The sequence below is a fragment of the Hemicordylus capensis genome, chromosome 2 (genome assembly GCF_027244095.1).
Source record: "Hemicordylus capensis ecotype Gifberg chromosome 2, rHemCap1.1.pri, whole genome shotgun sequence".
NCBI classification, from domain to species: Eukaryota; Metazoa; Chordata; class Lepidosauria; order Squamata; family Cordylidae; genus Hemicordylus; species Hemicordylus capensis.
In genome coordinates this window covers 34,553,680-34,606,270 of record NC_069658.1, presented here as the reverse complement: position 1 = coordinate 34,606,270, position 52,591 = coordinate 34,553,680, and the positions used below count along the sequence as shown (strand labels likewise).

General features: G+C 44.9%; 1 protein-coding gene across 3 annotated transcripts; it reads right to left on the bottom strand.

Moving 5' to 3' along the window:
- Window positions 1-6,114: 6,114 nt before the first annotated feature.
- On the bottom strand, window positions 6,115-28,064 carry FST (follistatin). Of its 3 annotated transcripts, none has more exons than XM_053288437.1 (6): window positions 27,878-28,064; window positions 25,667-25,858; window positions 23,249-23,467; window positions 20,134-20,358; window positions 8,022-8,252; window positions 6,115-7,540 (listed from the first exon to the last, which is right to left on the bottom strand). In XM_053288437.1, coding segments are annotated over exons 1-6 (951 nt in total). In that variant the 5' UTR covers window positions 27,960-28,064; the 3' UTR covers window positions 6,115-7,538. The 3 variants fall into 3 exon arrangements, with proteins under 3 accessions (XP_053144412.1, XP_053144411.1, XP_053144410.1); XM_053288436.1 differs by having other exon boundaries at window positions 6,115-7,276; XM_053288435.1 differs by having other exon boundaries at window positions 6,115-7,253.
- Between the last annotated feature and the right edge of the window lie 24,527 nt (window positions 28,065-52,591).

Below are 52,591 nucleotides of genomic sequence, written 5' to 3'. Positions count from 1 at the left end.
TGGTAGGTTTTCAGATGTGACACAACTCCCCCTCTATTCTTAGATGTTACATCACTTCCCCTGTTATTCTTAAATGTTACATCACTTTTTGCTGCGATTCTCAGATGCGAGTAGAATTTCAGGATTACTTTAAAAAATCAATGAAAAATCAATGGATGGACAGATTTAATTTAAATTAAATACAGAGAGTCCTGCTACCCTCCACTACGTGTCTGCCGAATCTCAGAGCTCTTTGCCCAGCCTTTTTTTTTTGGGGGGGGGCTGATTTTTAAAATTTTCCACATAGACTTGGGGAATCCCCCATGGAGATTTTTACCAATATTTTAACCATATTTTAAAGGGCTCAAAGACCTGATACCAAAACATATCAGATTGGATTGGATTGGATTGGATCGACTCCAATATTTTCAATTGTGCACAGGCCTAGAAATTATAAACATATTCATAGAAGTTATGAACCATAGAGTTTGAAAGGACATTGGCAGTTTTCTTGTTCCTGCCCAGTGCAGGAATCTGCTGCAGCATCCTTGACAAATGGCCATCTAGTCTCTGTTTGAAAACTTTCAACCAAAGGGAGCCTGCCACTGTGTGAAGCAGCCCACTCCCCAGTCAAACAGTTCTTATATTCAGGAAGTCCCCGCTAATGTCTAGCCTAAATCTGCTTCCTTGTCGTTTCAACCTATTGGTTTTAGTCCTGCCTGCAGAAACATCAGAGAATGCTTCTTTTTCCTGTTTCTACATGAAAGATATTTGGAGATGACTATCTTATTATCCCTTAGCTTTTTCTTTTCTAGGTTAAACAATACAATACAATACAATACAATACAATACAATACATACAGTACAACGAATATTTATATACCACTTTTCAACCAAAGTTCCCAAAGTGGTTTACATACAGAAATAAATTAATAAATTAATTAAATGACTCCCTGTCCCCAAAGGGCTCACAATCTAAAAAGAAAGACACCAGCCACAGCCACTGGAGGGATGCTGTGCTGGGGCTGGATAGGGCCAGTTGCTCTCCCCCTGCAAAATAAGGAGAATCACCACTTTTAAAAGGCACCTCTTTGCTCAGTCAGCAGGGGACATACTCAGCTCCTTTAATCCTCCCCCCAAAAACCTAGTTTCCAGACCTCTCACTATCTTTGTTGCTGTCTTATGAACCTTTTCTAATTGACTTTGACTGGAAGTGAGAAAATTAATTTAACTGGAGGTTCCAGGGGCCCTCTGCTAGTAACAGGGATTTTCAACAAGCACTGGGTTTTTTTGAAATGTGCAACCAGACACAAAATGTGCACAAAAGGCTGCAGTTCCAAAAAGAATATTTGTGCAGTTGAAAAATCTAAGTCATGCAAAAGTTGTTTCCATTTGCTGATGCATAAAGTGACTGCTAACAATGAGAAAAGTGAAGTGAATAGTCCTGGTTCATGTAGAACCCAGATTCTGATCGAACATGCCCATTTCTCCTCCCCTAAAAGGGTGGCTCCAGAGATGGGGTAAGGTGGGAAAGCACCCCCACAGACAAGTAGCTTGCCTCTCCCCCCATTTTGGCTTTCCCCAACTGTGCCCCCATTTCTATTTCAGAAATCTAATAAGTGGCAAACAACGCGCTCATCCAAAAATGTATCTTGCCTCTTCTGTGCCCGCTTCAAGTTTTCCCCATGCCTCCATTGCTCCCCTTGCCAATGACACTTCCCACAGACTATACTGCTCCTCCCTTCCCAGAGTCTTTACCAATGAATATAATGCTCTTCTGCAACAGTCTTCTCAAATCCCCAGTTCTGCATAATATTTCTCACTCTGTGTAGGTTTCTAAATGTTATGGAATTCTAGACAACCAAATACGTGTGCACAGGTAAGGAAAATGCACAGGCGTGTGTTGCAGCAGTGCATGCTATGCATGTGAATTATGCTTACATACCATTGTGCAGTTCTGAATTTTCCTTTTAAAAAGCGGTGGTGGGCAACACAAGTGCTTTACCATGGAGGTACATCCTTTTCTTTGCTGTTGCCATCACCTACTTGGTAGACCTCCCTCTTTGGGCCGGAACGAATGAGCAGGTGGCAATTTCTACTGTTTCTCTTCCTGTTCATCATTGGTGCCTCTGCTGGCACGCTTCCTCTCTCTGGGTGGCTGACTGAGCCAATGGTGGCTATTACTCCACTTTCTTTGCTCACTTGTCCACTCTCACTTCTCCAAAGAGAGCAGGGGCATTAGCAAGCAGTGATGGCAAGGAACAGGAGGAGGCTCACCTGTCTGCTTCTACTTCTGGTGGTTGCCAATAGCCATTCTTCCTTTTCCTCATCATGCTTACTCCCTCGCTTGCTTTGACTCTCTGAATCTGAGGAAGATAGCTGCAGTGGCAAGAAAGAGGTGGAAGAGCAGAGGCCAAGGGATTCTGGTACATAAGAACATAAGAACAGTCCTACTGGATCAGGCCCAAGGCCCATCTAGTCCAGCATCCTGTTTCACACAGTGGCCCACTAGATGCCTCTGAGGTATGTGCATGCCCTCTCTCGGGCTTTGGCTACCCTGCAACTTGTATTGAGAGGCATCGTGCCCACCAGACTAGTAGCCAATAAGGTAGTAAGTAGTGGCCCCCCTGCTAGCGATAGGTTCTTTGCTCATGATGTTGATGCCCAGAGCCAGATCTGCAAAGGTGCAGAAGAGGGCAACCAAGATGATCAAGGGCCTAGAGCACCTTTCTTATGAGGCTAGGCTACAACACCTGGGGCTATTTAGTTTAGAAAAAAGACGACTGCGGGGAGACATGATAGAGGTCTATAAAATCATGCATGGGGTGGAGAAAGTGGATAGAGAGAAATTCTTCTCCCTCTCCCATAACACTAGAACCAGGAGTCATCCCATGAAACTGATTGCCAGGAAATCTAGGACCAGCAAACGGAAGTACTTTTTCACACAACGCATAATCAACTTGTGGAATTCTCTGCCACGAGATGTGGTGACAGTCAACAACCTGGATGGCTTTAAGAGGGGTTTGGATAATTTCATGAAGGAGATGTCTATTGACGGCTACTAGTTTGAGGGCTCTAGGCCACCTCCAGCCTCGGGGGTGGGGTGCCTCTGGGTACCAGTTGCGGGGGAGTAACAGCAGGAGAGAGGGCATGCCCTCAACTCCTGCCTGTGGCTTCCAGCGGCATCTGGTGGGCTACTGGGCGAAACGGGATGCTGGACTAGATGGGCCTTGGGCCTGATCCAGCAGGGCTGTTCTTATGTTCTTATGTTCTAAAGGACCTCTGACAGTAACGTTCCTCATTTCAAAGTCTATTGCAAGCATCATTCAGTATGTTCCAAGTAGTTCAGTGTAGGGATGTGTGGACTAGTCCGGAGGTCCGGTCCAGGGGTTCGGGGGTTCAGAGTGGAACCGAACCACGCCCCGGTTCCATCGGACTGGAACCGGACCGCCGAGTCTGGTCCGGCCAGTCTGCAAATTTATTTTTTCAAAAAAAATTTAAGTAGATTTTAAGTACCTTTAGCCCCTTCGGGGGGCTTGCTGAAGCCGGGGGGGGGGTCCACACACTCGGACGGAGGCCTGAAAATGCCGAAAATGCTCAGTTACCCAGCCGTGGCAGGCCGTGGCAGTGATGAGGAAGGCCGGCGGGGGGAGAGGGAACCCGTGTGGAACCCCCCCCCCCGTGGCTTCAGCAAGCCCCCCGAAGGGGCTAAAGGTACTTAAAATCTACTTAATTTTTTTTTAATTGCTGACCGGTCTGGGACTGGACCAGACAAGGTTTGATGGGGATGGACTGGACCAGGGCAGACGGTTCCATTCACACCCCTAGTTCAGTGGAAGTTCCCTATGAGTTCCTTGTCCTTTACACAATCACAATGTTTTCAGCTACATACAAAGTGGGTTGCATTTAGTTGAGAGAATATAAGTCGAGAGAATATAAGCTCCTCAGAAAAGGGATCTGTCTTTTTTTGCATGTTAGATGCATAGCTATACATATGTAAAATAAAGGGAAGTAATATTTGTTTACAAGTAGTGCTCCGTATTTGCAAAAGAACTGATACTTGGAACTTAAGTTTGGAAACCAAGTGCAAATTGTGTGAATGGATAAGACAATCCTGTGTTACAGTTGAGAAATCCACACCATCAATGAATCAATGGATGGAAGAGGACCTACTTTCTCTGTCACTCTATACTGACAGCTTACTGTCGGTGGCAAAGTATGGATATATACATATGAATACACACATCTGGTCAGTTTTCCCAGACATTTATGCCCACTAAGAAATTATTTTATGTATGTATGTATGTATGTATGTATGTATGTATGTAAAATGTTTATACCCTGCCCCTCCAGTACACTACTGTTCGGGGCAGCTCACAACATTAATAAAAGAGATACAATATAAAGTAAAATATTAATAGAAGTAAACAGGTTAAAAGACCAAGCTAAAACCAAATTTAAAATAACATTCTTTTAAAAAGTTGAAATTAAAATTTATTAATACCAAGCTAAAAACTAAGAACTAAATATCTTTTTAAAACCTACCAGATATAAGCAGCAGATAAAATATTTAAAAACCTCTTTAAAAAGATGTTTCTTTAATTGCTTTTTAAAAATACTGAGGGAGGGAACATGGTGAAGCTCTTCTGGGAGGGCTTTCCAAAGCTGAGGGGCCACACCCAAGAAGGCCTTGTCTCTATCCTCCACCAACCAGATCTCTGTTAGCAGTGAGGGCCATGAGCAGGGCCTGATATGCCGATAACAATTACCCATCTTCCATTGATAGGATATGGACACTGGCAGATGTGCTTCACAGTGAAATGCAGGCAGTTCTGAAACACCCACGCTGCTGCAAGCAAGCACCAGTGGAGAGCCAATGCAGCCCCAAGCATGAATTGTCCCCTTTGATTCACCTTGGTTTGCATTATCATTTGCATTTGGATAGGTGACTACATGTGAGTGCTGTCTGCTGTAAGATATTCTCCTTAAGGGATGGGGCTGTAGCTCAGTGGTAGAGCATCTGCTTGCATGCAGAAGGTCCCAGGTTCAATCTCTGGCATCTCCAGGCAGTGCTGGGAAAGACTCCTGCTTGAAACCTTGGAAGGCCCCTGCCAGTCAGTGTAGCGAATAAAGAGCTAAGAGGATGAATGGTCTGACTCTGTATACGGCAGCTTCCTCTGTCCACCTAAGAAATGCTGGCACTTTTGCACAAATACTTAAACTTGCACAACTGCATTTCTGCACAGCTACTCATGTTGGAAATAATGTAAGTAAGCATCATGGAAGTGCAATTAGGCAACATTTGCAAGAGTGCTCTTGTGCAAGTCTGACCACATTTTTTTTTAGGTGCTTGCATCAGCCTGGGCAGTTCAGAACTGCCAGAATTTCACTGTGCAGCATGTCAGCCACTGTTTGAGAACTGAATGCTCATCCTTTTCTCCCTTAACAGCATTTGCTTTCCATGCCTATTCTTGATATAGTATTGCTTGTTATAAAATATTAAAAATGCTGTCCTGAAAAACATCCCCCCCCCAAAAAAAGCCTGTTTCTGATTGTTCTTACTACTTGAGTCTCACTGATTGCACTGATTCACACAGGCAGGTTTACTTCAAGGCTATAACATGAAGTGATGACTTACATGTGCGAATGCACCATCAGACACCAAACATAGTAGATAAAATGTTTATCTCTCCACAACTGCAATGCTTTTCAATGGTGTCTGTTCATATATTCAGCTGTGAGTCATCAAGTGTAGAGAAATGAAGCTATAATTTTAAGTTTGCAGAGGATCATTAGCTTTAAGGAATTTATGAGGAGAATTCCCCACTGAGGGGGAATGCTGGCTTTAGATGATTTATATCCATGGAAAAGTCAAAATTTATTACATGATGAAACCCAAAATGGCATGCATAAGAATTCCCTTGTGGTTTCCCACCCAGACACAAACCAGACCCATACTGGCTTAGCTTCTGCCATGTTGCTGCATCAGGTACCCTCACTCCATGCCCTGGGACACAAAGTATTATTCTGTATACTCTGGAGTAGAATTTATCCTGAACCTAAACCTGCCCCCATTAAAAAAGCCAGACCTTACTTACAGATCTATTTAAGCACCCAAGAAATGAAGGCAATGTATAGGGAAAAATCCAATTTTTTATTTTTTTCACCCATAATTTATTTACAAATACACATTATAACTTTTATATACATTGCACATTTTATATACATTACATGGTAGAAAAGTACAAAACTATATATTTAAATGAATTTATATTTAACTCGCCATGTTTGAAAATATAAAATTGCCTCAAAAAAAAGTATTATGAAAAGCAAGAAACTTGAACTGATAAAGCTTTGATATAACATGTGAACACTTTGAATGAGAAGCAAGAAGAACTTTTTTTTTTAAGTGGAACTGCAGGACCATCTGCAAGGAAACAACCTGATAAAAACATTGATGAGTGTGACAATGTATAAAAAAATTATACTCTCATGACATTTAGCCACAGCTATTAACAGCCTTCATAATCCGATTTCTTTGGGTCTTGGGTTCTCATTGTACAGTTTAAGTGTCCAGTACTTTGAGATCACCAAACATGATGTCATCACAAGAACAAAAATCAAGGGGAAGAGGTTTCCTTAAAGTTCGCCTCATTGCACCCCAAATATATACTTAAGTCTGTTTACAGCGCCTTTTGGTCAGTCAAGATTCCTTGTAAACAAATACCCGAGGGATCATGGATGTATGTACAGAACTGGCAAGAAGGAAATGTAATAAATTAAAAAAAATGTAACAGAAACTGACATGCAAAGTTTTGTTAAAGTGGAAAAGAGTTAACATCAGTGGAAACGAGGAAATGAGAGCTGTGAAGGGGAGGGGCATAAGCTCAAGGAATGGATTTATAGTTTACAAGAAAAAAAAAAGCTTTACTTTACAAGCAAGAGACCTCACAATAAATAACACTGCTCATCCCATAACGATTAAATTTCTTCCCAAAAAAGGTGTACAGTCAACCAGACATTTTTTATGTATAAATTATAAACCATGACACAGTATAAATAAATGTCTACAAGACTCAACTATATGTATATTTTTTTCTTCGCCAAATAAATAAGCATACACTTATGTACAGTATGGACACTGAATTTCTTGCCCAATGGCTGTTCCAACAATGATGGAAGTTTTTTTTTTTACCACTCTAGAATGGAAGATATAGGAAAGTTGTAGTCCTGGTCATCATCTTCGTCCTCTTCATCAGGATCTTCATTAATGGCTAGATAGGAGAATACAGGGGAGCTGTTGTTTAAATATGGACAACAACAGCGGAGAAGCAGCTCAGTGCATGTTTTCAAAGCCCCCTGCATAGCCATAAGAAAGTTGCATTTTTTTTTAACGTGGCTTGTAGTGAGATGCGCTTTGGCACCTGCCGTTAGGCCATACAGTTTGTGGGTGTGGGTGTGTGTTCGTGTGTGCGCGCATGTGTGCGTGTGACATAATCTATGAAGTCATAACTGCAGCAAGTTCTGAAGACTCAATGGCTCAGGTTTTATTGGCAGATTCCTGAAATTAGATAAAAAGTGCTCTTGTGTTCTAGGTTTTAATGCTTTTGAGTCCTTCATTCAGAGGCCACTGTGAGAGGACAGCAGCCCACCTGGTTAAGTGTTAAGCTAGTTTGGGGGGAGGGGGAGGGTGCGATTAGGTTGTAGCCGGGTGTTAATAAAGCAAACAGCAAAGCACACTATAGCAAACAGTATTAAGGGAGGGCAGAAGAGAGACTGATAAATGCATTTAGGGCAACCCCCTGATGACAACAAACCCTTTTCTACGAAGAGAAAAAGGTACCCCGAAACGTCCACTCTTCACTATTGGTTGCATCTTACCAAGCACAAGACGTCTGCATCATAAATAAATCTCTCTCTACAGGATCCCTCTTACACACAGTTCCCTTTTAGGTTTAATGAGGGCGCCAGTCTTTACTATTCTAGGGATTTTTTTGCCTCCAGAAGACTAACATCCCTGCAAGGTTAAAAATCTCACTTACAGTTGCAAGAGCCTGAGTGCTTTACTTCCAAAAGCACACCCAGGGAACAGGCCGCTTCCTTCATGGCACACTCGCTTGGGTAAGTGGTGTTATCGCTGGCGCAGACGGTATCGTCCGATTTGCTTTCGGGGCACAGCTCGTCACAAAGGGCACACCGTCCTCGGCCCACTTTAAAATCCCACAAGCATTTCTTCCCAGTGCTGCACTGGATATCTTCACAAGATTTTGCCTCTACAAAAGATGGTCAATGTTCTTTTTTTTAAAAAGGGACAGAGATAAATAAAAGCAAAGCAACTCTTTAAAACAGCGCCCCTACAGTTCTTGTGGGGTAGCAAGTGACTGGCTACAAGTCTGACTTTGGCGCCCCCCCATCCATGAGGCAGTGGGGAAATGACTTGATTAGCAGGCCAGATGTTGCCAGTTTGAATCCCCGCTGGTATGTTTCCCAGATTATCAGGCTATCAGGAGCCAGCATAGTGTAGTGGTTAGAGTGTTGGACTAGGACCGGGAATACCCGAGTTTGAATCCCCATTCAGCCATAAACTCACTAGGTGACTCTGGGCCAGTCATATATCTCTCAGCCTAACCTACCTCACAGGGTTGTTGTGAGGATAAAAATAACATGTACACCACTCTCAGATCCTTGGAGGAAGAGTGGGATATAAATGTAACTAAGTAAGTAAGTAAGTAAATAAATAAAAATATATATCGGGCAGCAGAGATATAGGAAGATGCTGAAAGGCATCATCTCATACTGCACAGGAGATGGCAATGGTAACCCCCTCCCCACTACCAAGAAAACCACAGGGATCTGTGGTCACCAGGAGTCAACATAGACTTGATGGCACAATTTTACCTTTACTTTACCCAGCTGAGAAATGTGGAGCCTGAGCATTATTTTGAGCTGCTCAGACTGCTCATTCACAGGGTCAAATGATCAACCTGTGCTGGTCTGAGGATACCGTGGGAGAGAGTTCCCAGTCTATGACAGGGGGCAAACTCTAACACTTCAGAGATGAAAAGATGCTGCTGTTAATTCAGAAGCCCAGCCTGAGACCATTTCTTAGGCTGGCAATCCATAACCAAGAGGGTGCAGCTTATGAGAGCAGCTTTTTTGGGGGGGGGGGTCTGAAGTGCAATGAGCAAAGAACCCTGTATCTTTTGGGGTACAGAATATGCAGGCCCTTTGGTGAAGAGGGTGCAGTATTACATCTTACATTCTTAAACCACTGTGCATTACTTTAGGGGGCAATACAAGAGGGAGAGAAAGATTAATTGGCAGTATTATATTCAGGTACTGTTTACGTGCCCCCCCCCCCAAAACTGGTGTCCAACCTAGGTGACTGCCTAGGTCTGCCTAGTGGATGGGATGGCTTTATGAATATTGCTCCCACTGCCTCAGCAGCATGGCTGGAGAATGCTGAGCACCCACCCACAGATGGAGGGTGTTGTATTGTCCTTTGCCTCATGTGGCAAAATGTCTTGGCCTGCCCTCTGGGCATTACTGCCAGCATTACTACTGCTACTACTTCTTATATACTGCTCTTCAACCAAAGTTCACAAAGTGGTTTACGCAGAAAAATAAACAATACATAAATAAGATGGCTCCCTGACCCCTAAGAGCTCACAGTCGAAAAAGAAACATAAAGCAGATACCAGCAGCAGCCACTGGAGGGATGCTGTGCTGGGGTTGGATAGGGCCAGTTGCTCTCCCCCTGCTAAATATAATAGAATCACTGCTTTGAAAGGCGTTTTTCAGTTAGCAGGGGTAACTCTCTGCTTGCCTTTGAAGATGGGTGCTCAAGCTGCAAAGGGACGGAACCTCTTTGCTCTTTCAAAGACCTAGTTCTATAAAACTGACATAGCTGCAGAGGCCACCATAGAGAAAGTATCATTCATTACCTATGTATAAAAGAACGCACACGCACAGCACAGCGTTGCACTGAATGTTATTTCTCCTTCTAGCCTTTCGAAATCTCCCTCAGGATACCATGTAAGAGAACAAGGGAGGTATCCCACACCCTACCATCAGCAGCACCATTTAAGCTTATAGCCCTCCGCGGACTTACTAGGGAATGTAAAAACACATGAAAAAGCACTGCTGGATCAGGTTAAAGGCCTAACAAGTCCAGCATCCTGCTTCATGCAGAGGCCAACCACGTGCATCTGGGAATTCCACAAGCCGGAAAAAGATAGCAACCACCCTTTCCTGTTGGTGTTCCCTAGCACCTGGTGTTCAGGGGCTTGCCATCTCTGATGGAAATATACAGCTATCAAGGCTGATGGCCACTGATAGCCCTAGCCGGCATGAATCTGTCTAATCCCTTTTTAAACCCATCTAGACTGGTGGCCATCACCACATCCAGTGGCAGCAAATTCCATAGTTTAATTACACATTGTGTAAACAGGTATTTCCTTATGTCTGCCTTAAATCACCTGGCATTTAGCTTCAATGGATGACCTCAGGTTCTAATATTATGAGAGAGGAAGAAATATTTCTCTCTATCACTTGATTTTCACCGTCCATAATTTTATACACCCCTATCATGTGTCCCCCCACATACCTGCCATCTTTCTAAACTAAAAAGGCCCACGCGTTGTTTGGGGAATTGCTCCAACCCTCTGATCATTCTGGTTGCCCTTTTCTGTACTCCCCCGCCCCCGCACTAAAATTTCCTTTTAAAGGTACGGTGACCAGAACTGCACACAGTACCCCAAGTGTGGTCGCACCATAGAGTTATATATGGGCATTCCTGTATTGGAAAAAGTCCCAGGGGACACAATAGAACAGGGGTTCTCAAATTTGGGTCCCCAGATGTTGGGCTATGACTCCTGTTGCCGTCATCCATTGTGGCTGGGAATGAAGGGGATCCGAATCCAAGAGCATCTGGGGACTTACATTTGAGAACTCCTGCAATAGGACACACTTGGGATTGGGCCACATTGTGCAAAACTGCTCTTCCAGGTCATGAGCTGTGGACAGCTGCCAATGCACCAATTTCCCACGCAAGTTGCTGAGCCAACACTGGGCATGGGGACAGCTTCCCGCATTGGCACGATGTCATGAACTGAGAATGGCTGGGCTCAAAACATCCGGTACTTGATCTTTGAGACAAGAGACCTCCTATTCTGTCAGAATAGGATTCCTAAGGGAAAGGTACGTGGGGTGAGAAGAGAAGGATAAAGTAACTCCCTGCTTGTTTTACTCGGGGAAATATCCCACTCATTTAGGCTGGGTCTGCCAGGAGCATGTGCTCTCAGTTCCTGACATTCTTCTGGGTGCCAGACTTTCGGTTGGTCATGTGAAGCCACCATAAGTATTAAGTTAGCAATTCAGTAGGGGCAGGTGGGGCAGGGGACGAAAAAGAAGGGGCAAGGGTGACTCCTAGCTTCTGTCCCATCCCTGCCCCAGCTGCTTTGTTCTGCCTCCCCTCCCCTGCTGTCATGTTAACCCCAGGCCTATGGGCTGGTCATTCGCTTGGTTCCCTAACCTGGGGCTAGTACGGTGGCAGGGAAGGTGGGGCAGGGAGAGGAGAATGGGCATGAGCCACCCTTGTGGCTCATTTCTCTCCCCCTCCTGCCCAACCTTTACGGGCCACTGCTGTCTCTAGGTACTGCTCTTGTCACTGTACTCATCTTGACTACATCGTTGCACAGAAATCGCACAGATAGGTTTTCATGCATTTGATGAAGTGGGCTCTGGTGCACGAGGCTCCATACTGTCTCCAATATTCTTTACCATCTACATGAAACCGCGGGGAGAGATCATCAATATGCTGATGACACCCAAGTCTATTTCTTCATATCAACTTCATCAGGAAATGGCATAACTCCCCTAAATGCCTGCCTGGAGGCAGTAATGAGCTGGATGAGGGATTACAAATTGAAGTTGAATCCAAATAAGATGGAGGTACTGACTGTGGGGGGTGAATACCCAAGAGATGGTTTAGATCTTACACTCCCCCTGAAAGATTAGGTATGTAGCTTGGGAGTGCTCCTGGATCTAAAACTCTCTCTGGTTTATCAGGCTGAGGCAGTGGCCAGGAACGCTTTTTATCAGCTTTGACTGATACATCAGCTACACCCATTTCTGGAGGTAAACCACCTTAAAACAGTAGTACATGTGCTGGTAACCTCCAGGCTTGACTACTGTAATGCACTCTATGTATTTAGTCTGAAAACTACAACTGGTACAGACAGCGTCATCCAGATTGGTCTATGGGACAAGCATTTCCCTACTGCGCCACTTAAGGTGACCTTTGGAATGTACTCCCTGTCAAAATAAGAGCTTCTCCATCTCTGATTGCTTTTTTAAAGACCCTTAAGACACACCTGTTTTCTCAGGCTTTTAGTTAAAGGTGATTTTAAACTCTTTGTTTGTTTGTTTTACTCTGTGAAATTGTTTTAATTGTTTTATTCTGTGAATTGTTTTAATTGTTTTTATTCTGTGAAAGTATTTTGTTTGTTTATATATATACATACATATGTGTGTGTGTGTGTGTATGAGAAAATCAGGTGGTATATAAATATAATAGATAGATAGATAGATAGATAGATAGATAGATAGATAGATAGATAGATAGACAGATAGATGCTACAATAAAATTGATAGCTTTTAAAGTGTCACAACATTCTTTGTTGTTTTAACATGATGTGGGGGTGGAGGGGGGTGGCATCTACATTAAAGAGAAGAAAGGTCAAAAGTGTGTTTGGACCCACTTAAAGCACTTTTCTAGTTTGCAGCCATTGTCCTTGTTTCCATCAAAAAATCCAGTATGATATCTGCAATTTGCAATATATCTGCAAATTGATAAACTGGAAAGAAAAGGAAAAAACCGAGCCACTCTGTAGAGTTTTCCTATTGACTTAAATTGTACAATTCTGCAGTAAGTGGTTTGATATTTGCAACAATTTTTTTTAATATATAAAAGATTATCTAACCAGATCAGCACGTCTTTAATATAAAAGTTAACATTACTGATCCCTGATCAAAAAATGTTGTGTAATCCATTTTTACACTGTACTGACAAATACTAATTGTTGCATGATTTTTAAATATTTTTAATGCTAATGAATTCACAAGTTTTCCTTTGTAACAGTACTTTAAAATATTCATGATGGAAGGTTGGCTTTTTTTAATTCATGAAATAAATATTTCCTAAGACCTCTTGTTTAGGGCAGATGGTTCCAGTGGAGTCCAGTTGAATCAAACATTGAAGCCATATGATCTTAAAATGTCTTCAAAGACCCAGTACAAGAAGTTCCAGTCAGAGCTGGGCCAAGGGTTAGACCTCAATAATTGTCAGCCAAATTCAGTGGAAAGTTTTTGTGACCAAAACCTGGATTATGGGATTCCAGGACTTCATTGTAGTATTTTCTTCTACTGTGAAGTGGTTTTGGTATGGCAGTTGAGGAATGGAATGTGTTTTGCAAGGGGACGGGCTGTGCCAATTTTTTTCTTCCCCACTTTAGAATTTTCAGGTCCAAACTAGCATTTTTGATTGAGTTTTTCCTGAATATTCATCTTTGCTGATGCTGCTCCTCCAGCTGACATATCTTCGACACCATTTCTCCACACCCACCCCTGGCTGCTCCTTCTTCCTTCTTCTAAATGGGTCACATGGGTGGTCCTACTCAATCAGGTTATGAACAGGATGCCACTAGAACTCTGCATAACCATTTGGCTACATCATAACATCACTGAGGACCAGTGAAGGCAGCTGAGAGTGAAGATAAGTGAGGGCAATTTAAATTAAACTTTTTGCAACGGGTTTTTTGGGGGAGAGGGATGGGCACTTTTTGGCAATGGCAGGAATATTTTTGAAAAACAGCGACCACTTTCAACTTATTCCTAGTTAACTTGAACACCTTTTCACACAACCCGGTTCCAGGCTAATTCTGCGATAGATTTTATGACTTAAAGGTGGGCTTAGGCACACAGGAAGTTGCTTTATACCAAGTCCAACCACTCGCCCATCTAGCTCAGTATTGTCTATGATGACTGGCAGCGGCTCTCCAATGTTTCAGGCAGGTCTTTCTCAGCCCTACCTGACAATGCCTGGGAACCTAGCACCTTCTGCGCACCAAGCGGATGCTCCACTGCTGAGCTATGGCCTCATCCCCTTGCACAGGGGTAGGGGCATGGAAAAGAAGAAAAGCAAAACATTTCTACAGAGAACATGCTTCTCTTCCTTTTCCAAAAGGTTTCCTGATAGCCTGGGAGAAGCCTTATAAGACTGTTCTGTGGCAAAACTGGGACACCTGAACATTCTTTACAATTGCACCCCATCCTTTCTTCAGGGAGCTCAGACTGACATTTTAGACCTAGTTCTCACAAACAGCAGATCAGGTGGGAAACCTGTACTTGTATTGTAATACTTTCCAATGCAGACATGGGCTTATGTGGTTGAATGTAAGACAGACAGACAGACAGACAGATAATATATGCATGAAATTTCAGCACATTGCAAACTCTGAGGTCATTCACACAATCAAAAACTGTGTTCTACCCAGGTTTGGGAGTTGTGTGTGCTCCCAATTTTTGGTTGTGTGGGAGCAAGCTTTGAGGAAAATCTGGGTAAAAATTATTGTGTGGAAGTAAGGTAGGAGGAAAAACTACCCAGGTTTCCCTCCTACCATGCTTCCACACAATCACTTATACCCAGGTTTTCCTCTAACCTTGCTTCCACACAACCAAAAATTGGGAGCACACACAGCTCCCAAGCCTGGGTAGAATGCAGTTTTTGATTGTGTGAATGACCTCTCTATCTACCTACCATATATAATCCTTGCACACAGAAACCTAGTTGTCAAGGAGAAAGCTGCTAGCCTAGTCTTCCTCCTGACATACTAGTTTCTTTGTGCAGAGAATTTTTGTATGGAGGATCATACAATCAATCATATGAGCCCATATATGTAAGTTGTGGTGGTATGGTCCTGGCACAGATTTGCCATCTCACACCCATGGCGGGTGAGAACCAGACCTTAGAATCACAATAATCCTGTTAGTTTAGGCTAAAAGCTTGTGACTTCCCCAAAGTCAACCAGCAAGCAGGGACTGGAATTTGTTCCCCCCATAATTTAACACAGCCATCTAGACCAGGGATTCTCAATGTTGGGTCCTCAGATGTTTTTGGACTCAACTCCCATAATCCCCAGCCCCAGTGGCCTTTGGTTGGGGATTCTGGGAGTTGAAATCCAATAACATCTGGGGACCCAACGTTGAGAATCCTTGATCTAGACAACACATCTCAAGTGCTCTAACATTTATTTACATTAAAGTGTACTATCTTAGCCCAACGTTTAGTCTGGAATGCATCACCTGGGAACCTTGTTCATCTTCATTAGCAGGATAAGAAGCAGAAGAGATCAAATTTTAATAAAGTGTACATGCCTGTGGATTTTACAAGTAAGAAATGCAAAGCCTAATCTGATAATTGGTGAAAACAGTCTAACCGCTATTTTCATGGCAGTGTCACAAATGAGTGATGGGGAGAACTCCCTTAATCAGGCTTAGAATTGGGCTTGAAAAAACCAAACAATTTGCCAGATGCTTGGAACATAGCTTGGTTATTTGAGAGTCGGAGGCGGAGCCCAACTCTGAGCTTGTCATGGCCCTGATAATATCACTGGGATATTAGACAGCAGAGTCCAATTCTCTAAGCCCCCCACATGCTACCCACCTTCTTTCCCTCCCTCCACTTATCTTTGTTGCAGCTCTGGCATCAAAGGAAGGGACTGAGGGGGTTTCTTTCTCCCTTCCCTCTCTTGCACCTGGCACGCTTCTCGGGATTCTTACCCCAGCCCTACCCCTATTGCTAGGAAAACTACATTTCCCAGCATGTTTGATGCATGGTGTCAAAGAAGGGAAGGGTGAGAGAAACCATTTCTGCCAATGGAGAAAGCTAAATGGGTTTGGATTTGTTGAGGAGGTTTGGACCTGTAGGAGAGAGGCCTAAAGCTCCAAGTCAGGGGAAAACATCCAGGCCTGTGATGTTAGGCTTGAATTCTAGAGCTGGTCTTGTGGTAGCAAGCATGAATTGGCCCCTTTCTTAAGCAGGGTCTACATGTGTGAGCACTATAAGATATTCCCCTCAGAGGATGGGAAGAGCACCTGCATTCTTGCATGCAGAAGGTCTCAAATTCCCTCTCTTGCATCTCCAAGATAGGACTGAGAGAGAGACTCCTGCCTGCAACCTTGGAAAAGCTGCTGCCAGTCTGTGTAGACAATACTGAGCTAGATGGACCAATGGTCTGTCTCGGTATAAGGCAGCTTCCTATGTCCCTATGAATTTGAAGTGGGCATTGCAAGTTGGTCAAATTCATTTCCAAGACTGAAAAAAGGTGTCAGTACTATTGCTAGTCAAAATACCTTCCGTTATGTATATGTTTAACTCTTGTGCCTCACTTTGCTGTCACTTACATTGCCTCTTTCTTCTCTGCAGTTCTAAACAGACTGCTGCCACCCAATTAAAGGAAGCTTAGCCAATTAGTCAATTAAATCCACCTAAATTTTTATATAAGAAAAAAATCATTCTAATGAAAAAAAATTATTTTTACATTATGCACACATATTATTATTTCCTTGCATACTTTTACATATATAAAGCGCACATATTATTTTACATTATATACACAACAGACATCATCTTAGAAGTATCCCCTTTTTCCTTTTACAAACTAGGGAATGCCTCTTCTGAGATGTGCTTGCCCTCTGCAGTTTTTATAAGTATTTGCATTATACGTAACGACTGACATACTGTACAATAGAACATCAGCCTTGTCATATTGTGTTTTTGCAGTTGTGCCAGAGTGCAATATGCGCAAATGAAACGTTACACAATAGGAGTTATGTAAAAATATCCTATTATTTTCAATGATATCACTCTTGCACAACTCCCATTGTGCAACTTTTGCATTTGTACAAATTGTGCTCAGGGGCAAAATGCAATGCTACAAGGCTGACATAATGTTTGTGGTGTTTTGGGTTAATCCATTCTTTGATCCAGGCCAGCTTTTGAAGGGGGCTTTAGTTACTTGTATTCCAGTCCTGGACGCTTTCCAGATTATACCCTACAACTGTGTCACTACGTGTCTGTTAAGTGTGCTCCTGTACTGCCTGTGTTTCTACATCGCAGTCCCTGTGCTGTCAGAAAGGTGCCATTCACATTTCTGATGACTTCTTTCGGGTTTTACCTTTGTGTTACAGTGCTACAATGTTGGGGGGGGGGAAGCTGTATTTTCCCATTGTAGGAGGTTTGTGCAAGCTAGAAAAGAATGCTGCCCCTGCTGGTGGCTTTGTGCAACACCCTTTATTTACAGTTTCAATACGATCCTGCCAAGCCGAAGTAAACTACTGCTGTTGCAGCGTGTAATCCGGAAATCACCCTGGAGGTGTAGAGGCGGGGCTAACAAACAGCCAGCAGCAAGAGCACTGAAAAGTAGTCTGCACTTGCCTCTCTGTACATAATATCTAGTTCACTAAACTATTCATATTAAACAATGGAGTGGAATATTCCTGATTTCACGTCACTCACTTGTCCTTGCATACCACAGCTCTTTCCCTTGGATTCTACACTGTGCAGTAAATTATTCATTTTTAAAATGCTCGGTTTGCTGCCTGATGGATTGGAGACATCTTTTTAGTCAATTAATTGGTTAGATTTACTGGTTGAAACATATTGTACAGTACACAGATATGTGGTCTTGGAGCCAGAGGTGGGCTAAAGTCAGACCTCCACCATGATCTCAACAAGAGGCCTTGATCAAGTCTTTCAGTCTTATTTCCTCACATTTAAAATAGATGACCTCAAAGTGCCATTGTGGCAGCCAACATAAATTAGGAAGGTTAGTAAAGTACTTTGCATATCAAAAGAGCTGTATAGATGAGAAATGGTAATAGTAAAGATTATATCACTTCCTGGTTCTATGTACCTGAAGAACCAGTGCACTAGGATCTCCTGAGCTTCATCTGGCCTACTCATTTTGAGGAAACAGAATTTCCCTCAGCTTTACCTGCGTTTTCATGGCCGCTGCCACCACTAATAGCTTAATAATAATTTTAATAATTTTAAAAACTGGTTTTAATAATTTTATCATATTGTTTTTATTGTCATGTATTTTAATTTGTGACTTTTAAATATTTCAAATTTTGTACACTGCCTATAGATATACATATCAGGTGGTATAAAAATATGATAAATAAATAAATAGTAAATAAGTGAATAGCTTAGACAGGCTTCAGAGAGAGCCCTTTCTCCTCCTCATTTTGCTTTCCAGTCAGCGCTTACACAATGTTGCCTTAGTTTTCTCCTCCCAACTTGATCACCACAGAGTCAGCAAATAGTTCAACGCCCCTTTACTCCCTCATGCTACTTGGCTGACCTATTTCTGGGTGGCTTGTGCACCCAGATTATCAAGATATACCTTGCCCCTGCTCCCAGAAATAACCACTGGCCTGTAAGCAGATCACTTCCAGGTGTCCTATTCAACCAAAGTGAAGTGACTCTCTAGCCCTGTTCAGGCATTATGAAAACTGGGGGAGTTGCACTCATGCACAGCATTCCCCAAGAGTGTGCTTGCAAGCACTGCCCCTCCACAACTGCCCCCCCCCCCCACCGCCACTGTCCATTTTTTACAGCTTTTGCCTGCAGAGACAAGTGCTGTATTCAAGGATAAATTCTTCCCATGATGTAGAACGCTGGGGCAGAAGTGTGCAATTTCAGAGTGCGTTCGTGCAGGGGTCAGTCTCACAGGTCTGCTTTCAGTGATGCTGTATGCAAGTAAAGCATCCCCGGACTCCCATGACTGGATAGGCCTTCTCTGCCCCTTGCTTCTGCAAGGATTTGTTTCCCAGCTTGTCAGATAGCTCCTATAGAGGTTGTTCTTTATTTATGATTATTATTTAGGATTATGATTATGATTGTTGTTTTCCACAAAACAGTTTACACAGCAAAAAGAAAGAGAAAAGGGGATGAGAAAAGGGTTCCCAGTCCAAAGGGGTTCACACTCTAAAAAATAAAAGCAGAAGGGAAACACCGGCAAGAGCCACTGGAGAGATGCCATGCATGCTGTGTTGAATAGGGGCAGTTGCGACATACAAGAGAACCCCCCACTTTAAAAGCTGTCTCTTCGCCAAGCTAGCAAATCATTTGCTACCCCACACATGGGTCAGTTTCCCCATGAGAAAAGATAATGTGAAAATGATGGTGCTGGTAATTAGGGAAGAGAGTTGGTCTTGTGGTAGCAAACTTGACTTGTCCCCTTAGCCAAGCAAGGTCTGCCCTGGTTGCATATGAATGGGACACTACATGTGTGAGCACTGTAAGATATTCCCTTCAGGGGATGGAGCCGCTCTGAGAAGAGCATTTCGTTCCAAATTCCCTCCCTGGCATCTCCAAGATAGCTGAGAGAGATTCCTGCCTGCAACCTTGGAGAAGTCACTGCCAGTCTGTGTAGATAATCCTGAACCAGATGGACCAATGGTCTGACTCAGTATATGGCAGCTTCCTATGTTCCTAACTGAGCGGACATAAAAAAACTTGGGAGCGCACACACATGGCAGCTTCCTATGTTCCTAACATCCTGGCTTAACACTGATAAAGCACTTGCTGAGTGTTCAGAGTGCTTCAATTATACTATCTAGGTATCATTCTATCAAATTATTAGTATTTCCTCTCCATTCAACAACCACAGTTTGCCGCATTGAACCTGAGATGGGCTGAGCTAGATGCTGCCTCAGCAAACAGTATTTGCAAATCTGCATTGGCTGAGATAAATGGTGGGGAGAATTTACAGAGGAGAATCAGTGGATAGGAGGGAAGGGTATGTTCCCAAGTGAGGAAAAAAGCTATTAAGCATGGCCTGTGGATATTCTCATAGGGACTTGGCAGGAGAAGGGTTAAGCACCCCATTTCATCAGCTGGCCCTCTCCTGAAAGTGCCTCCAACCTTGCATATGACTGGTAGCTGGGAATTCTGTGTTTCCCTCAAAAAATGAACTTCTGCTCTATGAGGCAGGAAATCCAGGTCAGCTTCCTTCCAGGCAGGTCTGTAGCACTCACTTTAGTTTCAGTCCCCATTCCATACAACCCTTTCAAGCCCGTAGAACTTACTGATGCATTTTCCTTCGTAGGCTAGTCCAATGGATCTTCCAAGGAGACAGGTAGCTTTCCTCAGGTGACAGGCACTTGCATATGTTATTCCATCATTCCCACAGAGATACTGTTCAGGGGAGGTAGGCTCTGGACAAATCCGATTACATGTCACACAGTTGGCGTTATTATTTTGGTCAACCACACACGTGGAGCTGCCTGGACACAACACATCCCTACAGGTTTCTGAAACAGAAGACAGAAGAACACTCAGCAATTACAGGAGCTATCTCCACCATCAGGTCACCCAGAATATAGCATGTGACACAAATAACAACAGTATAGATACTTTTAGCAGTTTTCTTCATCGAAAGGAAACAAAAGGAACAGGTGACCTGCAACACACAGATTACTCTACAAACTAGCCACAGCATCGATGGCGCACTAGTTGTCTGGACTAGTCAGGACGACCAGAAAACATCTAGTCCAGGGCTGGAGACTTTAAATTTTCAGTAGCTCCTCTTTTTTTGGCCAGAGCCTTGGGAACTACCAGCACAGAACAAAATTTTGGGGAGGTGGAGCTAGTTGCAAAATGGCAGCTTATACCAAAATTAATGTCTGCAGAATAAGGGATTCTAACTCAAACTCTTCCTCAATTCCAGAAGAATTTTGCTGCAAGACAAGAGGGAAGCAAGATAGTCTGCTTAGTGGGGGAAGAAGAGAGAGAAGGGAATGGGAAAGACAGTAAAACAAACCCTGTTTGGGGGTGGGAGAGAGGGAGGGAGGGAGGGAGAGACCTCTGATCTAGTTTGCAGTCTAGTGATCCCCATGGTGTCTCACTCAAGGCTATACTTACACTAGATGGGGTAGGGCAGTGGACTCTAATCAATGACAGAGCAATGGTTTCTATGCACAAGCTCACAGATTTGGTCCACCACATTAAAAAGATGGAAATGGCTCTTTCACTTTCTGAGAACAATTGGTATAAGAAGGGAAAGCTTGTAGACTATGAAGGTTTTCTGACATGTTCTTGGTAATGTCCCACATTTTAGTCTCGCTTGCTTAGAAGTAAGGCCTGGTCTGCATGGAAGTCTATTGCAGAATCAAGTGTGAATTAATTAATTAATTAATTATTAATTTGATTTCTATACTGCCCTTCCAAAAATGGCTAAGGGTGGTTTACACAGATAAATAACAAATAAATAAGATGGATCCCTGTCCCCAAAGGGCTCACAATCTTAAAAGAACCACAAGAGAGACACCAGCAACAGCCACTGGATGTACTGTGATGGGGGTGGATAGGGCCAGTTACTCTCCCCCTGCTAAATAAAGAGAATCAATGAATGAAGTGAGTATTTTGAGTGGTTGAATAGACTGCACTAATTCAGACTGGAGGTGGGAGACCCTATTTTTGGATCCACAAGTGAAAAAGACCAAAATGCCCATCAAGGAGCAGGCTAGATTAGAGGCTTTCTCCATTTTTAATTTTAGGGAAGTTGATATGCAGAGGAGCAATAAGAAAAATGACATTCTCCGCAAGTACTCTGAAGTGGTATAGTCCACTCAGGATTGTACCACCACATTCCGCTGCATATGTAGGCCAGTTCCATTGCCATTTGTGGGAGGCAGGGATGTAAAGAAACTTTCTGAGAAAATTCTCTTATGTTTCCCTTTAAGAGGAAACCTGAAATTCTCCTCCGGTTTCACCTTGGGAGGAACCCTGAGATTCTCTTTCGAATTTCACTTGGGCGAAATGTTGGTTCCAATCTTACTTCCAGGCAAATGTGTTTAGAATCATGGCACTTGCCTGTCAATCCTCCCTCCCATCTCATTATCTGGAGCACTACTTTGTGCAGGGTTGACTTTTCCATGAGGCATGTTGTCATAGGCACTTCAGGCGGTAGATTATTGGGGCACCAACAGGACAACAAGATGCTCCCTACTGCTGGCATCGGAGGAATTATCGGACTCTTGGAGTCTTTGCAAGGAGCTCCTCTCCCCACACTCCTTACAAGAAGCATGAGTTGAGAAGAGGAGGCTGCTGGCAACCTTCCCTCCTCCCTGTGCCCCCTTTAAAGCTTGCAAGCAGTGTTCCCTCTATTTTTTTTCCATCTGTGTGCAGAATGAGTGCTGTACTGTGTGGCAGTATCAAGGTGGTAGCAAGCATGACTTGTCCCTTTAGCTTAGCAGGGTCCGCCCTAGCTGCATATGAAAGGGAGACTAGAAGTGAGAGCACTATGAGATCTTCCCCTCAGGAGATGGAGCCACTCTGAGAAGAGCAGAAGGTTCCAAGTTCCCTCCCTGGCTCCTCCAAGATAGGGCTGAGAGAGATTCCTGCCTGCAACCTTGGAGAAGCTGCTGCCAGTCTGTGAAGACAATACTGAGCTAGATGGACCAATGGTCTGACTCAGTATATGGCAGCTTCCTATGTTCCTATGTTCCATGTGCTCTGAGAGTGGGGCTTTCCCGATTCAACCTGACCTAAACTTAACTTAGGAAGAGAGCTGGTCTTGTGGTAGCAAGCATGACTTGTCCCCTTAAGCTAAGCAGGGTCCACCCTGGTTGCACACAAAAGGGAGGCTAGAAGTGTGAGCACTATAAGATATTCTCCTCAGGGAATGGAGCCGCTCTGGGAAGAGCATCTAGGTTCCACGTTGCTTCCCTGGCAGCATCTCCAAGATAGGGCTGAGAGAGATTCCTGCCTGCACCCTTGGAGAAGCCACTGCCAGTCTGTGAGGACAATACTGAGCTAGATGGACCTATGGTCTGACTCAGTATAAGGCAGCGTCCTATGTTCCTAACTGAGCGGACATAAAAAAACTTGGGAGCGCACGCACATGTGCACGTCTTAGAGGGGACACTGCTTGCCAAGTGTCAGTTTTGGCAGGGAGCTGACCCCCACCAGGGACATGAAGCAAGGCAGCATGTGGTGCCTCGCCTCAGGTACCACAATACCTTAGGCTGCTTCTGACTTTGTATTATTATTTTGGGGACTTGAGCTGTTACAATCCACAAATCACTTTACTGCTGAGTAATTCCATGGGGAGCCTGTGCGGCTGCAGAAAACGTGACTGACAGGCATCCTTCTTTTCTGGATATACCAGAGTGTGATCCAGCTGCTTTGTGACAAACCTACTTTTGCATTTGCCCTGATACTGGACTTCAAGTTCCGGCTGTTCTTTGCATCTGGCTTTCAGAAGGGCACACTCGTTCCTGTAGGTTTTGCCATCCAAGCCACACACGGGGCCTTTCCAGGTGATATTAGAGCAATCCGGAGCACAGACACACCGAGGTTTGTTCTTCTTGTTCATTTTACATTTCTTCCCAGGCCCGCAGTCCACATTCTCACAGGTTTCTGAAGAGGAAATGGGAGAGGAATGGAGGAGAGGCGGGGTGGAACAGAAATCCAGAAACATTGCTTTAATGACATCTAGAGTCTCTACCACAACTTCAGAAACCCCAGGCTGGGAGAATATTGTTTTCTTGTTGACCCAGAAAATAAGAAAGATTATCCCCCACCATGCCTCAGCAAAAGACTGTAAAATAACATTAAGATGAAACAAAGCAACGCAGGATCTTCCCACTTGCTAAGCTGGATGCTTAGATGTGATTAAGATGACTCTATAGACTTCCTTCAGAAACATGCCAGTGCTTCCCAAATGTCTGGTGTTCTGGTGCCTTGTTCTGGTGCCATATGCACAAGCTATTGTACCCTCCAGTAATTAACATGCAATAACTTTACAGTCTGTAAGCTAGTTTGATTATATTTTGTTTCCAAAGATGGGGTAGTCATTCGAGAAATAAACAAACTACCCACTGGCTGTTTCCATACACACAAGCACCGATGCACATTAGAAGAACCCCTGGAAGCACAGACTGAAAAGTTTGGGAAAGGCCACCTTTCTACTGCTCTTTATGGCCGGATAGCTAATCTTTACTAAGCAATTGGTATGTGCAGTTGGGTGAGAGGCGTTTTTGCAAAGCAATGTTTCCAGCAGGTCATCTGCTCCAGTTTTGCAATATCACCTTTGCTCATTTAGTGTCCCTGGCATGTAGAGCGTGTCCTCCAACATCCTTCATGTTGAAGGTCATAAAAGAGTTATCCCAAAGCTGCATGTGCCTGTATGAAAACCTTGGCTACAATCCATTACGTTGTATTCCAGAGTAATCCTGCTCAGGCCACTTGGATCTCTCCAGAGTAAGTGGACCGGGGACTGCATTCCATAATGTCACATCTCAGTTCTGTATAGCATTTCTGTTTAGCACTGCTGGTGCTAAAAATACTATTCATTTTATTATTATTATTATTATTATTATTATTATTATTAATTAGCTGTAGCAGCAGCAATAGTAAGAGCCCTTCTCCCCCCCTTCTCCTGGCCCCCTTATATGAAGGGCTCAGGACCTATTTGAGCACCAGGGGGTAGGGTTGCCAACTTTTTTTTTTTCCTGGCAGAGCCTCTATGCTCATCACAGCAGTGAGGCAAGCAGGCATTAATTCGACAGACGAAGCTGCTCCTAGCATAAAGTTGTAAAGTTGGGGCAAGTCACGTGAGGAATTTCAGCTCGTTGCACAACTGCTAAAGGCACAGGCCCCAGATAGGGGGGAAAAGTTGGCAACAGCTGGCAACTGGAATATATGGTAAATCTAGAGTGCCACTGAGCACATGTGGAATATCTTTCTTGCATAATTACAGCCACTCCCCAGCATTTCTAGGTTTAGGGAGCAGAACTTTAAGAACATAGCTTCAAAGCAGTTTTTGCCCCAGTGCCTCTCTTTAAAGAAATCAAACATACTTTTAATAAGAATGAAGTGTTTAATACAATAGTGAAGGCGGCAATTGATTTCTAAGGAAAAGGGAAGACTGTTTGGAAACACATCCTCTTCTCTGAAAGTCCTTCTGTCTAATCCCTGACGTGTGAAGACTCATTGCAGTTACAAAGAGGAGAGAAAATGCACTCTGCACCTGCTTTGAGGTGCTATTCTGAACTTCGTATGTTCATAGCTGAGACTCTGGCATTGAGAATAGATGCTTTCAGGTCACCTCCTAAGCAGATCACCTCCTAAGCATCTGAGAAGGACCCTCCTCATTTTACTGAACTCCCCCCCCCAGATATTTTTCTCCCTCTCAACCTGTCTTCCCTTCCCTTCCCTCTCACCTCACCTCACCCAAGGAGTTGCTCCTCAAGATTCTCCACGGTGTAGTAGTTGCAAATTCAGAAGTGCTGGTGCTACTCCATGATGGCCACCATGGCCACCCTGACAGTCAGAGAAGTGGAGAAGTACCAGTGCTCTGTCCCTGCACATCCCCTCTTTGTGTACCCCTGGACTGGGCCCTGGCAAGAAACATTCAGTCCCAGGCTGGGCACCTGCCCCTCCTTTGGGGACGGGGCTATAGATCAGCAGTTCAGGGCCTGCCTTGCAAGGCTCGATCCCTGGCCTCTAGAACCTGGACTCGGTCGCTGACCTGGCTGGAGGGACCAATGACCTGACTCAGCCGCCTAAGGCAGCTCCATCTGCTCATGCGCAACAGCCTCTCCGCGAAGTACCCACCTTTGCACGGGATGCAATTGGGGGCGCCCCCGCTAAAAATCATCCACTTGAAAAGCACGTTATCGCTGACGTCCTCCTCAGTCCACGAAGTGGTAAGCCTACCCGTTTTACAGCACTCCTCCTTGCTCAGACCATTTTTGTAGAGGACTTGGCAGCGGCCGTTTCGGGCTTGCCGGAGCCAGCAATTCCCAGCTGCATTTAGGAAAGAGAGAGAGCGAGAGAGAGAGAAACCCAGCCATATCAATGTCAGTTACCAGTGACCCAGACACAACACGTGCGCCTTTCATTGACTGTTACTAGGCTGTTTACTTTTTTTATTTGTCCCGTTTCATAACCTGAAGCGAGTCCTCGGGAGGAAATGGAAGCGCGGCTCCAACAACCTGATCAAACCAGTTGGACGCCTTTTTACTCTATGGGAGCGGGGGAGGCACCGAGGTAGGGAAGCTGGGGGGCGTGAGGGGGAGCTTATCTGCACGTGACAAGGTTTTGGAATAGACCTGGCACATTTTTAAAAAGAGAGAGCAAGCGGGCGAGGAATCAAAGCGGGGGGGGGGGGCGGGGGGGATTGCAACACATTTTTCTCTCCCAGGCGTCCATCCCACAACTTCAACGTCTTCTTTTAAAAGTAAGAAGGAGAGAGAAAGAGAAAGAGTTTAGTCTGCACAACGGACGGGGGAGTTTCGCTACTGGCCGCCTACTACAGTCCCTTTCCCTCCAAAGTATAGCATTGGGCAATAATGCGCTAGTAATCGCAGTCTTTCGAAATCGCCAAATTTTGCTGATTTCCTCAAGTGGATTGTAGTGGAGGAGGAGGAGGAGTGTGAGTGAGCGAGCGATCAGATCGCACGCGGGCACAGAAGGCGGAGGACAGCCGGAGACGAGTCTGGGGACCTCTCATGCTAGACAAGTTTACGTGGGCTTTAGGGAAAGGCACCCTACTTAAATCGCATAGGTAAAAACAGGCGCGCGCGCGCGCACACACACACCCAACCCAGCAACCTTCAGACTGTCTGTTATTGATGGATCCCAGCCAAGAACACTGAGCTGAGCAGTTGCCCCTTCTTCGAGATTAGAGAATGTGGTTGAGATGAGTCCCTCGTGAATTCTCAATGTGACTTCTCCAGCCATTCGATCTCAATCGATTATGTTTCTTTATTCCAATGGGAATTTTGCTAGAGCAAAGAGTTGGGGGGCGGGGGGAGAGAGACGATCCCCACAAAACACTAATCGAGCTAATACCGGCCCCCAAATCAACGATGATGATATAATCTTAGCATTCAAATAGGAGCGCATGATAGTCGCTGCCCATCTACGACTACAAGATAGCAATAGGTGAGACAGATAATGAATAAATACATTAATAATATAATAGATAAGCAGCAGTGACTTCCTGTAAAGGTATCTAAACTTCTCTCCCTCTTTCCACAATGACCGATATTGGGGCGGAGGAGCGGGAGGATGATTTGAGTCGAAAATCTGCAGATTCGGATTTTAAAATAAAATAAAACCCACCCTTAGCATTTGCTGCAGTTTAATTCTTTGCCGTTGTGAAAGTGCACCACCTCAAAGTTCATTGACAGAATGAAAGTCGGCGGCAGGCAGTAGCACAAAGAAGATTCTCCTAAACTTAAGAAAAACTCTTGAAAATGGCTCGATCGTTTTCTCTAGAAGAAATACTGAGACTCCTTCTGTTCCCTTGTCCTGCCTCGGCGATTTCAGCTGTTTAAACAACCACCAAAAAACATCACACGCATGTCCGAAAGGAGAATCTGAAAAGTTCTTAGCTGGTGTTGTGGCTTATCCAGAAAGCAGCGCGGTAGCAACGCCAGATAAAAGCGATTGACAACGCGGCTGGAGCTCGTGATGGGGAGGGTGATAAAGATTGCAATTGATGATGATGGTATTGGTGGTGGTGGTGAATTTAAATCTAGCCTGTGCCCAAGGAAAGGCTCTGAACGTCCGATCAAACGTGCCATTTCTGTGCATTTGTGCATAGCAGCGTCGTGCAGTGCGATCCTAAGCATGTTTTCTCAAAAGTAACTCTCACTGAGAGCAATGAGATTTATTTGGGTTTAGGATTGACTGCAGTCTTCGTTCCACAGGCAACTCATCTGCAAGATTCTGGAGAAGGGGATGGTAGAAACAGACACACACACAGACAGACAGATAGATGTGGCACATCTGCACATAAAGACGTAAATTGCATCTTACCCTGTGCTGTCTGATCTTCCATGAAGTGGCAGAAAAGCATCAGGAGTAAAACCATTCCCGGGAAGATTCTTTGATTTAACATCCTTAGTTTTATTTCCCCCAAGAGAAGAGAAGACACAACCTCAAGTGGCAGTAATAGTAAGGCGAGGGAAACGAAAGAGCACACCAGTCAGACAGCTTGCTTATGATCGCTCTATTGAATGAACGTCAGGCTCTGAATGCAGTCTTTTAAATCTATAAGGGGGTCTGTCTGCGGTGGGCGGTCTCCTAGTGTGTGTGTGTGTGTGTGTGTGTGTGTCTGTGTGTGTTCGTGTTCGGGATGGGGGGGGTGGAGAAATTTTAAAAGTTCACTGTGAATCAGATGACATTTTCCACCTTCTGGAAACCCTTTTCAATTATCTGATTGGTGGTGGGGGGTGCGCGCGCGCGCTCGCTCTCTCTCACACACACACACACACAGACCCACTCAACTCACTCGGCTGCTCTCTGTCAATCTACAGAAGGGAATCGCCGCAGCCCTTGCGTTTTTCGTAGTAGCAGGAACCTCTCCCTCTCTCCCTGCGTGTGTGTGTGTGTGTGTGTGTGTGTGTAAGGGAGAGTGTGTTAAACGCAACTGCACAGACTAGTCGCTAGAAGCTCAGAGAGGGGGGAAAGGGAAGGAGCCACTGGTGCCACGGGAAGAACCAAGGCGCAGAAAGCAAGGAGGGGCACCGCGCACAGACACGAGACACTCCACCCCCGCGGAGTTTCCGGGAGACTGTTTAGAAAGCCTGAATACTTGTTTGGAAGAAAGGCAGGATCCGGCCTTTCCGCTTCCTTCGCCCTTTCCCCGATCGCAAAAGCCACTTGCACGCCCAGCGTGGTCAAAGGGGGCATCGGTTTCCTTTTCCGTGGCTAAGGTTGCGTTTGAAAAGAGGGGTTCGGGTGGGTGCTCGGACGCCCCTGAACGCCTCTCCGCTCCAGAGAGGAAAGACAAAGCTTGCCGTCGCTCTTTCCGTGTGCGTGTATTGGCGGGCTGGGGGTGTGTGTTAGTGGTCTGCCTCCCCTTCCATCGTCTCCCCGCCACCAGCCACCGCTCCCGCCCCAGATGTTGTGGCTACTAATAAATCTCTAACCCGAACACCTCCAAACAGTAGTTAAGTGTCTGGCGCGCACACATCGGCTACTCTGGGACTCGTCAAAAACGTATCAAAGTTTAATACCCAGTTTAATGCCCAAGTGTTAGTCTTTTCACTTGGGGGCGTCTGGAGTATTTAGAGTGGGATGGGGGAGGAGGGGATTGGCGGGGGAGAAGGCGACGTAGGCGGGCCCGGCTTCCCGAAGAATAAAATGATAAGCATCCTCTCCGATCAAGAATGAAGAAGGGACGCGATTGTAACACGCCTAATGAACTTCTGCCGCGTTAGTTTATTAAGCGCGCTGTCTGGCATTCTTCTCTTCTTTCAAGAGAGTTGGCGGACTCATTTATAACATTTTTTGGCACCGCTGAATGAAACTGAGTAGGCGATATTTCCTTTTATACAAAACGATTACTTAACGGAAAAAAATGGGGAGCGTTGATTCAAAAAGCGGGCTCTTTAATAACAACAATATATTTTTTAAAAACCCACCCCTGAGCTTCCCTCTTCTTCTCTCCCCCCTCCCCAGACGTTACCACAGGGCAACAGACAGCAAACTATGCAGACATACATTCTTGCCCATGGCCAGGTCACTGGGATTTCTACTGAAGTCCGGCCGATTTCCCCCCTCCTCGCCCCCCTTTATCCTCCCCCTCCCCATTTCAGCCCCCGTCTTCTTCCTAACCCCCCTCTTACAGGCTCTCTATCCTCCAAGCCCCCCTCCCTACAACTGCAAATAACTCAGTGATAACAGATTTTTTTCCACCAACTGCAGGAGATAGTGCTAATCTTTTAATAAAAGATCCCATTACAATGGGATCTGTCTGGACAGACTATAATAGATCCAGAAATACAGCCGTGCTAATATTAGAAGACAGTTGTTTGGGTGCCTCAGACTGGGCCGTGGTCCCGGCTTTGAAAATGGGCATGAATCACAATACCAGGCCGCGGATGCAGCACCTTCATTCACAAACAGGCTGTTGCATGACTGACCTTCTCCTTGCAATTTTTTTTTTGGGGGGGGAGGGAATAATAATCTTTCTTCTCCGGCTACAGCGCATTTTGGACACTTCAGACGCTTCTTGAGACTTTGCATCTCCGCCCCCCTCCCCACACCCCCCACGCTTCCCCAAATCAGTACTACTCAGTCTCTTCTTTTCTCCCTGAAAGTCAGCCTTGATGAGGGAGTGATGAGCGCCCTCTAATGGCAGATGGCATTCCCAATTAACCGGGGTGGGTGGGAATACGTTTCCTTCCTAATGCAGGAGACGTCGGTAAACAAGCGGTGATCCTATTGAAGAAAGAAAGAAAAATGGGGCGTTGGACTCTTATATTCATATTCTTCACTGTGCCAACTTTCTTCTCTGTCCCCTCTCAAAAAGTCCCTCTCTGTCCCCATTGGCTTCTTGCTTGTTTCTCTGTGAATCCGTCTGGTAAATGTTGTAGTTGAATGCCCTGCCTCTCTCATTTTGACTTTTGCCACTTCTTCTCTTTGGAAATGATAGGCAGGCACACCTGACCCGTGGAAGTTCACAAGTCTGGAAATACTTCTTTTTGCCCTCTTACTCTTATTCAGGAAGATGCAAAGAGCAACTCCTGCTACTTGCCCATTTCAGTTCATGGTCTGTGTCTCATTACAGGAAACCTACAGTGGTTTTGTTTCCTTTTTGGTTCGACATGACATTTCGCAAACTTAGAATGTTCAGAGCACTTCACATACATCTGAAGAACTCATTCATCCTGGGTTCATATGTTCAGGTCTGCTACTATTGCTACACATATTTGCATACCGTTCTTCAACCACAATTCTCAAAGCGGTTTACAAAGGAAAATAAATAAATAAATAATAACAACAACAACAATAATAATCAGCCAATTACAAAAAGCAGCTTTACTGGGAACAGCCTATATTCTGCGACGATATCTATAACAACAGCAACAACATTGACAATAAAATTCTGGCATCCCAGGTCCTTGGGAAGGACTCGATGTCTGGATAAAACAAACCAGTCAATAACACCTGTCTGACTGTGTAAACAAGAAATAATAATTCGATTTCTATACCGCCCTTCCAAAAATGGCTCAGGGCGGTTTACAAAGAAAAATAACAAATAAGATGGCTCCCTGTCCCCAAAGGGCTCACATTCTAAAAAGAAACATAATACAGAAATAATACATAATAGCAGAAATAAAACATAATACAGAAATAAGCTGGTCTGCTGTCCCCAAAGAGCTCACAATCTAAAAAGAAACATAAGGTAGACACTGGAGGGACTCTGTGCTGGGGTTGAATAGGGACAGTTGCTCCCCCCCCGCTAAATATATGAGAGCCACCACTGTAAAAGGTGTCTCTTAGCTCAGTTACCAGGGGTATCTGATGTGCTGCTCTGTGTTTGCATGTATTCAGAAGTGAGTTGGTGATTATGAGAGACAGCGCCTTTTCAGGTGTGGCACCATGGCTGTGGAATGCCCTAGAGAGGGACATCCACCTGGTTCAATCAGTGCTTGCCATTCAATGATCAGTGAAAACCTCACTTTCCCAGAAAGCTTTGAGGCAGGTTATTGGGGATCTGCTGCTGGACTGCTGGCTCTTAGTTTGGTTTTACTGCGGCACTTTCTTCTGATGCTGTTGGGTTTTGCAGATTTAGGATGTATTATTATTATTATTATTTTAAGCATTTTTTAATATAATTTTAATTTTTTGTAAGGTAGGTCCCTTTCGGACTGAAGGTCCAAGATGTAGGGTATCACATTCCAATAAGATGCATCATCTCAGTAATCATCACAACAACCCTGTAAAGCAGGCTACTATTATCGGTCAGATACTGCAGACGGGACCCCTTGACTTGCCTAAGGCCACATGAGTTGCCATCCTATGCACACTTAGCTGGAACTAAGCCAAGTCAAAACAAGGGGACTTGCTTGGGGAAGAACTGCAGTTTAACAGAAGAGCTGGTGCATTGCATGCAAAAGGTCCCAGGGTCAGTCCCCTGGCATCTCTAGGTGGAACTGGGAAACAGCACCCAAAACCTTGAAAACCTGCTGCCAGGAAGTGTAGACAATTACGAACTAGATTGACCAATAGTCTGAGTTGCTATAAAGCAGCTTCCTATGTATTTTCTGAGTAAACATAAATGGAATTGCATTGTTAGTGAGTCTGTGAGTCTGTGCCTGTGTTGAGATCTGAACTGGAAATTTTTCCAGTGGTGCAGTGGGGAAATGCTTGACTAAGAAACAGAGTGTTGCCAGTTCGAATCCTTGCTGGTATGTTTCTGAAACTCCTATACCAGGCAGCAGAGATATAGGGAGATGCTGAAAGGCATAATCTCATACTGTGTGGGAAGAGGCAATGGTAGGAACATAGGAAGCTGCCATATATTGAGTCAGACCATTGGTCTATCTAGCGCAGTATAGTCTTCACAGACTGGCAGTGGCTTCTCCAAGTTTGCAGGCAGAAATCTCTCCACCCTCTCTTGGAGAAGCCAGGGAAGGAACTTGGAACCTTCTGCTTTTCCCAGAGCAGCTCCATCCCCTGAGGGGGAATATCTTACAGTGCTCACACTTCTAAACCCCTCCTGTATTTTACCAAAGAAAACCACAGGGTTCTGCGTGCGCCAGGAGTCGAAATGGACTTGATGGCACACTTTACTTACTTACACTGGTTAACTATCTGGACAAATGAGGAAAACACTATCAGACCACCCCCCATCCCTTTTACTGCTCACAAAGGTTGATATTAGTTCTGTATTCCCAGGGGCGAAGATTATTGGGTAATAGAATTGGGGATGGAAATACCACTAACTTGCATTTGGGGGTCTCTGATTAATGAGAATGAAATGGAATAAATTTTCAAGGCAAGATTTCATAGTTAATTCCATGGAAGGTTCTGGACTTATCCAGTGGCAACAATGACCAGGAACGGCCCAGGACAGAGTAGCAGAACAACGTCATGGAGTAAATGGCAAACCATTAGGGCTGTGCATGGAACTGATTCCAGCAATCTAGTTTGAGTTTGAGCCGAACTTGAACTGGCCCGCCGGCCCATGAGCTGGTTTGAGTCAAACTGGCCCCTGGTCCGGTCTGAGTGTCAAACTGGGCCAAACCAGTTTGGAGCCGGTTCGGCGGTTCAAGGGTGCATGCTTGCAAAGGGCAATCTGGTGAGGATTCCCCTTTACATGCAAAGGGGCAGGGAACCCTGCCTACCTTAAAAAAACACTAATAGGGGCAGTGAGAGGGCACCTGTAATTGGAGGTGGTGGTGCAGTGCAATGGCAGTGGTGTGGCTCCTCCAAATTCTTCAGATTGGGCCCAGCGCTCCAATACGGCCTGGTTCTGGCTTCCATGCATGTATGGAGGCCAGAACTGGGCCACGCTGGAGCGGCAGGCCCAGTCCAGAGAATTTGGAGGAGCCGCGCCACCACCTCCAGCTACAAGTGGCTTCTCTTGCCACCCCATTAGTGTTTTCTTAAAGGTAGGCAGGATCCCCCTATTTGCTTGTAAACAGGAATCATCACTGGATTTCCTTTTACAAACATGCCCCCTCGAACCGCCAAATCAGTTCCAAACTGGTTCGTTAGAACCGGGGCCAGTTTGGCTCAAACTTGGACCAGCACCCCTTTTTGGGGGGGTCTGGTTCGGTTCGAGTCTGAACCAGTCGAACTGGGCCGGTTCTATTTGAACCAGGTTCAGATCGAACTGGTTTTGCACACCCCTAAAGAACATTTTATCTGTCTTCATCCATCACTTAGCTCAGAGTACCAGCATATGACATTAGAATAATTCCCAAAAGGCTCATTACTAGCACATGGCCTCCACAACTCACATACTTAACAAAGCAGCTTGCTTTACCAGGGGCAGATCCAGACTGAATTACCTTTCACCAAAGGGATGGGGCCCCCTTTAAATCAAGGGGCCGGAGTCAGTGTGTGAGCAGTGGGAATAGCAGGGTGGTTGCTCGCCCAGGGAATCAGGCACAGGATCTCCCACTCAAGCTTCCCTTGATCAAGTTTCACTTTAGTTTTGTATTGATCTGTTGGACAAAACGTTTATCCTGATTCTAGAAAGTGTTTGCTGTTACAGGGGCAGCATTAACTGCTCATATTCCTGGAAGCGAACCTCATAACAGGTCATAATGCACCGTAGATGTGCATCATCAGGAGATCAATATGATTGCCCTGGTATGGAGACTTGAATCACACCTGTTTTCTGACATCACGTAGAGACAGCTGCAGTTTCTTTTATTGTTGTGGCTTCTTCAAATGCTAGACATTGGGTTCGCTTGCACCTAAATGTCAGGGAAGCATTGTTGGTCCTAAAACCTTTCTTTCATTTATCAGCGGGCTTACATTTTTGACTGCCCCTCCTCCCTCTTTTTGCTTTGCCAACAACAACAACAAAAGTAACTTACAGTAAAGACAACAATAGGGCCCTCTCTGCGATGGAATTGTCTGAAGGGACACAAGAATGCAGCTATTCTTAGGCTTTGAGTTTTCTTGTTAAAGCTAGCTTGTTTCAGAAATTTATACATTTTAATATGTCTGGCTGGTTTTGGAGGAAAATAACAACAAAAAAATACTGGCTCAGAGATAAATGCTTCTTTGAGATCAGCTGTGTGCAGACATATCCAATATTTCCGTGTAAGGAGTTGTACTTTTATTGCTATTGTTAATTAGAGTTCCTTTCATTAAATGATGGGGAATTTCTCTGCCCCCAACCCATCTCATCCCACAGAGCAGCTGTTATCTTCAGACAGAGTTCCGTTTCCTTGGTAGTTTCCTTGAGGTCTTGATTATATTCATCTAATTTATTTCACTAAAATAATTAAGGGTAGAAATAGTATGTAAGCATGAGACAAATAAAGGACCTTTCCTGCCTGAGAGTCTTGTGTACTTCAAGGCAAGTCTAGGAAGAAGTTAGGTTTGTGCATTGTGGGTGCTGTTGTATCTTCCAAATGCAAGTTGCACTAGACTATGCATGTTGTGTAAAAGCTGGAATTTTACAGGTGGCAATTAAATCCAAGAGCTAATTGACCGGGTCTCACGATCTTTGAGACCCAGTTTGGGGCAGTGAGCGGGAAGAGCGGGCTAAGCCCACTCTCCCTGCTCACAAGCGGGCAGGGAGCCCTGGGCAGCCGGATTGGCCGCCCACATGATGGCCGGCTCCCGTGGCCCCCGCAAGCCCCAGTATGCCCTGCGCAAGCGTGCGAGCGCGCAGGGCATACTGGGGAGACCCCCAGTTGGGGGTCTACTCATGAGTAGGCGCGGCGCGAAGGCGCGGCTACTCACAATCCTAAAAAGAAGGTTTGCTGGAGCACTCGCTCCGCAAACCTGCTTTTTAGCAGGGGTTCTTGAGCAGGTTACCCGCTCAAGAACCACCGGGCTCGGCTGCGAGCCCGGTGGTTCTTACGGTCAACAAAAATCAGGCTAGCCTCTGCTAGCCCGATTTTTGTTGATCGTGAGAATTGCCCCATTGACTTGCTGAAGTCCACTCAGTGATGTCTAAGTTGGGTTTCAACTCAGGTCTTCTAGGTCCATATCAAAGATGTTACAAGAGAGATATCTGGGACACAATGTAAAGCAAAGCAAAGGGACAGGGGAACAGCAGTTCAGAAAATAACATCATCTGGTCACCTATTTGGAGCCTTGACTGCCACCTAGAAGAGCTGAGTTTGAGTCAATGGCTGGCATTCAAATATAAATTCTTGGAATGTGGGTCTAGAATACAAGGAGCCCTTTCTCATGATTGGCGATTGGTCAGCAGGGAGGAAACCTTAAAAATATTACCTCCCCACAGATGAGCTATGCATGTTTGTTGTGTGGGAGGATCAACCACCCAGATGATTACCAGCTGCTGCCAGTAGCTCGGAGGGTTGGGGTGCTGGGACGTGTTGGCCGGCTTTGTCCCACCCCCAGATCTCCCATAATGCACCACACGTGTGTGGTGCATTATGGGGATCCTCTCTCCCCTCCCTGAAGCTGGCCACGAGCTCTGCAGTATGCCAGCCCATCCAGGGCTGGCAGACAAGCAGAAAAACAGGTAAAGAGAGTGCTCACTCTCTTAACCTCATTTAAACGGATGGCTCCAGAGATGGGTTTGACACAGAGGCACCACTGGGATTGGGCATGATCCCAGTGGTTCTCACATGCAGGCAAAACTGGGCTCGGCTTTGTTAGCCCGGTTTTGCCTGCACGTGAGAACAGCCTCAGTATGGTAGCTTTCACAAGACTATTCTCCTGTATGTTGATTAGTGTAAGAAATATACAAAATATTATTGGAGCATTATGATGGGCACAATGCAGCCAAAAGGAAACACTTCCAAGTCTCATTATTTCAATGGGAGAGACTGAAGCAACTGTGGCATCACTGTGGCCATACATTCCCAGGCCATGCAGAGGCCCATTGCACAGCTGTGACAGCCTCCAAAATGGCTGCCACGCTGATGGGGGAAGTCCAACGAGAGGCCGAAGAGTGGCCAAACAGCCGAATTATGGATTAAAGGAGACCGGTAGAGGGAAGGGGAACCTCCGCAGACCCCCCACTGCCACGTTGAACAACTCCCCCAGAGGAGGTAAGTGGAAAATAAAACTTTTTTAAAAACCTCACGAACCCCGGGGGTGGGGTCAGTTCAGGGTTAGACCAAACAGGGGGTGGTTCGGTTCGACCCTGAATGGTCGAACCTGTTTGCACATCACTACTCACAACCCCTAGAAACATGGGACTGGCACACCCATCCCACTACCATCCATGGGTAGCACTCTACCCCACTCTGCTACCCCACCCCAGAACTACCACTTCCACCACCTTAACGGTTGATGGGAACCACATCACCCCACCCCACACCACCCCATTTCCCCCCACCCCCAAACACTGCATGGCCCACTGAAAGACACCTGTTCACTCACCTGGTCAGTCCAGCAGCATGCACCCTTGATCTCCATGGGGGTGCTGTGGGAACCTGAACCTTCAACCACCACCTCATGGGCCAGTGGTCCTCTGGGCACCTGTGGCGGCCCTAGCATCAGACACCACATCATATGGAGTGTGGGCAAACAGCTCCTCAGAAAGGTCTGCACCAAGGCCTTGGTCCTGGGAGCTTCCAATCAGATCTAACAGGGATTCCCAGATGTTGTTGACTACAACTCCCAGGATCCCCAGCTGCAATAGCCTTTGCTTGGGTATTATGGGAGTTGTAAAGGTAAAGTGCATGCACTGCAGTTACTTCCAGAATTTGGGCAGACAACAAGGGGGCGGGGCGGCAGGGAGGAATACTGCCACCCTGAAATTTTTACTCATAAATGGAGCACCGGAGGGGGAAAAGCAGCGGGAGGGATAAGTACAACCCCCCCACCCTTAGAGTGACCCCCCGGTGTCGAACTGCCGGACCGGCCATGTGCGAACCGGTTCACAGGCCTCTACAATGGCCTGCGAACCGGTTCATGCACATCCCTAGCAGGGGGCCCTAATGGGGGTGCAGTGCTGCAGTGCTGCACTGTGTTGTGCACACCCATGTTTTTGCACAGACGACTGGCAGTTTGGCTGGAACAGAGGGACATGTGCAGCTATGGGTGGGACTACCTTCCCACTATTCACCGTCCCTGTCTTTCTACCCCCTATATTTTAATTGTAAACTGCCCAGAGACACAAGTTTTGGGTGGTATAGAAATATATTAATTAATTAATTAATTAATTAATTAATTAATTAATTAAAATATCTTGCAGGGGGCCACCCAGTTCCCCTTGACAGTGGCAGAAAGCTAAAGGGTTGTGTCTGTTTAAATTCTCCAAAAGCATCACTGTTGCCAGGCAGAATGAGGAAAAGAAAGGAGGATGGCGGAGGTGTGGCAGTGTTCCCTCTAAGAGGGATTCCCAGATGTTGTTGACTACAACTCGCAGAATCCCCAGCTGCAATGACTTTGGCTTGGGGTTTCTGGGAGTTGTAGTCAACAACATCTGGGAATCTCTCTTAGAGGGAACACTGTGGTGTGGTGCTCCCATGTCCCTGGTCTGGTCTGGGCTGCCCTCTCTATAATCATGGTTCCAAAATCAGCATGAAGCAATGGTTATGATGGTGTCTGCATTCAGACGTAACGCTGTGGCAGCCAAACCTCAGGTCTGAGCGGCAAACTTTACTGCAAACCGAAGGTGCAAATTGGAGTTTGGCGAGGCAAACCACAAGTTGCTTTTGGCTCAAAACTGTAGTTGCATGAATTCGGACGTAATGGAGTTCCAATCCAAACTCTGACCCGTTTAACTCTGGTTTTGCATTACTTCCGAATTCAACCACTATATAGAGCCTTTATTAGTCCAGTTGTCTCCTGTTGTCTATTTGGTTCATCATGAGCCAAGGGAAGCAATGGGAGGGGGTGTCGTGTCTGTGAAAGCTGTCTGTGACCTTAAATACAAGAAGGCTCTTGTGAAGCCTCATGAAGCTTTAAGGACTATGGTGACTGTGTGTGGTTAGACAAATGCTTTGTGTGGATATAGTTAAAAGGGCAACGTGAGCAGGTGGCATTCCCAAACGCCTCCAAAGAAATCTGCACATGCTGTATAAGGTCAAACCTACCCATGCTTGGGGTTTATTGGTAGCTCAGATAGTAATAACAGATCCTTGTGTCCCTGCTTGAGGTCATAGATTTTGACACACATTGTTAACAGTCAGATAGTCAAGAAAAATAAGGCAAGACTGGAATCTCCTGGGATTGCATTGCAGACTTTGTCACGGGAGGTAGCCAGAAGTTATCACAAAGTGTTTGTGAAGTTATCAAAATGTGTATTACCAAATGTGTGTGAGTGGCGGGGAGTGGAGAAATAGAACCCCCCCCAACATTTTTAAATTAAGACCTCTCAAATTATCATGAGAAATGACCTTTTGGTAGTGATGTGCATGAACAGGTTCGTGCACTCCTTGGAGATGGGGTGTGGGGCTTTAGGGGGCAGGGAGGGTGCTCTTACCAGCCCCACTGCTTTCCCCCGCTGGCGCTGAGCCCCAAACCATTGCTGCCTTTGCCAAAACTGTTGCATGTGTGTCAGCCACTTCCAGTAGGATGCCCACCAGGTCTGCAGGAAGGTACGCTGCAGCCCCATGGCAATGCGTTTGGGCACAGTGCTCGTGGAGGAAAGCAGTGGAGCCTGTAAGAGCACTCTCCCTGCCCCTTAAAGGCCCCCCGCCTCTGAACCGGTTCAAACGCCGGATTTCTGAAGTGATTCAGTGCTCCACAGAAGGAGTGCCGAACCAGTTTGTGCACATCCCTACATGTTAGACCAGGTTTAAGCCCCATCCTAAACAGTAACACAACTTAATTCATGAAAAAGGAACCCAACTGACATTTTCAAAGTTGCAGAACCATATCTGCATTGACAAAGGCTGTCTTCACATGTTACATTTTTCAGATGTAAAGATGCCAGACAGATGTTGGGAAAGGTGCATCATATAGGCGCATCATATAGGCAAAGATGCATCCCAGCCCTCGACTCTCCAGGTTGCCGGCAGTAGCCAGCAATCATCTGGGCAGGCGATCCGCCCGCCCAGGAAGAAGCCCTTGATTGTTTGCTGGGGAGGTAAGCATTTTAAGGCTTCATCCCCTGAAGAAAGGAGCCCTTTCTCACTAATTGTGAAGGGCTCACTGGGTGGCTTTAGGCTAATCAGTTCAACCTACTTTATAGGGTTGTTGTGAGGATAAAATGAGGGAAGGAACCATGTATGTTGCCCTGAGTTTCTTAGAAGAAGGGAAAGATACAAACGTAATAAATAAATGTCATGGGTGGTAGCTGGTCTGAAGCCTACCACCAGGCTCATCCTTTGTAGGGGCTAGAGGGGAAGGAGGAAGTAAGGAACCCACCTCTCTGCATCTGAGGTGCTCCCTGCCCAAGCAGTCCTAGCAAGGTGAAGCAATGGCAGCTTTTCAGAGGGACCAGTGCGGTGTGGAGATTCCTCCCTGGAGTCTCCCCACCACAGCTGGCCCTGGAGTCCAGCTCCTGCTGAGTCCCCATGGCTCATTTTGCTTGACTGTGTGTAATGGCTGGTCTGGTTGGGCTGCACTCCTTTTTGGGGCAAAGTTGGTTTTCATGTTGGCTTGCCCAGAGAGGCACACAGCCCATCCAGAGCTACAGAGTGCATCACAGGGGCCCAGCTGGGTTGGAGTACAGCTGCTGAAACAGAAGCAACACTCCAAGGCTGCTCACAGTGGGGAGACTCCAGACACAAATCTCTGCACTGCCGCCACTTTGCTTCACTGGTTCACTGGCCAGGGACACCCCACACAGGAGAGAGGCAATGGTGTAGGGCCTGAGATGACGAATGAACCTGGGGGAAGATGGGCTCAATTGTCCTGTGCCAGGCTGGCCCTTTAAGGGTGGCTTGTGCAGGCCCAGCAGCCCTGATTTGTCCTGGGCCCTGCACCCCCTCTAGGGGACAATTCTAAGAGTCACTTATGACTCAGCTGAGGTTTGAAATTTGGCATTGCAGACCATCTCTTCTACCAGAGCAGGGGCTCATACAAATTAGGGCCTTGTTTCAGTCTAATTCTCCATTGGTGAGCAGAGAGTGGACAGAGAACCCTCCTCTCCTTGCTGAGCTAATTCACTGCAAGCTTTCGTGGCTATTTACATCTATCCCAGGAAGTTGAGCAAGAGTCATAACCTGGAAGAGAGAAAAGTCAAGGAGGGCAGGAGGGTGGCCAGGTGTCCTTATTCTGGACAGTCCTCTGCTCTGAAGGGCTGTCCTGGATTGGTCTGGTTGAGTCTTTTGGATGGGGGGATGAGCCGACTGGCAGGCAGGGTTTTTTCACTGCTGCTGTAGCAGCAGCAGCCACTGCATGCAGTTCCAGCTGCCTGGAAGCTGCTGAGGAAGAGGTGACAGAGGGAGACTGAGGAGAGCTTCCTCCATCCTCACAGTAACATAGGAAGCTGCCATGTACTGAGTCAGAACATAGGTCCATCTAACTCAGTATTGTCTACACAGACTGGCAGTGGCACCTCCATGGTTGCAGACAGGAAACTCTCTCAGCCCTATCTTGGAGAAGCCAGGGAGGAAACTTGGAACCTTCTGATGCTCTTCCCAGAGTGGCTTCATCCCCTGAGGGGAATATCTTACAGTGCTCACACTTGTAGTCTCCCATTCATATGCAACCAGGGCAGACCCTGCTTAGCTAAGGGGACAAGTCATGCTTGCTGCCACAAGACCAGCTCTCCTCTCCTCTCCTCTCCTCGAGGAGGACCCTGCTCATTGCCTGCCTATCCCAGGGAGGAAGAGTTCTGTGTCACATTACTGCTCACACTTAATGCTCAGGACACTGGTGAGTGTTTTATAGCTGCTTATCTCACAAACACAAAGTAATCTTACATAGATTTAACTAAGAGTTTATCCAGAAACAACTGCATTTTCTCCTTCTCCTTTCCCTCCCTTTTCCTTTCTGACTCCACCCCTCATACTCTCTACAGGATCCCCACTGGGACAAACTTCTAAACAACAAAACATAAAAGATACTGGATAGAATACAACAGTGAGCTGCAGCCATGGGACTCCAATGGTTACGCATATCTGCAGTTGGGTAATTAACACCTGACCTCGGCATACATGGAAAAAGGGGTCAATAAAGGGTTAATTTTGCATATCTACAGGTTTGGGGTGAACAGAAATGATCTCCAGCCACCATTGAAATTTCATTTCCAGCCACCATTTTCAGGAGAAGAGCCATTTTATGGGTCATTTGTTTTTTAAAAAGCAACAATGTGATATTTCGCATGAAAATGCCGCACTTGGAACTTTTGAGGGACATTGCTGGCACCTGGAGAGACCCTTGGAGCACAGTAGGGCATTTTCCTCTCAGTTTTAAAGGCTCCTTTTCTGCTGTTTTTCATGCCTCCAGGAACCTAACCCCACCGCATCCCATTGTCTCAATGACTCGTTATTTATTTTCATTTATTTATTGTTAAATTTATATACCGCCTTTCATTAAAACAATCCCAAGGCGGTTCCATTATCCACAGTTGTAGTGGAGAATGGAACCCCCCACGGATAATGGGGTTCACCTGTATATTGATGGCATAACCACCACTACCACATTTCATTGCATCTGACCAGTTATTGAGCATTTGATGCAGCATCGGAATCAGTGTTATCATAGTGACCATGGCATGTGTGTTTCTTTTGTTGCTCTACAGAAATAATTGTCCATACACAAAATAGCAATAGCAGTAGAAGGAGCAACATCACTATGAATGTAGTAGCATCCAGATTCCCATGGGTTCAGTAGGCCAGTGTTAAGGTTCCATACTGAACACTAAGGTAAGAACCACACAGTCGTGCATAGGAAAATGCCTTATGCTGAGTCAGATCAATGGTCCATCTAGACTAGGACTGGTCTGGCCTGTAGTAGCTCTCTAAGGTCTCAGGCAGAGATATTTCTCAATTCTCGGGAGCTGACAGGGGCCTACTGCATTCCAAGCATGTGTACTACCACCACTGAATTGTGGCCACTCCTATCCATGCTTCATAGGCTATCACTTTTCCTAACTTTAGGACTGAACTCCGCACTTAACCACCTGCCCCTTTAAACTACTGAGTCATAAAGCAGCTGTTTCAGTGGCTGAGAGGCGACCAGTGTCAACATGCATTTATATTTCCACAATAGCCATACAAAAGCATGTACCAGTCTATGCAGCAGACAACAAATGGGAGATTATGAGTTTTGAGATACACACACACACACACACACACACACACCTGTGGAAGGAAGGGGTTTGTGTTGATTTTAGTGTGTAAAATCCCTAAAATCCCTTCTTGTTAACTTCTTCATCTCCTCATGGAGTCAGAATGTAAAAACCATTATTAACACCCCATATTACTACTTCTTCTTCTTCTTCTTCTTCTTCTTCTTCTTCTTCTTCTTCTTCTTCTTCTTCTTCTTCTTCTTCTTCTTCTTCTTCTTCTTCTTCCTCTTCCTCCTCCTCCTCCTCCTCCTCCTCCTCCTCCTCCTCCTCTTCCTCTTCCTCTTCCTCTTCTTCCAGTTTCAGTAAAAGGTTGCCATTGTTTAAAATATATTGATTTTTGTTTAAAATGTCCAACATAAATAGAAAGATGGGGATACTGTTGTGCCTAAGACACCATATATTCACCCACTTATTTGCAGGTTGGAGCGCTTATTCTTGGCAACACTTGCAATTTCCCAGCAAACTAGGGGACGAATTTGAATTATGCCAGTTTGGTTATAATGCTCACATGATTAAAAAAACTGCTTTGAGTGGCTTCACATGACTGCTGGCAAGTCCAGTGCATTGTCAAATGTTGGGGAAATGTCAGGAACTGGGAGCACATGCTCCCGGTAGGATTGTGCGTTTTGTATTTTTTTTCTGTTTTGTTTTTGGCCCGAATCCGAAACACCCCCATTTTGTTCTTTGTTCGAAATCAGCCAATCCGAAACACCCCAATTTTGTTCTTTGTTCGAAATTGCAAAATCTGAATCCAAAACGTTTTGGATTTTTAAAAATGGCCTTGGGGGAAAACTAGTGGGTGGGGGTGGTAGTGCCCGATAGGTGGAAACTACCACCCAAGTTTCAGAGAAATTGGGCAAAGGGCTGGTATTTGGTGAATTTTTGAAGTATAGGATTTTTCCCATAGGGAAGAATGGAGGTTTCAGCAAAAGTATAGCTTCATGTTGGGGGGAAAGGGGTGGCCCAGAGCAGAGTAGGGTGGGTGGTAGTGTCTAGTAGGGGCAAGGAAGCTGCAAGAAGTATTTCAAAGGAATTGGGCAGAGGGCTGATTTTTAAAGATGTAATGGAGTTTGTGCATCTGTAAAGGTATTCCCCATAGGGAATTATGGACCTCCATAATTCCTGCCCCATAACTACACTTGGGGGGGCACCAGGGTGTCCCAGAGCGAGTGGTGGTGTAGAGTACATAGGGTGCCAACCACCCACATGGGTTGCTAACCCATGGGATACTGGGTTCTGTTGTTTCTGAGATGTTTTGAGTGTAGATTCAGATTCTCTGATAGCATATGAGAGTGGATTCATGGTTTGTTGTTGAAAATCTCATATGCTACCAGAGAATCTACACTCAGAACACCTCAGAAACAACAGAACCCAGCACCCCATGGGTTAGCAACCCATGGGGTTGGTTGGCACCCTATGTGCGCTACACCACCACTTGCTCCCAGCCACCCCAGTGCCCCCCAGGTGGAGTTATGGGACTGCTGAAACCTCCATTATTCCCGGGGGGGGGGAACCTTAAAGAAGCATAAACTTCAAAAATTCTTTTAAAATCAGCCCTTTCCCCAATTCCTTTGGAATCTGGGTGGCAGCAGGCACCCATTGGGGCACTACCACCTGAACCACTCTTCTGCCCCAAAAGCCTCCTTTCTGCCCCAAATCCACCCCAAATAACATCAACATCACACATCAACAACAGCAGAGCTTTGGAAGAAAATCAGGCAGATTTCCAAAGGTCATGCACATCCACATACACACAACAGTGTGAAACAACAATAATAAAATGCACACTGCCCCACTAGCCAATAAGGGTAAAATTTAACCTTAAATTTGCTTAAAAGGAATGAGGCAATTGCCAGCAGATCAGCTAATGCTTTCGCTGGCCAATCTGTGGGCTGGAAGGGCTGGAAATTCAAACAGATGTCAAAACTCAAAATGGAGACTGAAGGAGAAAGACTTCTTGCGATTGCAAAATGGAGTTCCAAAACAGCCGAAACAACAAAATGTTTTGTATCCGAAACAGGGACGTTTTGTTTTGGCTACAAAATGTTCTGTTTTGAGCACTGGGTGTTTTGTTTTGGCTACAAAACAGCTGAAATGGCCAGTTTTGTGCACAAAACATTTTGTATCCGAAACGAAACGCACATCCCTAGTTCCCGGCAAGCGTGTCATGTGAACCCACTCAAGTCAGGTTCCTGAGCCACCTACCTGACATTCTAATGGCATTCTCTACCCGCATGCAAACAAGAGTTAAAGTCAGTAGAATGTTGGGCGGACAGCTCAGGAACTAAACTTGGGTCGGTTTGCATGATCCACCCGCTGGGTCATATGCTTTTGATTCCTGATATTTCCTCAGGCACTGGACTTGTCGGTGGTTGTGTGAAGCCATCCTTTCTCTCTTGTCATTTTTTCATCCTCTTTAATCCATTAGATATGTGATTACTTCTCAAAGAGGCAGGGAGTGTGTGGAAGAGGAGCAGGAGAGACTTGCTCCTATTTCCCATAGAATTGAGCAGATTCAGTCTCTCATTTCTGGAGGGAAACAATGCAAAATCACATTTTTAAAGCCAAATTCCAAGCTAAATATCCACAGGTGAGTAATTCTATATTTTCCCTCCAATCTTTGTTATCCCCCCAAAAATATTTGATATAAAAAGATGTCATCTCTCACTCTCCTATATCTTCTACAATTCATCTGACTCTGTCTCTGCTGTCTCCTTTCTCTTCTCTGAGGAGCTTCAAAAAGCTTTGACTTTCTCTGACTTTTCACACTACATTCCATTTCTTACTCCTTTCCCACACCACCACCACCACAAAATTCTTGAGTGATACTGCCCATAGTTGAATGGCAGTCTAGAATTATTCTACAGTGAAATATGATTTTTCTCATTGCCAAGGCTTTACACCCTGTCCAAATAATGGTACCAAAACAACTGATATTACTAATTTAGTCCCATGACAATTTTGTGTTGTAATTTGTTTGCCTTGCTTTATGTGTTTTTATTGGATATTTTTTATTGTTGTGTTGTGAGCCACCCAGAGAACAATTTGTTATGGGGTGGCTAACAAATGAAGTTTATTATTTATTTATTTAATAATAATAATAATAATAATAATAACAATAATAATAATAAAAAATGCATTTCAATTTCAAACTTCTTCTTGGAGAAACTTCTTCTCTCTATGAAACTTACTACAGCTAACCTCTTCAGCTCTTAAAGGGCTGGTTCAGACAACAGTATACCACCCAGAGATGTAGGTTTTGGATGGTATATATATATGTTTAAAATAAAAAAACACACACACCCAAAACAGTTCATCTGTCAGACCTTCTATATACACTAACATTATGTATGCGCACTATGAGTGTGTATATCCTTCCCTTTCCCAGTGCACTCTCCCCTAATTGTGTGTGCAGAGGGCAACCACTCTTCTACATATGCAACAAATTTTCCTTCTTCGACAAACCACGATTCAACCAGTGACTGATCTGCCTGAATGGGCGGGCAGGGGGAGGGTAGTAATACCCTTTCTTAGGAATAACACACCAACCCCCAAATGTCAAACAGGTAGGAGTTCTAACATAGTCCTGCAGCTCCTTGGATATTTCAGCATGTTTACCATAGCATTCATTTTAAATTCGAACTCAAATTCCAACATATACCAGGTAGTGACCTCTTGTCTTTTCTTCCCTGATTAATTAACCCTCTGGAAATCCAGCTAGGCTCTCATGCTCCTTTATCTCTAGGTTGTTATCCTTTTTAACCTAGTCTGATTCTTCACTTGAAAAGTTTTTTCTTAACATAAGGTTGCTTCTGCAATTGCAAAAGCCAGTTCACGACTCTCCCTTCACAACGCAAGCACGCTCTGCTCTGAGACGCACAGACAGCATAATCCTACACATGCTAATCAAAGAACAAACTCCATAGCACCCAGTGAGCCCAGTTCCTAGCAAAACTGCCAAGGACTGCCACCTGGTCCAGTTCTTCCATTATTATAACTGTAAGGGAACAGGAATGGTCTTTTTTACTTCTAATAACTTCCTTTCTGTTTTTTCAGCATGTCATGTGTACAGTCTCAGAGCACAAATTCCTCATTCCAGATCAGAAAGAGGTTGCCAGAGCTAGCTTTTCCTTTTTAAGTATGCAATAGGGGTGTGCAATTCGGATTTTCGGTGTTTCAATTCTGATCTAAATGGAAACACCCCTGATTTGTTTTGGGGTCCTAATCTGACCCATCCAAATCACTCCAGATTTGATTTGGATCCGAATTAATCCAAATCTGAATCTGAATTGATTCAGATTAAAAACCTGGGCCCCAGGGCCAAAGAGTGAGGTAGGGTGGTAGTGCCTAATGCGTCGAGGCTACCACCCAAATTGCAGAGGGATTGGGCAAAGGGCTGATTTTTGCTGAATTGTTGAAGTTTTAGTGTCTTTGGGGCAGATTTGGGGCATAAAGTGGGATATGGGGCAGAAGAGTGGGGTGGAGTGATAGTGCCTAATGGGTGGAAGCTACCACCCAAATTGCAGAGGGATTGGGCAAAGGGCTGATTTTTGGTGAATTGTTGAAGTTTACCCATCTTTAAGGTTCCCCCCATAAGGTATAATGGAGGTGTATAGCTTCTTGTTGGGGCAAAAGGGGTGGCCTAGAGCAGTTGGTGGTAGTGCCCAAGGGGGGCAAGGAAGCTACCAGAATTTTTTCAAAGGATTTGGGCAGAGGGCTGATTTTTGGTGATTTGTTGAAGTTTACTTGTCTTTAAGGTTTTCCCCCATAAGGTCTAATGGAGGTTTCAGCAGCCCCAGAACTGAAGTTGGGGGGATCTGGGGTGGCCCAGAGTGAGTGGTGGTGTAGTTCACATAGGGTGCCAGCCACCCCCATGGGTTGCTAACCCATGGGGTACAGGGTTCTGTTGTTTCTGAGGTGTTCTGAGTGTAGATTCTCTGGTAGCAAATGAGATTTTCAATATAAACCATGAATCCACAATTCATTTATGAAGTGTTTAGATTCTTTGGTGTCTTCATTATACACCTTCATTTATTCTGTTCATTTTGACCCCACTGCTTTGTGGGGGGGATGGGGAATTAGTGGCACCCCATGTGCCAACTACCCCCCAACCCACAAGCCACTCACTCTGGTTTAGACTCTTTGGTGTGTAATGAATCTTCATAGGGATTCATTATGAGAAAAGGTTATTAGAAACCAAAAAAAGTTATGAGGAAAGGTTATTAGACAGTATACACTTGAAAATAATCCTAGAACATAAACTGAGTAGTACCCCAATGCCTTGCGGGTGGGAGGGGGGTGTAGTTGACATATGGCATTTGACAGTTGGCACTGTCCAAAGTCAGTAAAAATGAATAGAAGAAATGAAGATGTGTAATGAATCCTCATAGGGATTCATTGAGGAAAGGTTATTATACACCAAAGAATCCAAACTCTTGAAAAATAGTGACCACACATTTTGCTCTATAACTTCACTTCTACAAGGGCTAGAGCTTAGATTTTTTAAAAAAATTGAAAGCTGGGAATCTTGGGGAATTATTAGGAGGGATCTGAATCTCAAATCGATTCGAATTGAATCAGGTGTGATTCGATTTGTACCCGAATCTAGCCAATGGACCACAGGGGTGATTTGTTTTGTCTCCGAATCACCTAGAATTGCGTACAAATTGATTTGTACCCCAATCAGTTTGTACATCCCTATGCAATGTCAACAACCTTCCTGCACTGTTTTTGTTTCGTTTCGTTTTGGAGTTTCTACCAGTCTGGCACATCTCATTGGCAGGGGTGGATTGATCAGGTCTTCCAGATATGAGTCAGCAAACTACACTGCTCTAGTCTTAGTGATGGCTATCTCCAGAAATGGGAGGAGGTTCATATATGCGGCAGACACCCTCACTATCTTTCTGAGTCACCCATATATTCCCCCCACTACCATCCCCCCTGAGTCACCCATATATTCCCCCCATCCCCCCTGAGTCACCCATATATTCCCCCCACTACCACCTGCTTTCCATCAACAATCAACAAGTTAGAAGCTCTCTTACACACAGGTCTCAGACTCCCACAACAGGTTTTCAGTTATCAAGATATTCATTCTTTGCTGGAGGTTTCAAACAGAGGGATGGCATCCATCAGGGATATTTTAGCAGCTTCCTGTATAGAGGAGGGTGGACTAGAAGACTGCAAAAATCCCTGCCTATGATTCTGTTATTCACCCTGGGCTTTCACACTCTCAGCCTTGCTTCGTTGACACTTCCTTATTTATGTTTCCTCAGCTCTGTTCTGCTTGTGCCCTGATCTTTCTCCAGCCCACATTAAGGACAAGACATACTTTAAAAGATAGTACGTATTCTTAACCTAACTCTCTCAGTTGCTGTTACATCACACCAAGTTTCAAACGCTCTGTAGAAGGCTACCTCTAAAGGGTCTTTCACAGCACAGTTCCTCTGGTTTTTCAAAGGACTGTCCATTCCACATACATGGTCCTGTGGACTATACATAGGACCCCAAGTCTGACTTTGACTGAGTTACCAGCTGGTCTTCTAAGGAAGTAGCTGCCACCACTGCTATTATTTGATAGGTCATGAACCTTTCTTGCCATCCCAATGTACTGCTGGCCACTCCTGGGCTGTTCAACATGGAGGCCAGGTCCGATAGTCAATCATTCTCGGATAAATTTCTTTTAATGCAGGGGCTCTCAAATGGGTCCCCAAATGTTTTTGGACTACAGCTTCCATAATCCCTAGCCAGGTTGCAATGGGAGTTGTAGTCCAACAACATCTGGGGACCCAAGTTTGAGTAACTCTGCTTTAATGGAAGCACACACTTCTTTTTGGTTGCCCTAAGCACTAACCACCAGTGCTTAGCTAGGAGTCTGCAACAATGTGGGAAGATTGGCACCACCCATGTTATGCTGTGCAACATGTGGACCAGCATCTGCATATATTCCTTATGCCTAATCTATGTTCACCCATCTCCTTTGTTATAAAGATATATAATGCTATCATTGGTATCTAGCTGATTTCAGAGAACAGATCAGCTCTTCCATAAAGTAATTCTTGGTGCATTTATTCCAAGCTATCTGCTCATGATACAGTTGTTGCTTTTCAAGCTTTTTGAAAGTTTGAAAATGCTTAGGTATAAAAGACAAAATAAAATTTCTTTATTTTGTCATAATCCATATCCCACTATATTGAAATTGTTGATTGTCTTCTTCCCCATCTATTTTTCATTTTCCCTCTTTCTCCTTGCTTTTCATACCTACAGATTCTTCTAGCTTTTAATACATACATACTCCAATGTTTTAAAATGTAGAAGAGGGTCAAGGATTAGGTAGCTCGGGAGCTATTTGTAACTCCTGAGCAAGGGCAGATCTACTATTGAGCAAACACATGCAATTAAAACGGGCCACCACTAGGAGTAGCCATGCTCACATTTCTGACTGAAATAATAATTTACCCATATGTATCAATGGGAAATTAAAAAAATATTTTAAAACCTCCCAAATGGCTGGGCAGAAAGCTCTAAAATTTCACATGGTGTTCCTATATTATATTATAGATTAAATGTGTGGACATTCAAGGAAATCAGTTCACCTGTTGATTTTTAATGATTATTTATTTATTTAAAAATAAATTAATTAAAAATCAACAGGTGGACTGATTTCCTTGAATGTCCACACATCTAATGCTACCATCACGTGCTACTCCCCTATGAATTATGAGAATTTTCTCAAACCATGATAGATGGTTTAACCATGATGATAGTTGAACCATGATAGATGTCTTCTGTGATTGAAAAGGCCAATGGACCAGAAAAGAAACCAAGTATTTTGTCAAGGAAGGGCTTACCACTTAAGGACTGACCTACATGGTGGTGGAGGCCACCTGTGATCTTTTATACACTCCCTCCTTCCTGTAACAGTGCAATGATGTGTATAATCGGACTTTTGTTACGAGTTTGTTGCTTTCTTAAACTGACTGAAAACCGAACTATTTCCTGCTAATAAAACACATTGTAGTGGTGTTGCCTCTCATTCTCTAGGGAAGAAACTAAATGCTTTCATGTAGTTTCTTTAGCAATAACACACTTATCTCTGTGTTGGTGATGTTCTATTTATTTTAAACCCTTTATATATTTTCGCTGCCACCACCAAATTAAATTCTAGTTTGGGTTTTGAACACTAACGTTGGTATTGCACCCAAGTGGTAATGTGGGGAGAAGTAGGCACAGCTGAAACAGTTTTAAAATTCTAAAAAAAACCCCCAAACAAACAAACAAACAAACCCTTTATTGTGGTACAATAGCTTCAGTGGTTTTTACAATGTAGGGTCACATGCATAATGCTTTCTGAAACAAAAGTAACAACCTTAGTATTTACCTGCTAGTCAGTACACCACTTCCTATATTTCAATCTGGTATTCAAAACTCTGGTGCGTATATAAGACTCAGTCAGTGGGTCAACAAAGGCTTTTCTGTAAGATACTGAGGTATCTATTAAGGTAAAACAAGCTTCTTTAGACTTTCAACACCTTTCCTGGGACACAACCTCTCTGGCTGTATAACCTGGGTAGCTCCCAAGCTACCATACACTCCCATCATTCACAAAGTGATAGTCAAGCTTGATTCACAGAGGTATTCTCAGGTGTGTCCAACCTACCCACCAACCTTCCAATTCTACCCTTTGTCTTGGTCCAGAGACCCTAACCAGAGATCCTTTCTCAGGTGTCACTAGCCCTAACTGTCCCTATCTCTGGCTCATCCAAGCCCTCTTTAACTCTGTCTCCCCACAGCCCTGTCTCAGATAGCCCTATCTGAGTCTGGCTACCTTCAGCCCTATGTGAGAATGTCACTTAGCTCCAACTGGTCTTTATAGACACCTGTTTATTCCATTCCATTGCCTCTCCCTTAGGAATTCTCTCCAGAGGAGGTTCCTAAGTTTAAATTCTTCTTGATTGACAGTGTGTACTAGCCAATCACCACAGTGTTACTATCTGAAGTGTTTTGCTTCCCTTTTTCTGAAACTGTGCAACAGTTCCAGTGGCGGTGGGGAATAAAAGAAGTAATGTTGGCAGGTCAGCAAGGCATTACAGGGGAAGGGATATCAGGTTTATGAGGCTATGTAAGATATATTTTTATGAAATTGTGTTGTTGTGTATGTCTGCTTGTAAACCGCCCTGAGTCTGAGAGAGCTGGTCTTGTGATAGCAAGCATGACTTGTCCCCATAGCTAAGCAGGGTCTGCCCTGGTTGCATCTGAATGGGAGACTTGATGTGTGAGCACTGCAAGATATTCCCCTCAGGGGATGAAGCCGCTCTGGGAAGAGCAGAAGGTTTCAAGTTCCCTCCCTGGCTTCTCCAAGATAGGGTAGAGAGAGATTCCTGCCTGCAACCTTGAAGAAGCTGCTGCCAGTCTGTGAAGACAATACTGAGCTAGATAGACCAATGGTCTGACTCAGTATATGGCAGTTTCCTATGTTCCTATGTAGTCCTATGGGAGTAGGGCGACATATAAAACGAACGAACTAACTAACTAACTAAATATCAGAAATCTAATAGCTGTTTCCCCTTCTGGCTGTCCTGCCAGCTCTTTGACCTCAGGGAGCAGCACCAACTACCCAGAGTCTCACCTTGTTCCTTTGTAATGTCAGGTCAGCCCAGAATAAATCAGAAATCATCCATGATCTGATTATGGATGAAGGGGGCCACCTGGTATGTATCACAGCAACTTTGTAGGGGCAAGCTGGTAACCCAGCTTTTCCCTCCAGGGTACTCTGTTGAGCAGCAGGTGAGAGGACATGGGCTGAGAGGCAGAGTGGCTGTGGTCTATAAGAATAACACCTCCCTTTCCAGGAGCCCTGTCAAAGTGTCTGATCATATCAAATGTGT

Bases quoted from the DNA above. Each gene is read 5' to 3' on its own strand.
- FST (XM_053288435.1), bottom strand. From the start codon at position 27,959: ATGTTAAATCAAAGAATCTTCCCGGGAATGGTTTTACTCCTGATGCTT. The intron at 23,468-25,666 runs GTGGGTACTTCG...TTTCCTCTTCAG, and splicing joins CAATTGCATCCCGTGCAAAG to AAACCTGTGAGAATGTGGAC. The intron at 8,253-20,133 runs GTAAGTTCTACG...CATCTTTTGTAG, and splicing joins CTACGAAGGAAAATGCATCA to AGGCAAAATCTTGTGAAGAT.